General features: G+C 35.9%; 1 pseudogene across 1 annotated transcript; it reads left to right on the forward strand.

Annotated features, from left to right (window-relative positions):
• The first annotated feature begins 45106 nt into the window (after positions 1-45106).
• Positions 45107-46234, forward strand: LOC106000682 (annotated as a pseudogene). Its single transcript, XR_001175803.1, has one exon. The product of XR_001175803.1 is annotated as an adiponectin receptor protein 1 pseudogene (transcript).
• Positions 46235-55833: the final 9599 nt, after the last annotated feature.

Raw genomic sequence — 55833 nt, forward strand, 5'->3', positions numbered from 1 at the left:
TATGGAGGTTCCTCAAAAGACTCCACATAGAGCTCCCCTATGACCCAGCAATACCACTTTTGGGCATTTACCCAAATGATCACAAACAAGACCATACTAAAGCTACCCGCACAAAAGTGTTTATTGGAACATTATTCACTATAACCATAATATGGAACCAACTCAGATGTCCCTCAATAGATGAATGGTTCAAGAAAATGTATACACACACACATGTATATGTATATATACATATATAATAAAATTCTATGACTTCATCAGAAAGAATGACACTACCTCATTTGCTTGGAAATGGAAAGACTTAGAAAAAATTACATTAATTGAAGTAATCCAGGCCCAAATAAACACAGTTCTCATGGTTTCCCTTATTTGCAATAACTAGTATATGTCTATGACAGCAGGAATGGTCAAATGCTATGTACCTATGGGCATATAAGATGATGCTAAGCAAGATGAACCCCAAGATAAGGACACAGAGGTTTATCTTTGTCGATGTTGTTTTTAATGTACTTATACTTTGTGATTTTTTTTGTTTCTTTTGTATGTTCTTTCCCCATGGTATAACCCCTGTTGTCACTGTGTTTGATTCTGCTGCCATCTGTCTTTGCATACATGTTTCTAATTTGGGGAGAGGAAAGGAAATAGCATAATTTTGCTTAAATAAGGATACAGGTTGACCCATTGTAACAATGAGCTGTACAAGATGCTATGTTGAAAACAAACTTTACAACATTGGGGAGGGAAGGGAGGATTTGGGGGGGTGGGGAGAACAGGGTTGGTAGGGAAAAAAACACAAGAGGGGTAATCATTCTTGATAAGAAATGTAATCTTTACCTTACTCATGTAACCGTATCCCCTCTTTACAGTATCTTTACAATAAAAATATATTTAAAATATCTTAGATGAAAATAAATTCTGGTTTAAAGAAAACCTTAGCAAGATATTATAGGACAGGAATAACAGTAAGAGTATATCTAAACACTGAAATCCAATAGGAGCAATATTGCAAGGAGGAAAATGTGAGGTTTGTGTTCAGACACGATGTTTATAACATAAACACACATGCACAGTGTTTTTAACCAAGTCTGATCAATGCACACAATGGCCCATAGAAAAGCTTCTGAAAAGGTTAGTATGTATGTGCTTGAGTAAGAGGATTTTTCTCCTTTCTAAGTAATATCTTAATAAATTTAATCTAATGACTTTTCACATTCAAGTCTTTATTTCTAAAGAAAATCAATTTGTGGAATTTAAATAACATCTGGAAAATAGTGAATTTTTTCTATACAAGTTTACTCTTTGTTTCAGTTTTTCATAAGAACTAGTGCATTTCTGTAACATATAAAACTTTCTGAATACAAGTTTACTCTTTGTTTGGTTCAGTTTTTCATAAGAACTAGTGCATTTCTGTAACATATAAAACTTTCTGAGTCCTCTTGCTGTTCCTCTAAAAATTGAGGTGTCTTAATTCTTGATTGCATTAGATAAAGACCAGTTACACCATTGGACAATTCTAGTAACAATGCAATGCAAACAGTTGCAGAATAGTTGGAGTTACACAGAACATTTTCTCTATCTAGTCCTCTTCATAAGACAAATACAATGTCTCCTTAAATGTATAAGTGCATTAATCAATGCCATAGTAAGTATATAGGTAGGTAGATAGATAGATAGATAGATAGATAGATAGATAGATAGATAGATAGATAGATTGATGGGTGGATCCAAATAGATGACATATAAATGAGATACAGATATATAGGTATAGATAAATGTACATATATTTATCTAGGTATACATGCATGCATGTATACATATGTATGTACTCACAAGAATTTCCTATTTTAAAAAATACCCATTTTAGATTTGTGGTTGAACTCAGTGATTAAAATTCATTCAACTCCTACAAATTAAAATCAAAAGTGATAGGGAAATCAAGCTCTACTTTTTACCAAGTGGGAAGAATGAGCATTCCTTGTAAGTGAGATAAATGAACAGACAGGCACTGGAGGGATGGGTGTTGAAAGGAGGTCTGAGAGGACCTTACCTCAGTAGGTAAGTATAGAGATTGCCTAGATAGGACAAAGGCATTAGCAGATAAAAGGCTGAGTTCATGGTGTAAGACCTTCTCCTGATATTTGCAACTGTTATCTCTTAAGTGCATGGCCCCAGAAGTATTAAAGAATAGTAATAATGTATGGCCTGCAGCATACAACCAGCACTACCAGAACTAATCTTTTTAAAATTTTTTTCCTCTTCCAGCACTAATATTTTTCCCTCTGTAGAAGAACCAACTTAAATACATAGAAGTAAAAATAAGAATAAAAAGATTGCCTTCCCCCAAAATGTGGGCCAACTTCAGTATGGTTCTTTAACTCCTCATCCTTGAGAAAATTTCCAGACTCAAACATAAGAAAAGATCTATCTTTTACAAGTATTTGAAAATAAGTAGCATTCAGAAAAATTCTAAAAGAAAATTATATCTTAGTAATAGTAACAAAAAGGATGCAAAAGGAACGGGGTTAAAATTCAATGAATCACCAACAGAAAACTTTAAAAATGCATGGAGCAGATTAAAAAATTACGTCAAATGTAAGATTTTAACCTTCAAATTGATGAATCAGTAAACCAGATCTAGGGAAAATAAACAGGAAAATGGATTCATAGTAATCAGGAAATGAATTATACTCATATATACATACACATATAAACATGTATGTATACATATCTATATGGGTGATATGTGATATGTGTATATAAATGTGTATATGCATATATACACATATATGTGTGTGAATGAATTTGTGCATACATGTATACACTTGTGTATTTTATGTGCAGAAGAAACTGAATAAAAATAATGAAAAATATATTTAAATATTATGAAATATTAAATGATTGCAAATTAGACAAACTAAAAGAATTGAAAGGAAACATAGATCTTAAAAATTGTCATCTAGAGTGTGATACTAGTAGAGTGCTTACTAGCAAGGAAGGTCAAACCCAGTGACACCAAAAATAAAATAATATCATATAGAAAATGAGAGGCAAGTATATTAGAGCCAACATATGTATTTAGAATCACAGATTCAAAAATCCAAATTAAAAGTAAATAAGTAAATATTTAATTATGCACTCATGTTATACACTGGTCGCTAAATGTTCTCAGGACAACATATATATCCATCTTCCACCATCAAGCCATAACTATATGCACCACTGTACTCAGATGACATGGAAAAGAAGATATTAATATAGGAGCAAGTCTGTGTGTGTGTGTGCGTGCGCGTGTGCGTGCGCGGGCATGCACATGTACATGCAAGAGAGAGACAAACATGTAGACAGAGAGACAGAGGTAAGACAAACTGAGAAACAGAATCAGAGAAAGACAGATAGACAAGGAGAGACACATAGGGAAAAACAGAGAGACACTCATGAGAAAGCAAACTCTTTTGATTTTTTTACCTAAAACCTTTGAGCTTTAGTGCTAGACAGAAAGAACATTTCATAATCCACTTACCATCTATATAAAAATCCCTTTGCCATCTTATAGTCCTAATTAAAGTATTTATACTAAGTAAGTCTTTTCTTTCCTTGTCTCCCATTGAGATTCTAACTGGCAAATGTTCAACATTAAAAATCACAGGAGAGATGACATTTATAACCATGCTCCCCTTGCATCTGCCTGAGTAGGGTAGCAACTCAAATTTTAAAAGTTAACGTTGAGTAAATGCAATTTGAATTGACATATAAATGTATAAAACATAAAATGTCACATTTTGGAATGTTCACATGTCACTCTAATTTGCTTCTCCTTTTTAACTACTGTATACAAATATCAAATGAATAAATGATATGAAGATAAAAATGGGTCCTGTTTATAATATTGTCCTAGCCATTAAAAATATAGGAATCATTACTGAGAAAATGAAGAGATGTCCTCTTCTATCAGAACACCAAAAACGATAATATTGAATAGAAAGCACAAAGAGATATTTAGCTGTCAATACACAAACAGACTGAATATTATAAATTTAAGAAAACAAAGACTTAAAGGTTTTGTTTGGTCTAAGACTTCAACAAAGGAATAGCTTTTATACCTTCATGCACATGTAGATAACAGAGAAAAAATGGAAAGCAATTGTGCAATTATATGTAATTTTAGAGATAAAGAGATGTCAAGTAATCTTGTATTATCAGCAGTGCATTATCAAGAAAAACAATATGTTAAAGACATTTTAGAGATTTAAGGTAATTATGAAGATAATAGCAAAAAGAGACTAATCTTAAATAATTCTTTCTATAAATAGAATAATAAATAGCATGATCTAGTTTAATTTTGTAGACACGCACAATATCTAAACTTGAAGATATAGAGTATGAGAGCCTAACATGTCTTCAGGTCTGCCTGTCTGTCTGTGTCTGTCTATCTGTCTGTCTGTCTCTCTCTCTCTCTCTCTCTCTCTCCCTCTCTCTCTCTCTCTCTCTCACTTACTGGCCTGGTCGCTATCCCAGACTTTTTTTCCTCAGGGCTAGTGCTCTACAACTTGAACCACAGCGCTACTTCCAGCTTTTTCTGTGGTTAATTGGATCTAAGAGTCTCAGGGACTCCCTTCTGTGAACTGACTTTGAGCTAGGATCCTCAGATCTCAGACACCTGAGTAGCTAGGATTATAGGAATGAGCCACTGGCACCTGGCAACAATCAATATATTAAGACACATAAAATCTCTCCTTATCGCTAGTGACCTGTCAATAGCATTTTCTTGCTATCATTGATATGAATTATATTTCCTCAAGATTCACACTGAAACTCATTGCTCCCAGTCCCTCAAAATGTGAGTTTGGACACACGGATTTGTTAGGTTTTTAAAAAGAGGTAGCCAAGTAAGAACAGCACCATGCATGTGGTAGTCAGGTAAGGGGTAGGTTTATTCATCGCTCTGGCTGGCACCAGGCCACTTTGGCCCTCCACGCGGCTGGGAAAAGCCTGGGAAAGACCTGGGAAAGAGCTAGAAAAGAGGGCATCTGGGCCTGGGCTAGGTCTTATCTAGGGTTTGGGCAGAGTAAGGTGCGGCCACATCAAATTCAGACGTGACCTCAGTGGATGCAGATGTGACCTCTTCCAGTTGTGCCAGTTGCCTAGGTAACGCAGGTACTGGGTGGAGACTTTGCTGAGAGCAGGGTGGAATCTGCTTGCCATCCAGGAATGGACCTTACAGGATTTAAATAGGTGAATAAGTAAAGTGATGTTCCCTTTGCCCTAATCTAATCTGACAGGTGTTCTTAAAGGAACTGAAAAGATGGGCCCATAGAGAGACAGCAGGACTGTAAGCCCAGAGACAAGAGACCATATGATGACTGGTCAAACCTATAAGAAAGGGCTCAAAAACAACATCAGTACTGACTCCTCCATGTTGTATTTCTAGCTTGTAGAACTGTAAGTAAAAGAATTTGAGCATTTTACACCACAGAGTCCCCTGTATTTAGTAATGTTCACCTAAGACATCCAGTGTGATTATTTTGTTCTCTTTAAGAGGCATCTATTTCCATCTGTGGTGACTTATATTGCATACTAAGACACAAACATAACTGTGGTTGATTTACCTCCTAGGCATAAGATGTCTTCATAATCATCAGAGTCGGGACAAAGCTTTGCCTTGCAAGTTTTGGTAATGTGCATTGCTGGATTCACAATTCACACTGATGTTTTTCTTTTGGTTTCTTTGAGTTATTGCTGGGGTTCATATCAGAGACCTCTCCAGAAGGATTAACTATCTGCCTCCTAGGCTAGAACATTTTATCATGAAGATATTTCAAAGCTAGTCCCAACAAGAGGATTTGCTTTAAAATCCACAGACTGAAGATCAAGCACTTGCATGGGCCTCTTCTTTGATTCCACTTCCCTAGTCCTCATTATATCTTCCCTATGTCATGGAAATTTCTTCTCATCTGGAACTTCCTGCCAAGTCTCCCTCTCTCCCCTTTTTGCTTCTGTTTTCCAGTCAAAGAAAGCTGTTCTTGATGCTATTTATCAATGATCTTATTCATGCTTGTTGTTCTTGTTGTTGTTTACTTTCAAATGGAAAATTAGTAATGTGCCAGAATCTGAATTTAAAGTTTCCATCTATAAAAGTAAGATCCTAGCTGGGAGACAGTGACTCATGCCTGTAATCTCAGTTACTCAGGAGCCTGACATCTCAGGATTGGATGCGATCTTAGTTCCAAGGCAGCCAAGGCAGGAAAGTCTGTGAGACTCTTACCTCCAATAAACTATTCAAAAATGCTTGAAGTGACACTATGGTCCAAGTGGTGGAGTGCTTGCCTTGAGCAAAAGAAGCTCAGGGATATTGCCCAGGCCAGAATTCAAGCCCTAGGATCTGAAAAAATGAGAGAGAGGAGGGGGAGGGAGAGGGGGAAGGGAGACGGAGATTTATAGATTCCTCTTTAATACTATCAAAAATATTGACAGAATTCCTTATTTTTGTATATATACAAAGTTCTCTAACTTTTCATTGTATTTTTTCGAGTTGGAGGAAGGGAGTATACTGGGACTTGAACTCAGTGCCTGGGTGCTGTCATTGAGATATTTTGCTTAATGCTAGCACTCTAATATTAGAGCTGCAGCTCCACTTCCAACTTTTGGATTTCAGTCTCACAGATTTTCCTGCTAGCTCTGGTCTTATCTTGCTCAGGTTGGCTTTGTAAGGCAATTGTCAGATCTCAACCTCCTAAGCAGCTGGGATTCTGTGTCAGCCACTGGCACCTGGCTTGCTTTTTGGATTTTCATACAGCCTGCTTCCAAGACCATCCCCTCATGGCACACTTTTATTGCTCATGGGTTAAATTTCAGTGATACAAATTTCTCATCAATCACCTGTGATATAAATAAGATGAGCTTTTTGTAATTTAACAAAAGCAAAGATATGTTTTATGATAAGTTTTGGAATATTAACTTTCACCATCAACTCTCTTATTCTTCTGCCTTGAGTAATAAATGTGATATATCACTGGTAAAATATGTTCGCTGATGTTCTTTAGCTGAAAAAAAAGGAAAGACTTTTTGAGAATCATTACAAAGAGAGATAGAGGTGATGATGACAACCTCTAAGAAATGGAGAGTACTTCCATTCCCAGATTTGAAGTTCAAGGATGTACTTTGTTAATGCTCAGGGATTATTAGCATCCTTGAAGTCCTTGAAGCTACTTTCCTGACTCATTAGAAAGTTCCTGAGGCCGGAGATGACATCAGCATGATACATGTGATTTATGACAATCAGTAATTGTCGAGGGAAGTCATATATTGAATTGGTGCTGTGGAAAGATTTGGTTAGGAAAGTGCAAACAATCAAACATCATTTCTTATTTTATGCTCTCATTTTTATAACTTCTTTAGTTTTACAAAGGGTTTGCAAAAAACATTGTATTTTTTAAAGTTGGTTAAAAAGTAGACACCTCAAATATCGATTTACATTCCCAGTACCCTTCCCAGCTGTGCGCGCACACGCTCCCACATGCATGCACACTATACATCAATTTACAATTCAGTGCACCTCCTTTTTGAGGGACTGTTACTTTTATTAAATTTCTAATCTAATTTGGTTTTACTTTTATAAAAGCCCCCAAATACTGAACTATAGAATATCAAGGCAATTAAAAAAGAAATACTTTATCCTACTATGGAACAGGAAAAACAATGCCGAGCCTAAAGGATGCTGTTCTATCAGTGATTTCCCAAAAAAAGAAAACAAAATAAGATTTTTGGTTTTCTGAGTATTGTTCACTTCACAAATCACAGTTTCAGCCTGAGTTTTTTTTTTTGCTACTTCCAATTGGAGCATACTAGAGTGTTATAGCAGTTTATTGGATCCCTTATGTGTTAATTCAAATGTTCTCTTACTCAATATATATTTGGAAGACCAAGTTATGAATCTTTAATTTTTTAGTGCTGCAGCTTTTCCAGTGCAAACACACTTGTATCTGCTTCAGCATTCGATGAGTTACCTCTTTGTTTTCATATCCTTGACCTGTCCTCTAAACAGAAATATCGCATGAAACATACTAGCTGTTTTATTTATATATATATATATATATACATATGTATATATATTAGCAAATATAAAAGCTAGTATGCACACAGATAACCACATAATTGCATTAAATATATGAAATATTAAAATTATATGCCATCACATATCTGTGTGCATACTAGCTTTTATATTTGTTAATATATATGTACATATATAAATGTATATTAATTATATTATGTCTAAGATTGGTATTAAAACATAAAAGCTTGTGTCCTGGCTTTCACTGTTATAATTAAAACACACTTTCATGGTTTAATATCTGGACTTTAGTTTCTTACTCTTTGAGATTATCGTAGTTATAGTCGTCTTAAAAGAAAATTATTTTCAGCCGGGCGCTGGTGGCTCACGCCTGTAATCATAGCTACTCAGGAGGCTGAGATCTGAGGATCGTGGTTCAAAGCCAGCCCGGGCAGGAGAGACCGTGAGACTCCTATCTCCAATAAACCACCAGAAAGCCGGAAGTGGCGCTGTAGCTCAAGCGGTAGAGCACTTGCCTTGAGCTGAAGAGCTGAGGGACAGTGCCCATGCCCAGAGTTCAAGCCCCACTCCCTACAAAAAAAAAAAATTATTTTCTTCCATTAGTGAGGCTAGAACTTAGGGATTTGCACTCTTGCTTAGATTTTTCACATGAGCTGGCCCTCTACCACTTGAGCTGCCTCCACTTCTGACTTTTGCTGGTTCACTGGAGATAAGAGTCTCAGAGACTTTTCTGCTCTGGCTGATGTTAAATGGTGATTCTTAGATTGCAGCCTAGGTAGTTAAAGATTACAGTTGTGTTGCTGGGTGCCTGTGGCTCATTCTATAATCCTAGCTACTAAGGAGGCTGAGATCTGAGGATTGCAGTTCAAAGCCAGCCCGGATAAGAATGTCTGTGAGATTCCTATCTCCAATAAACCACCAGAAAACCGGAAGTGGCACTGTGGCTCAAGTGGTAGAGTAATAGCCTTGAGCTGAAGAGCTGAGGGACAGCGCCCAGGCCCAGAGTTCAAGACCCATGACTGGAAAAAAAAAAAAAAAGAAAGAAAGAAAAGAAAAAGATTACAGAAATGAACCACTAAGATACAACATATTTTGTTTTAACTTGAAAGATTATTGCGGTAAATATATTTAAAAGCATAATTTCATTAAAATTGATGTATTAGAAAATTCATCTATTATAATTTTAAATAAAAATTATGGAATTTAAATAATAGAATTAAAATTCTAGTACAATAATAAAAGAGCATTATTCATTCCATACCACAAATGAGAATTCTAAGGTTACAATGCATGCTGTACATTTAACAGCTGGTTTGTAATGATACGTTTTCTCATATCCTTGACAAAAGATGTTGTAGGGACCCTGGTAGTATAATACATTTGATTTTAAACAGCGTGTGTTGTAAAGAAGATGGGCCATTGAAGAAAACATATTTCAACTTGGTATTTTCACAATAAAATAATAATTCTAGGATGGCCATCTGAATAAAAGTAAGCAATTTTCAGTACATAGTGATATATTTATATATGGATTCAGTGCAGATTTCTCAATGTTCTAATAACTGAACATCACCATTCTATAATATAGTGCTCTAGATAAAGGCAAAGAGAGAGTCATATAAACTCTCCTGGATTGTGTAAAACACCAACCAATTTAAAATATTGTAATATTGCGTCATATGGATTCTACCCTTAGGGAGTCAGTAATGTATCTGCAACATATATACAACTAATCAGAAAAACTGCAACTGATATCTGCAGATTTCTTTATCAGTTCTACTAGTAATCATTTGTAAATGTCCTGAAAATGTGCTAACTAAATATTTTGAATCAAGATTGTACTTGCTTCCACTGATGTATAAATATATATATATATATTTTTTTTGGGGGGGGGTCCGGTTGTGGGGCCTGAATTCTGGGCCTGGGCGCTGTCCCTCAGCTCTTCAGCTCAACGCTAGAGCTCTAACACTTGAGCCACAGTGCCACTTCCGGCTTTTTTTTTTTTTTGCTTATATGGTGCTGAGGAATCGAACCCAGGGCCTCAGGCATGCAAGGCAAGCGCTCTACCACTGAGCCACCTTCCCAGCTCCGTGATGTATATTTTTTAAAATAAGTTTTTTTATTGTGAAAGTACTGTACAGAGGGGTTACAGTTACATGAGCAAGGTAATGAATACGTTTCTTATCCAGCATGGTTGCCTCCTCCTTTGTTTTACCCCTCCCATCCCTTCCCTCCCAAGTCCTCAACTCCACCCCCAATCCCTCACCCCTGCCTAAATTGTAAAGTTCTTTTTTTGACATAGCTTCTTGTAAAGAATTTATTTTTTTTTTACGAATCAAATGGATTTTCTTTCAGTTATTTTTGGTTCACAATTTCAGTTTTACACCTAGATATAAATTCCATATTTGTTCAACTACATTCAGCTAAAAAGGTTGAGAGCTGGGCGCTGGTGGCTCAAGCCTGGAATCCTAGCTACTCCTGAGGTTGAGATTCAAGAATAGAGATTTAGTTTTAAGTCAGCCAGCGCAGGAAAGGCCATTTGACTACTGTTTCTGATAAACCACCTAAAAACTAGAAGTAGGTCACTGGCTCAAAGTGGTAGAATGATAAGCCTGAGCAAAAATGCTCAAGGACAGCATCCACACCCTGAGTTCAAGACCCATGGCAGATAAAACAAAACAAAACCAACAAAATTTAAAGTTGAGAATCTCTTTAAGCCTGTATTTTCTCATCTTCTGTGCCACGATTCTTCTAATGATTATATTAAGAACTATAATATGTAAGTATATGATTTTTATATAATAAGGTCTTACTAAATAAATATTTTAACATATTTTCTTTAAAATAAAGGGGCTCCAGTGTGAATATACAGTTTCATGGGAGGTGGGGGAAGTCTGAAACTGGCTGAACCAAAAATATGAAACAGTGTAAAGCAAAATACAGGCCAGGTGCTGGTGGCTCACACCTGTAATCATAGCTATTCAGGAGACTGAGTTTTGAAGATCATGGTTCAAAGCCAGCCTGGACAGGAAAGTCCATGAAACTCTTATCTCCAATAAACTATTAGAAACTGGAAGTGGCACTGTGACTCAAGTGGTAGAGTGCTCACCTTGAGCTGAAGAGCTGAGGGACATGCCCAGGCCCAGAGTTCAAGCCCTATGACTGACAAAAAGAACAGAAAAGAAAACTATAAACAAAAAGTAGTGTACATACTTAATTAAAAATACATTTATTTTTGAAGAAATTCAAAATAAAAATGATATTACATAAGAAAATAATTAGAACATAAAGAGAGGGAGAGAGACAGCAGACAGACAGACTGACAGACATAGGGAGATTATCCTTAGTTACTCCAGAGATGTAGGTAGGAGATTATGGTTCAACTTTATCCCAAGCAACAACAAGATCCTCTGTGATAAGTAAACTATGAAAACAAAATGATTGGAAGCAGAGAGAGAGAGAGAGAGAGACAGATAGAGACTAAAATTTTGAGAGGGGGAAGAGTAATAATAGATGTAAAACTGATCTGAAATCCACACCCTAACTATCTATCTTAGGAAACTAGGAAGAGAAGTACAAATTATTCAGAAAACAAGTAGAAGAAAAATAAAGAACATAAAAAAATCAGAAACTAATCTGAAGAATATAGAAAAATAGGACAGTAAGAAAAATCAAAAGGTCCTTTGTAAAGATTAAAAAATTTAAAAATCCTGGCTAGCCTGATAGAGAAAATCATTACTCACATTATTAAAACCAATAATGACTCAAAAGAACTCAAAAGGAATGGAAGAAATAACTGCAATTAAACAAACTAGATAACCTAAAGTTAATGGGGAGATTACACACACACATGCACAGGCACACATACACATGCATGCACACACACGATCAAGAAGAAGAAAATTAGAACCAATTTTTAATAAAGAGAATTTGACTTATCAAAAGGTACTTCCAACAAAAAAGGAAATTCAGAAGAGGATGCTTTACTGATAAATTTACCAAATGATTACAGGAAACTTAAACCACTTCTTTATGATCCGCTTAAAATAAACTGAAGGAATATTTCCATCTCATTTTGTCAGATAAATATCAATAAATTTAATTCATTAAGTTAAAAATGGAGTAATGAAATAAATATACAAAATTCCAATTAAAACCTAGATGAAATAATTGTATATTACCTATGAGTGAATCTATACGTTCAGTGAAGGTTTTATATAAAACTTCCAAAAGCATTGTAAGTGAAAGCCGGATTTTATTTTCTTTTGCCACTTCTAAGCATTTAACTTGTCTTGCCACTAAGGGCTCTACTACTTCCACTCCCCTGAAGAGGGATTTTTAATATAGGGTTTATTGAAAAAAAAATTCTAGTAAAGACATGATGCAAAAAATGTAAAGATAAACTATGTACCAAAAGAAAATATTTCCAGAGCACATATCTGATAAAATATTTAATAGAATACAAAGAACTTTCCAAATTCAAATATAAGGAAAGAAAAATTTTTAAAGAACACTTTCTGAGGACATCTAACCAAAAAAATCCTGTAGAAAATTATTTATTGAACTGTTACTAAATATATTTTCTCATTTGAATATTGCAAAATAAAGGAATAATTAGATTAAAAATATCTAGCATGGCCAGTCTTAAACACTTATTACCAACAAAGATGAAATGGGAACCCTTATCAATGTTGATAAAATAGAATAGATGGTATGTAAACTAGAATACAATTTGGCAATCTCTTACAAATCTGAATGTTGAATTACCATGTGATGAATCAATCATGTTCCTATTTGTTCAAATGGTTTGCAACTTTTGTTCACCCAGAGATCTACAAGTAAATGTTTATGGCAACTTAATTTATATCCACCACAAAGTAGAAGCAAATAAATTGTCTTTCAAAAGATGAATGAATTAAACTTTAGCACAAGCATAAAATGAAATTTTATTAATCAATAACAATAAATAAGCTATTGATCCATGGATATATGTAGCTTAAATACATGCAAAAATCCAGTTGGCTTAAAATTCACAGAGAGTAAGCTATGTAATAGATAAAGAGGGAATTGTTGTGATTATGAAAGCATTCTCTATATGATCAAAGTGTATGAAAAAATATAAAAATATATGGGTTGAATGCTCTGTCACCAGCACCTGGTATTATTACAAGGTAGAACCTTCTGGAACTAGGACCTGATGGGAGGGAGTTAAACCATTAGGTTATGTCATTTCAGTGGGTACTGGGACCCAATTTCCTTATGTCTCCTTCTGCTCTCTGCTGCCTTGAGGAGAGCAGCTTCTATCTCACACTTCCTTTTTAAATTTTCATTGTAAAGGTGATGTGCAGAGGGGTTACAGTTACATAAGTTAGATAATGAGTACATTTATTTTCGAATAGTGTTGTCCTCTCCCTCATTTTCTCCTGCTTTCCCTCCCCTACCACACACTTACACCATGATGTGCTGCTTTGCCCCATCCAATAAGAACATGTCAACTGGATAAAAAACAAATAAATAAAAGCATTTGGTAGCCAGATATCAGTGACTCCTGTCTGAAATTCTATCTATTCAGGAAGAAGAGATATAAGGATCATGGTTTTAAGGCAGTGCAGGTAGATCAAAGTGCAATATGCTTATCTTGAATTAACCTGCCAAAAAAATACAAAAAATGGAGATGTTATTCAAGTGGAAGAGCAACAGCCTTTAGAAAAAAAGTTAAACAGGAGCAGAAGGCCCTGATTTCAACTGTCAGTACTGACACAAAAGAATAATAAAGTATCTGACTGACACTATCAAATCTAATACAGATTTCTAGAACACAGTGAACTTAGTATATGCAAACTCAAACATCAATGATTAGGATTCAGGGAAATTCTGAGATGGTATGTAAACTGTGAGAAAAACATGGCTATGTAATAGCACCCTTCAAGGTGTTAATAAAACTAATTTTGCACATGTGTGAAAACTATAAGTCTAAACATAAAAATGCATTTAGTAATTATAGTCAGTTGGTGAAGTTTGTCCCTGTTGGGGTTATAAGTTAACAATTTTAATAACACTAGATACTATAGTAGAACTGTTAAGTAAACACAGTGCTTGGTGATAGAAGCTAAAGATTACTTTTGAAAAAAGAAGTCAGAGATACTTCCAAGTGGGTCATTAATAAAATGTTCATAGACAAGTCAGTGTAAATGCTTTAGCTTCATGTCTGATCAGTAATTTTAAACCTGTTATGCTCATTAAAGGAAAGAATAGCATAAGAAATTATCATCATCAGGAGATTGTTAGTAGACATGACTAATAATTTAAATGTCCTGACGTAAGTGGGAGGATATTAGAATAAAAAATAATCAAAGTAAAATTAAGTATTGGCTGTATTTAACTTTAATGAGCCCAGACCATTTCATTAATTGTGATGTAAGTGACTGCAAGGCATATTTAAAGCAACTTAAAAATGAGAGCAAAATTAGTAGGTCAGGCATCATGAGCACCTACCATTTTCTGAGTATCACACCAACAACAGAGTTCCTCATCACTTACTGCCCTGTTCCCCAAATCTCAACTTCACTTCTTCAATCCCTGATCAAAATTCTTCCAAACTCCAACAAGCTCTCCTACTTCAAATCCCTGAACAAAATATTTATCAAAATATTTATTTATTTTTATCAGTAAGTATTTGTCTAGAGTTCCAATTCTGGAAGTCAGGTTATGAGTACAATTCTTCTTGATCAATGTCATCTCTTCTATCATTCTTCCCCAATTCCCACTCTCATCTCTACCCTTAAACTACAGTTTAATTTTTACATAACTTGCATTGGATGCAACGATTGGATTTGCTCACTCTCCCTGCATTCCTGTGACCCTCCCTCCTTTGCCCTACCTTCCAAAAAAACACCTTCTGGTGTTCATTTTATTAAACAATTTATTAGTTGTTATTTATTGGATTCTTCTATACGTACCATCCCTTAGTCTATTTATTTATTCATTTAACCCTGTATATGTTATCATGTATGCTGGTATTTTAGATCTAACTTCCACATACAAGAGAAAACATGCTATTTGTCTTTGAGCCTGACATAATTATTTTTTCTTAGTCCACCCATTTCCCTGCAAAGGACGTACAATGATTCTTTCTAATAGATGAGCAAAATTCATTGTATATATGTAGAGCATTTTCTTGATCCATTAATCTATTGTAGGATATCAGGGCTATTTCCATATGTATTAATTAGAGAAATATATGATAGTAAATGTTGAATATTAACTGGAAAACTGTGCACTGACTATCAGTGTCTCCAGGTTTCCCTCTTATTCATGATCCATTCCCAGACCCTATCAGTTTAGGGTGCATTCTCTGCATGGAACTTCTCTGTACTATTTTTGCTTATATCTCTGTAAGTCCAAAGATATCCTTGAATAAAATGCTTATTTTACTATGTATAATACTGCATGATATTTCACATTTAGACTCCATAAGAGACTCGAGGCAGTTGAAGACAGAGCTAGTAAATTAGGTATTTGACTGAATAACAGTGTGTTTTGAAAGTAAGACACGAAACACAAGGTAGTGTCATAAATGTTGGCTGACCATCCAATTTTCCCTCAAAGACCCACTGCTCCAAATGCTGGGCATAAACTCAGAAGACAATCTGGTGCCATCATATTTTCAGAGACTATCTTATCAGAATGGGACACTGTTCTCTCCATGTCTTGGAGAGGACCTAAGGAGGACCTCTAATGGGTCATGTTAGTCCTATTTGCCAGTAGCGAATGTTATTGTTAGACCTATCTTACAGTCCAGTTTCCCTGTCTGCCTAATCCACTCACTTCCCTACTTTTGGAGGGACAGAAGATAAAGACACATTCAAATAAATGTCCCCTTCATACAATAACTGTCTCTCAGGGTGTGCTTCTGAAATTGTGATTTCCAGAAAACCCATCTGGGTAATGAATATGACTTACCAAAAAAAAAGTCACATTCCTTTAGTTTGATAGATATCTACTGGGAAGATTAAAAAGCATAGTTTTCAAGTAAAAGGGACATTATATCAGTAAAAAAAAATGTGGGAAATCATGAAAATGAGTAAAGTAAAAATGACTGTAGAAAGAAGAGAAAAATAATGTTGGTTAAGACAGGAATTTTGTTAATAGGAACATGTAAGATGGAATAAAATTTGTTCTCTAAGAGTAGCTAGAAAGAAAGGGTGGAAGTTTGGGGAACAGATTCCCAGAAGGCAGTGAAGGAAGATCTGAGATGGAATGTACACAATGTTTCTTTCAATGTTTATTTATAATGTGTGATGGGTCATAAACTCACTAAGAATATAGAAAATCAAATAATAAATGTTAATTCTTCCAATGATCTAATAGTCTTGTCAGACTCTACTCTAGTTGGGTCACCAGAGGAGAATTTCGGGGAACCTATTGACAAGCTGAGAAATTCATTACAAGTTTGCTATTTTATGACAGGATGATCATTTTCTTCTTTGCCTCCTCCACCTCCTCTTCTTCCTCTCTTCCTTTTCCTTCCTCCCCCTTCCCACTCCTCCTACTTTTCCACACACACACACCTGTGTTGATACTAGCACTTAAAATCAAAGCCTAGGGCTGTCCCTTAGTATTTTTGCTCAAATTTACTGCCTTACCACTTAAACCACAGTTCCACTTCTGTTTCTACTGGTTCATTGGAGATAAGAAAACAAATCCTTAAAGAAACAACCACTCCATTACTAAGTGGGCTAAAGACTTAAAAGAGAGACCTCTCTGAAGAGGAAGTAAGAATGGTCAATAGACACATGAAAAAATGTTCAACATCTCTGGCTATATAAGAAATGAAAATCAAAACAGCATTGAGATTCAAACTCACCTCAGTTAGAATGGCTATAATCAAGAAATCTAATAACAACTGATGCTGGAGAGGATGTGGCCAAAAGGGAACACTACCACACTGTTGGTGGGAGTGTAATCTTGTTCAACCACTTCAGAAAGCAGTATGGAGATTCCTCAAAAGACTACACATAGAGCTCAGCTATGACCTGGCAATCCTGCTTCTGGACATTTACCCAAATGACCACAAACAAGGCCACACTAAAGCTACCAGAACAATTTTGTTTATCACAGCATTATCCAACATGGCTCAAGAAAATGTGATATATATATACACATATATACATATACATATATACATATATATATGTATATATATGTATATATGTGTTATATACATATATATATATATATCACAGTGGAATTCTATGCTTCCATCAGAAAGAATAACACCTCCCCATTTTTAAGGAAATGGAAAGCCTTGGAAAAAATCATATCAAGTGAAGTAGGACAGACCCAAAAAATGTAAGTTCCATGGTTTCCCTTATTTGCAAAAGTTAGCATACCTTTAGGATAATCTTAGCAAGTGAGCAGAATAGCTCAATAGCTATGTACATATGACCATTATGCCAAGTGAAATGAACTCTAAGACATAGACACAAGAGATTTTTCCTTGCTGTTGTTACTTTTAATGTACTATGTGATTTGTTGTTTCTGTTGTGTGTTCTTCCCCTTATGGTTTATCCCTTGTTGTCACTGTATCTGATTTTGGTACCCTGGGTATTTTATATATATTTATCTGAATTAGAGAAGGGAAAGGGAACAACAGAATTGTGTGACAAAGGACAAGGAAGGAACCAATGCAACAGGGATAATCACAAGACAAAATGTTGGAAATGATATGTACTTGGGAGACATTGAGGGGAGAGAAAGTAGAAGAAAAATGAGGGAGGGGTAACAAGTTCAACAAGAAATGTACTTATTACTTTACTTATGTAACTGTAATCCCTCTGTACATCACCTTGACAATAAAGAAATAATATAAAATTAAAAAAAAGAGTCTCTTGTAATTGACTTCCTGGGCTGGCATCGAACTGTGGTCTTCAGATTTCAGCATTTGTATACCTAGGATTACAGATGTAAACCTCAAGTATCTAGCCTTATGGCAAGTTTTGATGTAGGATATATTTAAAGTTGAGTAGTACACGTTTCAGTGATAGTTATTTGTACATAAATACCCTACAATAAATGATTGGAACGTAATATAAGAGAAGTGGAGGTATGGCTCAGAAATAAAGGAATGTCAAAGAGGTAATTTACTAAGTAGAATTGGCATAAGTTGATTTTTCCTGGGGTTCTAGTAATTAGCCTAAGATTTTTTTCAGTTGTTTTACCTGAGGTTCAGTAAACCCAAACACATCCTGGAATAGCATGATTACTTCAGTACAATCATTTTAGGAAATTACCTAACTACACTGGAGAAAAGTTAAAATTAAAACCATCAGAGTTGAGGCAGATTTGGCTGCAGTACATTTAAGTTTTAAAATTTATGACATTTTCATAAGATGACAATAATTATCATAGTAAAAGTAGTATATTGTGTTTTTCCAAAACCACTAGCTTTTTTCTTTTATAAAATAGAATGCCATTTAGTCATACACTTAGAGTGTGTGCTAATATTTTCCATCAGTGTTAGATGCTATGAAATTGAAATTCACATTAATGATTATTCATTACACACTCCCTAATAATGAATGTAAGCTGCATTTATTTTAAGTACCATCCTAATTTTAGTACCACTAAGATGTTTCATTCTATGATGTTAGAAATAAATTTGATGGGTTCCCCACTGCATTCTAAAATTATATGTTGTGAGTGAAAGCATAAAGTATTTGCCAAAAAAGAGAGAGACTTCTAATGGTAGTTTTCACCTTCTTTGTGCCCATTAAGCATCCACACTGATGATTGATGGTCATAATTCTATTCTAAATGTGTCATTTATTTCAAAGATCTAAGTTAATATTTTTTAAAAGGTACCTGATAATAAAATTTATTCTCAGAGTCACTGCTGAAGTATAATTTATTCAAAGGTAATTTCAAGTTTGGATAACAGCCTAAACTCTATTTAACTGAAGATTTGATAACTTTTTCCCCCAATATCTTTCAAAAGAAGTTATTCAAATTATACTTAAGGATCATTAGTCACAAAGATCTTGCTGCTTCATGATTATCATAAATAATATATTTGAGTACATTTTAGAGAATACAAATATGACTGTCTCATCCAATAAATTTCATAATCTAAATATTTTTGTGGTGGTCAGATGCTAATGCCTTTGGCAAAGCTTCACTTTGCAATAGCTTTCCTAGTCAACGATCTTATTGGAAAATGAGCAGGTGAAGTTGGTCTTCTTGCCATTTCTCTATATTAGCTTCTAACGTGGGGGTAAATAGAATAGCTCCTTGGCATTCTCAGTAATGTGGTTCCAAAGAGATGATAGTTGAAGGAAACCACAAACACTCAAGATGTTGAGCTTGGTAGTATATTGTGAACGGTGCTTGATGCATTTTTCCAATACTATTGCCTAACTTCTGTTAAAGATGTGACACTGTTAAACAAATCCAAAGCTTTCATTTTTATCACTTGTACTAACATTGTATTTTAGTTAGCTTATTAGGGCATCATTTCCTTTGGGGAGCCATATAAGTATAAAATGAAGGAGGGAAATACATACCAGGGTGCAAAGAAATTTAAACACAACTGATGGTAAGACCAGATAGACTGAGCTTCTAGCAACGAGTTGAGATTCAAAAGGTGTGCAGAAGGGTTAAGGAAAACAATAAAATGTGTGACATTGATCTAGACCCAGGAACTGGCAAGTTCATTTGTCTGTTTGTATAACTATACAAAGACAATAAAAATATAATTTAAAAATTAAAAATTTAAAAATGAATTTAATTTATTTCCTTTTTTGGGGGGGAGGTCCAGTCGTGGGGCCTGAACTCTGGGCCTGAGCGTTGTCCCTCAGCTCTTCAGCTCAAGGCTAGCACTCTACCACTTGAGCCACAGTGCCACTTCCGGCTTTTTTCTTTTTGCTTATGTGGTGCTGAGGAATTGAACCCAGGACCTTATGCATGCAAGGCAAGCACTCTATCACGAAGCAACCTCCCAACCCCAAATTAATTCATTTTTGAATTTCTACAAATTTCTACAATTTCTTTTGAATTTCTACAATTTTCTTTTGACTAATCTTTGTTAAAGAAGTAAAATCACTGATAAGGTGGGTTTAATTAATTAAAAATAGCTTTTATAATTTAAAATAAAATTTTTGGTGATGATTTCTCTATATTTGCATAAAGTAAAATTTCTGAATATTTGTCTAAAATATTTTAAATTATCAGATTTGTAGTTACATTCTTTTTTCTTTTTTAAATAAGTTTTTATTGTAAAAATACTGTACAGAGGGGTTACAGTTACATAACCAAGGAGTACATTTCCTATTAAGCATTGTTAGCTCCTCCTTTGTTTTTCCCCTACCATCCCCATCCCTTCCCTCCCACCTCCACAACTATACCCCACTTTGCCTAAATTGTAAAGTTAGTTTTTCAACATAGTGGCTTGTACACCTCATTGTTACAATGCGTCAACCTGTATCCCTATATAAACATTATTTCCCTTCTCCTCCCCAAATTATAACAACATCAAATACAGTGAAAACAGGGGTTATACCGTGAGGGAGGAACATACAAAAAAAAAAAACAAAAAATTACATGGTACATTATAAATACGTTAGGAACAATAGCAAGAAAGAAAAAAAACCACTTGTGTCCCTGTCTTGGTGTTCATTTCACTTAACATCATCTTATCTAGTCATATGCACATAGCTTTTGACCTTTTCTGCTTGCCCCAGACATATACTAGTTATTGCAAATAAGGGAAACCATGGGACCTATGTTTCTTGGGGCCTGGCTTACTTCACTTAATATGATTTTTTCCAAGTCTTTCCATTTCCTAACAAATGAGGAGATGTAATTCCTTCTGAAAGAGGCATAGAATTCTATTGTGTGTGTGTGTGTGTATGTGTGTGTGTGTGTGTGTGTGTGTGTTTGCATATATATATATATATATATATCACATTTTCTTGATCCATTCATCTACTGGGTTGATTCCATATCTTAGCTATGATAAAAAAAGGGCTGCAATTCTTTCATGTAGTTACTGAAAATATTTTCTTATACCCTGTCTAAAAAGTTACTCTTTTTATACCAAAAGCTTGACATGATTGATTCTTTTATTAATCCAGGACATCATTCATGCCAGTAAATGCTCTACCATTTGAGTCATAACTCCAGTTCTATGTTTTAGATTGGACCTCTCTAACTTTATACTGGCTTGCCTCAAATTTGAGATCCTTATGCCTCAGACCCCTTAATAGCTAGGATTATATGCATACACCACCATGCCCAGTTTGATAAAATATTTACGGTATATCTGGGTCTGGGAAAAATCGAAATATGGATGATTTTCCTCTGCTAGTGATTCAAATCTTATGGGAAGAAACTAAGAGCTGAAACCAAACCAGTGTGCAGTATTTGCAATAAAAATCAGGTAAATATGAAAAGAAATCCTAGCAAGTACATAAAATTAGTGCCAAGAATTCATGTGTTTAGTTTGTTATCTTTGCCTATAGCCTAAAGAAGAAATGGTGAAAAAGTATATGTGAGTATTTTTTCTTTTTCAAACAAATACTTTATGTACAAGTATATAACATATACATGTGAATGCTTTATATATATATATATAAATATATATATAAGTGATTTGATATGCATGTGTGTTAAGAAAATTGAAAAATAGTAGAATTATTTGTTGCTTGAGTAATTACTTAACACATTTGGAAAAGATGAAGGCACTCCAGGGGGATGGATTTTGAAAGATGAGAGCAGAGATAACATACCAGGTTATACCAAAAGTTGTCTGTGACCATCACCCTAGCCAGTTCCCTCACTAAACTTAAGCACCATCACTGCACAATTCATTGTTGGTAGTAAGAAGAAATAGCACCACATTTAACCCAACCAGGAGAAGGGGAAGGATAACAGCATGGAACACTGAAACAGTGAAGAGAAAGAGTTCTAGAAACTTCTAAAAATTTCCAGAGCTACCAGAGAATTGAGACAAGAAGGCTTGGAAATCCTGTGAGCTAATGCTCCATTTGATGTTACTATTAATCCCTAAAGACAGTAGCAAAGATTATGAGTTATCTTCTTTAGGCTCTATTATTGACACATTGATTTCTTGTTACACTACTAAAGAAAACCTTATTGGACAATGACTTAAAGTATAATGCACTCAAATTAATTACTGAGTTTTAAATGAGTGTATATAATCATGTAAACATCTTTCTATTAAATAAATAGAACCTGTACTTGACCTCATATAGGGCCTTCATGCTACGTTCCAAATGGAGCTGTGAGCAACTTTGTCTCTGCTTCTTTTTGTTCATTCAGTTTTGTTTTTTCTGTTGTCACTTCTCATACAATGAAATTAAACCTTATGAAGTGCTTTCTTTCAGTAAGTTTATATATATATATATATATATTTGTTTTTATGATGAAGAGATACATTATACTGGTTCATTTTCCAGGCTAAATCATTTTTCACTCAGTATGGAACTATATAAAAATGTTTATTTTATTCTATGGCAGTTATTCTCTAAAAATTACAATATTTACAAGATGCTGTTCTGAAGATCATAGTTCCAGCCAGTCTGTTCAGGAAATCCAGTGAGATTTTTATCTCCAAGTAACCTCCAAAACATTGGAAGTGGAACTGTGGCTCAAGTAGTTGAGTAGTAGCCTTGAGAACAAAGAAAACAAAACAAAAAAAAATTCAGGGACATCATTCAAGTCCAGACTTCAAGCACATGGACAGGCACAAAAGCAATAAAATAAATATATTTATAAGCTGGGCACAGGTGGCTTAAGCCTGTAATACTAGCTACACAGAATGCTGAGATCTGAGGACTGTGATTCAAAGCCAGTCCATTTGGGAAGGTCTTAGGCACACTTAGCTCAAATTAACCACCAGAAAACTGAAAGTGGTGCTGTGGCTCAAAGTGATAGAACACTAGCTTTGAGCAAGAGAACTCAGAACAATGCCCTGGAAGGGAATTGAGATATTTTGTTTTCTCTCCTGACTCTCAGATGTAATTTCAGCTTGCACATATCTTCTTTTCCATGAACTAGAGGCCAAAAGGTGCAAAGATATTTGATATTACACTAGTATCTCTAGAGTTGTAAGCTAACTGAACATTTTATCTTTATGAGCATTTGCCTCAGGTAATTTATTGTAATATTGGAAAGCTGAATAAGGCAGTCAACATGAACACAATCTAAATCTTATTGCATCTCTCCATCATAACTCTCAAGTCATTAGGTTCATTGTTTGGAGAGGAATAATTTGTTTGAGCTGAATCAACATCAAGCTGTGAGATTAAACCCTTGTTGCCCACTCAGTAAATGGGCCAAAAACTCAGAGACTTCTCAGAGGAAGAAAAGAGAATGATCAATAGACACATGAAGAAGTGTTCAACCTCTCTGGACATAAAAGAAATGCAAATCAAAACAACATTGAGATTCTACCTCACTCCAGTTAGAATGGCCATTATCAGGAAAACAAACAGTAACAAATGCTGGTGTCAATATGGCCAAAAGAGAACCCTATTACCTTGTCAATGGGAATGTAAACTTGTTCAACCACTCTGAAAAGCAGAAAGGAGATTCCTTGACTAAACATAGAGCTTATCTATGATCCAGCAATTTCACTCCTCACTTATCCAATGGACCACAAACCAGGCCAAACTAAAGCTACTAACACAACTGTACTAGCACAACTATGTTTATTGCAACATTGTTTACCATAGCCAAGATCTGGAATCAACCTATATGTCCCTCAATGGATGAGTGGATGAAGACAATGTGATAGATAGGCAGACAGACAGACAGACAGACAGACAGACAGACAGACAGACAGACAGACAGACAGACAGACAGACAGACAGACAGACAGATAGATAGATAGATAGATAACAGACAGACAGACAGACAGACAGACAGACAGATAGATAGATAGATAGATAGATAGATAGATAGATAGATAGATAGATAGATAGATAGATAGATACAGATGCAATGGAATTCTACTCATCCATTAGAAAGAATGTTTTTTATACCATTTGTAAGGAAATGGAAATACTTGGGGAAAAATAATATTAAGCAAAGTGAGCCAGAGCTAAGAAACATAGGTTGCATGATTTCCATATTTGTAGTAACTAGAATGTGTTTATAAATCTACAACTAAAATCATCAAATGACTAAAATTAGGCTTGAGTTTAGGCAAATGGTATGGATGTCATAATTTATCCAGATCCTTAGAACTTTCTCATTATCTGAAATTAGGTTGTTTTGCTTTTGTATTATTCATGTGTTCACTGAAGTAGCACTTTTCATTCATTTCCAAAATTTTTACTTTGCATTCAAAATTGATCTAGGATTTAATTTATCTTGATTTTCAATATACCTTTCCCAGTATCTGTAGTGATTTCTGGCATTTAATGGATAGATGTGAAACATTTTCATACAGTTGCACAGCTATTTATAGAGCTATTAATTGTCATAAATTCAACACTGGTTTTTCAGTGAATTGAGATTTATGAGGAGAGATATGGGAACATAGCCAATACATACTAAAATACAAAATAGGGATTATATTTACCATTTTACATGAGTAATGACATGGATTCGAATTGAAATGTTTCCTTTTTATGTGTACTGTTATTGAGGCTTGAAGTCAGGGCCTTGCATTTATTAGGCAGATGTTCTACTGCTGAATGATACCTTTAACCCTATGTATGTCCTTTACATATACATTTTTATTAGCAAAAGAGAAAATACAATTATATTTATGTATTTTAGTATTTTTTTGTTTTTTATTCTTTCGGACACTGTCTTATAAGTTGAATATTTAGTTCATTTACATTTATTGTGATCAGAAATAGGATAAGATTCGAATAATGCTGCACTGTTTTCTAGGTATCATATTTTTTTCATTCAGATGCAAACATTCTTGCAGTACTAAATAAAATGGTGTTCCTCTATCCCTATATGTCCCTCTCCCTTCAGAATATACTAGTATGGCGTTATTATGGAAGGGGATTTTGCATAATCTTATGAGATAGACTCAGGAAGAATGGATCATTGATGGACATTGACCATACACACTCATGACTGGACTAATGCACTATGAGTCAAGAAATAATTTGGGCTCTAGAAATTGAAAGTAAATAAATAGATCCTCCAAAATAAATTAGCCTGCGAATACTTTGATTTTAAGAGCTTAATTATTTTATTTATTTTATTTGTGTGTGTGAGAGAGAGAGAGAGGGAGAAAGAGAGAGGAGAGAATAAATTCTGAGTCTCAAATTCTTTGTTCTCTAGGTTGGCTTTTCACAGAAGTCTGGAATTCTACTATTTGTCCACACCTCTGCTTCCAGATTTGTGATGATTAGTTGGAGAAAAGTCTCTTGGATTTGTCTGCCTGGCATAGCTTTGAAATGGATCATCAAAGCTCAGTCTCTTGAGATAACAGATGTGAACCAAGACTGCCCAGCAAGTTTCGTAATTCGTAACACAATTTACATTTGCAACATAATTTAGACATTACTTTGGAATAATTTGTTAAAACAGCAATAGGAAATACATATATTTCATATTTATTTTTGATTTATTGAATATTTTCATACTCTAATCACTCATATTTCAGTTATAACATTTTTAGCATCATTCAGTGTTGTACAATATATTAAATAATGTTTAGGAAAGTTATTATAATTCTACTTAGGTTACTATTGCACCACATTTAAGGATACAGGTGGACCTGATGCAACAATGAGAAGTACAAGTTGTCATGTCCAAAACGAGCTTTACAACGTCGGTTTGGGGGGGGGAGGGGGGGAAGGAGAAGGATTGGGATTGGGGGGGGGGGGGGAGGCTGGGAAGGGATGTGAAGGGTAAACCAAAGGAGGAGGCTGCAATGCTTGGTAAGAAATGTACGCATTATCCTGCCCATGTAATTGTAACCCCTCTGTACAGTATGTTCATAAATACAATAAAATAAAATTTAAAAATATATATAAAAAATGCAATACAATTTACATATTCATTTTTATAATATTGCCAAATGTTTTTACATTTACACTCTTTGCATCCCACAATAATATAATTGTTATATACTTATATTCGCATACTATACGTCCTACAATTGTAATCTCATGGGAGGATAATATTTTGGGATACTTAGTCTATAAATTAAAAAACAGTTGTGTTTTTAAGAATTATTTCATTAAAACATCACTAAATCGATACCATATTTATCAAATCTAATGTTTTCTTTTTGTTTAATTTTATTTTCCAGGTGATGCACAGAGGGACAAGAGTTGCAGATGTAAGGTAATGAGTACATTTCCTGTCAGACATTGTTACCTCCTCCCTCATTTTTCTCCCACTTTCCCTCCTCCCCATCCCCTCTCTCCAAGTTGTAAAGTTCATTTTGAACATATTGTCAGTTGAGTATCACTGTGGCATTGGTTTGCCCTTTGTCAGAAAATGTGGTATATGTACACAATAGAATTCTATGCTTCCATCAGAAAGAATGGCATTGCCCCATTTTAAGGAATTGGAAATACCTGGAAAAAATCATATTAAATGAAGAAAGCCAGACACAAAGAAACATAGACTCCATAGCTTCCCTCATTTGTTATAATTAGTATGTCTAGGATTGTCCTAAAACAGGATCATAATAACTCAATAGCTATGTATATATGACCATATAAGATGATGCTAAGTGAAATGAACTCCTAGATATGGAAACAAGAGGTTTTTCAGTTGTTGTAGTTGTTTTTAATGTACTATTTGGAGTTATTTCTTTTTCTTGAATTTTAGTATAACTTTTATTTCATTTTTGTGAAAATGATATTCTTTTTTATTCTCGAGGTGATGTATAAAGGGGTTATAGTTATATAGGGAAGGTAATAAGTACATTTCTTTGACAAACTTGTTACCGCTTCCCTCATTTTTCTCCCACTTCCCCCCAAGTTATTCAGATTATTTCCAACATATTGTCATGTGACTAGCCCTGTTACACTGGTTTCCCACCCCCTTGTCCTTCTTCTCACCATTCTGTAGTTCCCCTTCCCTTCCCTAATTCAGATAAACCTATATACAATACCAGGGTACCAAAATCAAATACAGTGACAACAGGGGATATACCATAGGAGGAAGAACATACCAAAGAAACAAGAAATCACAGAGTCCATTAAAAACAACAATGTGGCTGGGTGCTGGTGGCTTATGCCTGTAATCTTAGTTACTCAGGAGGCTGAGATCTGAGGATCATGGTTCAAAGCCAGCCCAGGCAGGAAAAGTCTGAGACTCTTATCTCCAATAAACCACTCAAAAAACCAGAAGTGGTGCTGTGGCTCAAATGGTAGAGCACTAGTCTTGAGCTGAAGAGCTGAGGGATAGCACCCAGGCCCAGAGTTCAAGCCCTATGACTGACAACAACACAAAAAAACCTCTTGTGTCCATGTTTTTAGAGTTTATTTCTCTTAGAATTATCTTTTATGGCCATATGTATATAGCTATTGAGCTATTCTGCTCATCTGCTAAGATTATCCTAGACACAAACTATTTATTGCAAATAAGGGAAACCATGGGAAATCTTCCTTTGGGTCATATGTTTGGGACATCTTCATGGGACATATGATTCTAGCACTCTACCACTTGAGCCACAGTGCCATTTCTGGCTTTTTCTGCTTATGTGGTGCTGAGGAATTGAACCCAGGACCGCATGCATGCAAGGCAAGCACTCTACCCTTGAGCCAACTTCCCAGCCCCCAGCTTACTTATGACTAATAAAAACATCTTTTACTACAAATTACAAATTAGCTAATGAATTTCATCTATTTTTGTTTATTCTGAGAGGATAATTGCACTAATTACCACACTCAAACATCAAGCACTTTTCTACAACAAAAACCTTATTTCATAAATAGGTAAAATTCTTTGTCAAAGAGTACTAATAAAAATTTTAAAACCTAAATGTCAATTTCACTTACACTTTTTCAAGTTAATTTATTTTTTTCTTCTACACTTTTATAGTATGCATTAGTTGCTTAAAAGTTTTAATTTTGGCATATCTATAAATACTAACAACATGCCTTGATCAGACTCACCCCTCCATCATTTTCCTCATCCCCTTCTCCTGTTTTTCCAAAACAAATTCAACAAACTTTATTGTTCCATATTCAGTTGTCAATATAAACTAGTCTAGAAGTGGCGCTGTGGCTCAAGCTTCAGCTTAAGCCTTGAGCTGAAGAGCACAGGGACAGCACCCAAGTCCAGGGTTCAAGTCCCAAGACTGACAAAAAAAAGTTGTATAAAATATTCTATTATATGCAGCCTCCTTTACACTCCCCATATTTATTTATTTTTAATGAATATTATTTATTAAAAGGAATTCCAGGGCTGGGAAGGTGGCTCAGTGGTAGAGTGCTTGCCTTGCATGCATGAAGCCCTGGATTCAATTCCTTAGCACCACATAGGCACAAAAAACCAGAATGGTGCTGTAGCTCAAGTGGTAGAGTGCTAGTCTTGAGCTGAAGAGCTGAGGGACAGTGCCCAGGCCCAGAGTTCACGCCCCATGACTGACCAAAAAAAAAAGGAATTTTGATTCATTTTTTATTCATGCATGTATATCTTTTTGAGGTATAGTTCCTGGATTTACAATTCTGGATAAATGTGTTTGTTTTCCCTATCAGCATTGTACTTTTCCTGATACAACTCATTCCCATCCTATTCATATTACAGTACTTTAAATGCAACGTCTACCTTTTTGCTCTGATAGTTCTAGACAGTTTTTTTCTATTGACAGAAGTTAGACATGGCTCTTCTCTTTAAAACTTGGAGGAAGTGAGTTTCTTTTCTTTTCTATTTTCTTTTTTGGATATTGTTAATAGCATTTCTTGTCCAGATCAATAAAAATATTTATCCAGTATGTCTTCAAATATTGTCCTTTCTTACCTCATTATACCACACTATCACACTTTTGTCTTCTGGAGGTGAAAATGCTGCAATGGAAAACTTAATTTTTATTTTCACCCATTTACAATTCAGAAAATTCAAAATCAATCAAAATCAGATGGATGGGGAAGATAGAATTGCTTGAATTATTATTTAAATAAATTCTCACTCTACATAGGTTCAACGTTTTGCAAGTAGTCATTTGCCACAAAACAAGTCATTTTCAAAAGTTAAGAATAATTGAATGTTTACATTTTTATTAGACATTATAATTGTGTAATTTTATGTGAAGTTACTTTCGCATCTTTTTTGACCTTGCTTGTCTCTAGTAAGAAATTGGATTGGTAGTGTGGTGAACATTTGTTGTAATATAATAACCATGTTAGGTAATATACATAAAATATATTTTCCAATTAGCAATGACATAAGGATTGTGAACTATATTGCAATGGGTATAAAACATTGAGCTCTAGGGATCATTTTTCAAATGGTACATTTTGTGTAATGCCCTTTCCACTTGGAAACAACTATTAAAATTTTTATTTGTATTTTGACCCAGCACTAAAATGCAATGCAAACTGTGTATTAATGATCCTTGATAATATACTCTTGATGCTCACCATATTCAAATCAAGCCCATCATCATCTAACCATGGAAATACTTCCATTTATTTATTCATGTCTACAAGTCCATTAAAACACTAATACACCCAAAAGAATGTGATACAAAAGCAGGATTAGGAAGACATGCATTTTTATTGCTATTAAATTCTACAACAAAAAGACTCAAAAGCATAAAAACTTCATAACTCAACCACAATTTTTCTTTAAAAATTAAATTTCATAGTTCTATCTCTATGTTCACCATAATCTGATAGCTTCCTTTTTGGCTAGAGCCAAAATCTATTCATGAAACATATTCATCTTGTTCCATTACAGCCTTAGTAACATTGTATATTGTGGTTTACTATTTGTGTCAATACATCTGAGCTACAGAGAAATTTCAAATATATTAAATTATCACTTTATTTTTGGCCATTTCTATAATTTGAAGGGACGTTATCTCCTTAATTTTCATGAGACCACACTAGCTTCAGCAAAATCCACTGGTATCTGCAATGAGCTTACCATTTATCCTTATAGGTATGAGTTTCTCCACCGGCAGGCTATGGAGAATTTCTGGAATACTACTTGAATATTTTTAGCAGTTATCCTTCCCTATGTATAGATTGAGTCAGGCTATGCCTTATGAAGACATGCCTTCTTACAGAGTGGTCCACTTGTAAGGATTAAGTACTGCAGCATAAGGTGAATAAAGTTCTGAAGTTCTTACTAGTTCTAACTCCAACCTTTCATTTCTTTCAAATATTTAATTTTCTATACATAGTACGATAATTTGAAGTCAGGGTCTTGCTCTTGGTAAGCAGAAACTCTACCACTTGAGCCAAGATTCCAATACTATTTGGCTGAGTATTTTTCTAGTGAACTTTTGCTGCCTGGCTGATTTCAAATTTCCATCTTTCAGATCTTAGCCTCCTGAGCAGCTAGAATTGCATGTGGGAGTTATCAGTAACCTGCTAATTATCTGTCTGTCTACTATCTATCTATCTGTCTGTCTGTCTGTCTATCTATGTATCTATCTACCTATCTATCTATCTATGGGATTTGAACTCAGAACTTGTGCTTGCTAGACTTTTACAATACTGCTGAGTATTGCCTCCAGTTTTACTCAGGACTTATTTTTAAAACTTCCTCTATGAGGTTTTAAAGACTCTATGGACAACATCAGAGAACAGTGATAACTTTCATTCCTTTTATATTCGCTAATTATAAGAATATCTCCTAACAAATTTCCTGAGGTCCATATTCATTTTAGAATCATCTTTGTATGAATTCAAATTACAACACATGGCGTTACTAAGTGCAATATAACTTTGGATATTTCTCTTAATTCTATACTGTCATATCAATGGGATTTAAGCCTAGCAGTACTTAATGTATTCTGTGTGTCTTCAATGACTTTTGAACTCTTGATCATCTCTAGCAAATAAAGACTTCACCTTACATGAGATGAGATGAAACTGATAAGTTTAAGATTTCCAATAAAAATAAGTAGAATTATCCTACTGTGTCTTTGACATTCTGTGACATTGTCTAAATGGGAAATTGAAGGAATGGATCCAAAAGAATAATAAAAGTGTTATATATGATCAAAGTATGTTATACACAAGTATGCAAATACAAAACGTCTCATTTTCAGCAATTAATATTCTTGAATACAAATTTATAAAGAGTAATATCTACTTGATCCAAGTGATATCTAATTTTAGGTGCTTATTCTGACAAGATACACAGAGTCAGTTGTATAGATTTTCTGATATGACCCAATAGAGATTGAAGAAATGTGGTATCATAGATTTAGGTAAAATGGTAGAGATTGTTTACTTTAAAAGCAAAATAATTTAAGAATAGCCAAAATAATGTAATGAATGCATCCAAGCCTACTTTGTGAAACATCATATTTAATTATAGTCCATTTGTGACTGAGTTGTTCTGTAATTTTTAAACAAAATATATGTATTTTAGATGAAAACGTGTAACAATCATTGGATAAAAATGTAAGATTAGTTTAGGATTCATCAGTATTTAACCCTATATAAAAGTGAATCCCAGCATTTTACGGGAGCTTTTCAAAGGTCTCTTGTCATTTGTTATAAAGTCCACCACTCTCCTTGAAAGCACTCTGGTTTCTTTGTTCTAACTGTTGCTCAGGTTAGTCATGAGATAGCTAGTCCAGGCCATAGGCCTGAGATCTTCAGCAATCCCAGTGCACACAGGGATCCAAGAGGGCCATTCTCTGGTATCAGCTGGTGTTTAAGATCTCTATTAGAGTTAAAATTAGACCACGCTCTGAATACACTTTTCTCAAATTTTAAATTAATCATTGTTGGCTCTTGCTAAATGTTAAATGTGTAGTTGCTGAATTTCAGGCCAGAGTTGCATTTGAATCAGATTACTATCCATGTAGACATAGACAGCCCCATCCTACCAGCTTAGATCTCCTCTAAGTCACCTTCTCTATCTTATTCCCTGATGAGATGCAACAAAAATGCCCACTGGTTTCATTAAGGTTAAATGTATTACCTGTCCAACAAAATGAAGTTCAAATGTAAACTATTTCATCACAAAGTGATTGCCCTTTGACATTATTATTCAAATTTGGTGTGTGTGTGTGTGTGTGTGTGTGTATGCACATATGTACAATTGAGGGCCATATAAGTAATCTCTTAGGCCTGCAAAGAAGTACAAAACATATTCATAGGCACAATATAAATTCCAATGTATGCAAATACAGAGTTAAAAGACTGCACTGGGATTATTCTGTCACTACAAACTTAATCTCCCCAAGAAGAGATGTGTCAATGATTAGGCCAAGGCTGGCCAGGAAAACCAATATATTCAGGAACTGAACAGAGCCTAGCCCCAACTTCTTGAAGATGATTCAGACAGGATCTTAGAGACTGTTGATTGCATCTGGAGTAGCACTCTGCAACAAGTGCTTTCTGGGGAACGGTCTACACATGATTCTTGTCTAGAAAACTCTAGGAACATGTGATATTTTGTCCTGGTGCTTGGAAGTTGGGTTCAGACTGCCGAAGTATAAGAACAGTTTCATTTCAAGCTGAATGGCAAATCTGAACACATTTCTGCCTGGAGCAGCACATTCGACTTTGACCTTTCACTTAATGTATCATTTAATTTCTATGAATTAGTCTCAAGAGGTAATGGACCAAAAAAACTAGTTGGACACTTGAAATTTAATCAGTTAGTATTTCACAGAAAGTTATTTGAGCTGCATCCCATCCAGACAAATTCCAGTTTATTTGCATTCACAAGGGACATCCAAGTGCTATAAGCCTCACAGATGAGGATAGAATAGATATGAGATATTATTGGGCCACTTAGAAAGCAAAAGAAATCTATTGCAATGTGGATCAATTTAATTTTCAAAGAAAGACAGTTAACTAACCAGTTTTGCCCCTTCCTGTAGACAACTACTTATTTATGAACATCAATGACCTTATAGAGACTTTATAGAGACTTTAACTAGTAATTCCAGATCCAATTAATTTGGGATAACAATGTTAAAAATTATCAATTATAGCTGGGTGCTGGGACTCATGACTGTTATTTATTTCGGAAGTTGAGATCTTAGGATCACAATTCAAAGCCAGCTCATGCAGTAATATCCATGAGACTCTTATCTCTAATTAACCATCAGAAAACCAGAAGTGGTGTTGTGGATCAAGGTGGTAGAGTACTAGCCTTCAGCTGAAGAACTCAGGGACAGTACCTAGGCCAAGAGTTCTTGCCTCCTGATCAAGAAAATATATATATGTGTATGTGTGTGTGTATGTGTGTGTGTGTGTGTGTATGTGTGTGTATCAAGTATAGAAATTAATATCCTCCCAATGGAATAGAATTGAAAACCCAGAAATGAACCTACAGACCTATAGCCACCTAATCTTCGATAAGGGAGCTAAAACAATAGAATGGAAGAAAGACAGCCTCTTCAGTAAATGGTGCTGGCAAAATTGGTTAACTACATGTAGAAAACTAAACCTAGATCCTTATATATCACCCTGCACCAGAATCAACTCCAAATGGATCAAAGACCTTGAAGTCAAAGCGGACACTCTGAAAACATTACAGGATGGAGTAGGAGAAACCCTAGGTCTCCTTGGCACAGGCCGAAATTTTTTGAATAGAGACCCGGAAACACAACAAATCAAAAAAAGGTGGAAAAAAGGGAACGCAAAAAAGTGCAAAACCTCCGCAAGGGAAAAGAAAAAACCAACAAAAACAAAAAAAAGCCCATGGATTGGGAGAATATCTTTACTAGCCATACAACAGACAAGGGTCTCATATCTAAAATATACTTGGAACTCAAAAAATTAAACCCCCCAACAACAAATCCTCAAAGAAACAACTGCCCAATAAACAAGTGGGCAAAAGACTTAAAGAGAAACTTCTCTGAAGAAGAAAGAAGGCTGGCCAATAGACACATGAAGAAATGTTCAACATCCCTAGCCATAAAAGAAATGCAAATCAAAACAACATTGAGATATCACCTCACCCCAGAAAGAACGGCAAAAATCAAGAACTCTAACAACAACAGATGCTGGAGGGGATGTGGACAAAAAGGAACCTTACTTCATTGTTGGTGGGAATGTAAACTTATTCAACCACTTTGGAAAGCAGTATGGAGGTTCCTCAAAAGACTTCACATAGAGCTCCCCTATGACCCATCAATCCCACTTTTGGGCATTTACCCAAATGCTTACAAACAAGACCACACTAAAGCTACCAGCACAACTATGTTCATTGCAGCATTATTTACCATAGCTAAGATATGGAACCAACCCAGATGCCCCTCAGTAGATGAATGGATCAAGAAAATGTGGTATATATACACAATGGAATTCTATGCTTCCATCAGAAAGAATGACATTGCCCCATTTGTTAGGAAATGGAAAAACTTGGAAAAAATTATATTAAGTGAAGTAAGCCAGGCCCAAAGAAACATAGGTCCCATGGTTTCCCTTATTTGCAATATCTAGTATATGTATGAGTCAAGCGGAAAAGGTCAGATAATGTGATGTCAGGAAAATGAACCCTTAGACATGTGTTTTAATGTTTTTTTCTTTCATGCATGTGTTTCTAATGCATTTATAAGACTATCTCTTTGTTGCTTTGTATGTCCCTCCCCCACAGTATAACCCCTGCTTTCACTATATTTGATGTCAGTATAACTTGTGGAGGAGAGGGGGAAAAAACAGTTGTTTAGGATACAGGTGGACCTGATGCAACAACGAGAAGTATAAGTTGTCATGTCCAAAAGGAGCTTTACAACGTCGGTCCGGGGGGGAGGGGAAGGGGGGGGGAGGAGAAGGGTTGGGATTGGGGGGGAGGGGGGAGGCTGGGAAGGGATGTGAAGGGTAAACCAAAGGAGGAGGCTGCAATGCTTGGTAATAAATGTACGCATTATCCTGCCCATGTAATTGTAACTCCTCTGTACAGTATGTTCACAAATAAAAAATAAATAAATAAATTAAAAAAAAATAAATTAATATCCTAGAGTCACCATGCAATAAATATACTGTAGGATTTATTAGAATGCTGGGCTAAAAGACTTTATATACATACAATATCACGTTATTATTATTATTACTATTAATAATCTCCAACTCAATCCCAAAATATCCCATGTGATGCTTGAAGTCTTTTTTTTTTATGGGAGTTGTTGGGGAGATGGACCTGTGGCTTGAACTTAGGTCCTGAGTGCTGTCCCTAAACTGCTTTTGCTCAAGGCTCTACCACTTAAGGCAAGCTCTACTTCCACCTTTTTAAGTATTAGAGATATTTTAAGTTTATTTAAGATAAGATACTTACAGACCTTCTGTCCTGATTGGCTTTGAACCATGATCCTCAGCTCTTAGTCTGCTGAGTAGGTAGGACTCATTATAGGTGAGAGCTACTAGCACCTGGCTTGAAGACTCATCTTTTTTCCTTATAGAATCTATTATTTTATTGTGTCCAAACTTTCTACTTAGATGCCTACGCTTATATATACAAAGCTAGTTAAAGCCAACATTGATACACAAAGCTTTATTTTTATTTTTTGGCCTGTCTTGAGGCTTGAACTCTGGGCCTAGGCACTATCCTCGAGTGTCTTTTGCTCAAACCAAGTACTTTATCACTAGAGCAACAGTGCAGTTTCCAGCACTGTGGAGATAAGAATCTCACAGACTTTCCTGCCCAGGCTAGCTTGTAATCACTATCTTCAGCTCTCAGCCTCCTGAGTAGCTAGAATAATAGACATGAGTCACCAGTGCCTAGCAAAACATTTTTATGTATAATCATATGTGCTCATCTCATTAACTTACTCTTATTGTAAAAGTAAAGCTACTTTTTAGTGAATATATAAAACACTGATGTAGAGAGAATTTCCTATGTCATTTATGGGGCTTAGTTCAGAATGGAAATCAACTTCCTGTTATTCTTGCTTGATATTCTTAATACCTGACATGTGGCTAGTTGAATGGCCACTAAGGAGTCTTCTAGAGAATAAACCATGGCCTTGTCAACCTGTATGGATGAAAAACTCATGGACTTAGCCAGATGAGAGATGCAAGTACTTCCTTGGACAGAGGTAAGGTCCTTAGGAGAAGGGAAGCCATGGCTCTGGAGCAGGGGCAAAGGGTCAGGGAGGCCCAATCATCCATAAGCCAAGAAATGGACAGGACAACAGAGTCAGACTTTACAACATCTAATGAAATGAAGTTTTCTTCTGGTAACTTTTGCTTTCAAATCTTTATTCTGCACTGCAAAACCATATAATAAATTTATTTTCTTGTGAAAGCCACTTAAATATTTAAGAGCACTTAAAGTATCTTCTTTATATTAAGATGTTTTATATTTACTAGCTGAGGAGAGATCGTTAATTCTTTTTTTTAACAGTTATTGAGTGTCTCCTCTTTGTCAGTTTGTAAAGATAAAAATGATATACTATTGCTCTTGCTCTCAGAGAGATTGCAATATTATGGTTAAATAGACAATTTTTCGAATGAAACAAAGGAGGGAAAATGAGAGTGGGGGTTAATATCAGGTGTTAGCAAAACACACCCAAGATTGGCCAACCCATAGCTGTCTGAGATTTACCCAGGTCAAAATGTCCAGCTTTGGACCTACATTTTTATATTCCTAAAACAAATGAAAACATGATATGGCTGAGAACTGAACTGCTATTTTAGTTCCCCTGAAAAACTCAGGCAGAGAATAAAGTGATAGGGCAAAACTTAAAAAAAATGACTATAAATAAGTGGAAAAAAAGAACCTGGGTTTTACGGGCCATTTGAAACCATTTCAACAAGTTTGAATTTGATGTGAAGTTTCAACAACAGCATTTACATACTGCAAAGGTAGATGCATACTATATATTACATGTACAGGTGCATTACACATACATAATACAGCTCATCTTTGTGTAAAGACAGATCACTCTGGAAGACAGAGATACATGCCTGGGGCTGTCAGAACAGTACTTATGTGCTGGAGTTCAGGTAAGAGATAATGGTACCTGTTTTTTAGGTCCAGTCCTCTCTGAGGGCAGCAAATACTGCAGGCAGAGATATGCCCAGTTTAGGACATGGAGATTATAGGACATGCTGCTTGATTATGAGAAAAATTAAGGAAAGAATTTTTAAAAATGCTACCACCCCTCATGCTAATTTTAGCAGTATTGTTAATGGTGACAATGTCATATCAAAGTTCACAATTCAGGAGAGCCAAGTTTATGATGTGAATGAGAAGGAACATCTGACATTTAATGGATAAACTGGAGGCACAGAAGTGACAAACACTGTCAGAATTAACAGCAAAAAGAGCCAGAGTCCATGTCAGAGGTGTGGGCTAACAAGAGTCATAGCTCGAGTCAACACAGGTTGCATAGATTCAAGGAGAAGGATTAACTTTTTCTACAGACAGTTCTCTCAATTACATGGAAAGGATGTGAGAAACGCAAAACTGAGGGTAATAGTGAAGCTGATTTCTTTACATAGTAATGAAGGTCATTGGCTAAAATGAAGAGCGAATATTTGAATGTGATGAATAATGACATGCAGAATAGTTGTTGTGAAGAATGGGGAAGAGAACCGACCAGATAAAAGTCGAAGAGTAACTGGGAAGAAGAAAAAAGAGAGCCAGATTCTTTAGGCTCCTGTCTTGGAAGTCATCAGAAACACTAATTTTTCTCAGTGAAATAAATAGGAAGATTATCCCATGAGTAAGAATGGAGAAAGCTGTGTGTGAGTTAGAGGTAGACAAGACTGAAAGGTGTAAACAGGCAAAATAGCACCATTATTGCTGACTGAATTTAAAAGATAGCTTTCAGAAATGTTTAAGATGTCTCCCCCTCCTCTGGTTCCAGTTAAAGAATTTAAGCAGAGCTTTATTTCCTAGCTCCAAGGCATAAAAAAGGACTTAGTTGGAAGCGAGAGAAGTTCTTCAAGCATCAAAATGTAATGTCGACGTGTTAAATTTAATGCTTGAAAATGTTTTTTTTAAAGGTGTTAATGACGGATTATTGGCAAGATCCTGGCACTAAGTCTGATTTAAACCTAAATATTTGATTAGTTGTGGCATGTACCGAGGTGACACAAAAGGAAACAAGTCAGGAGGAAGGGGGTGAAATTTTCAGAATAAATATTCTATGGGACTTAGATAAGTACTGATTGAATCCCAAGGCATGACCAGTGGAATGAAGATGGCGAAGGTGGACTAGAGGACAGGAAGGTAAGATTTCAAAACCTGGTCTACATGAACACATACATTGCATGAAAGAAGAACTGAAGCTGGCATCCTTTTAGAGAGAGTGAGTAGACAGAAAATCTATTTAACTAGACTTTAGAACCATGGGAACATCCATGGATAGCCCATTACATGTGTCTAGGTTTTATAAAGTATGTGCTTTGAGGAGAATTTGGTTTCAGATGAGATAGGTTATCACTTGTGAAATTTACACACTTCTCAAGTCTACTCAGTACTGCCTTTTCAGAGAACTGTGAGTGAATAGCTGCTTACTTTAGACCCCTGATGCTAATCGAATGTGACTAGCTATTGATTGTGAGTTACTGTGAGACAGTGAAATGCATGAATGTACAAAGGGATGGGCAGCTGTAGCTTTCGGAATTTCTGCACCAAAGACTATCAATTAAAAGTGTCTGATTAACGAGGCGATCTATTACATGAATTATTACCAACTGAAAGTATGTTTCCAAAGGTCAGTTTCAAATTAGCACTAGCCCTCTACATGCATTTTGTTTCATTAAGTGAAACATAAACATCATCAGATCAAATAACTCCCGGTCCAAGCTGTAAAAGGAAGTGAAAGTTCTACTGAAGTTCTAATTACTGGGAGGTCGTTCCAAGATTTTTAACCTACACTGGACATAACCAATTTATTAAATTAAGTGATAGATACCATATGTTTCAGATTGCTTGAACCTTAAAATATAGGATTTGGGAAAAATTATTTCCTAACCAATTTTTTTGAATATGTCAGGAGAAAAAGTTATTACATATACATACATATATATATAGAATTATAATTTTATAGACTTTCATGCATTAATATTTTTTCAGATTTAACTTGATATAAAATGAAGAGTAGAAACGTAAATTTTAAAATGATTTGAATGCCAGGTGTTGGTGGGTCACACCTATATAATCAGGGAACCTGAGATCTGAGGATTGCAGTTCAAAGCCAGCTGGGGAAGAAAATACTGTGAGACTCTCTTATCTCTAATAAACTACTCAGTAAAAGCCAGAAGTAGTGCTGTGGCTCAAGTAGAGAGCACTATCCTTGAACAAAATGAGGCTCAGGGACCAGACATCAGGCACAAGCCCAGGACTAGCACCCAGGACTAGATTTGAATAATTTTGTATCATCATGCAAAAATAATTAAAATTTATCTTTCAATGCATTTTCCTCACAGCCTCTGATATTACTATGGCCAGTGGTGAATAAAAGTGCATTTTCAATAATCTTTGGTGTTGCATTCATATGACAAAGTGACATCAGTGGAAGTGAAATCACATAAGTCTGGGAAGGTCTGAATTGTCACTCAAGTGTGTTATTCAGCTATATGAAGACAGCAGGTATCAGGGATTCATGCCTGTAATCTTAACTACTCAGGAGGCTGAGATCTGAGGATCATGGTCCAAAGTCAACCCAAGCAGGAAAGTATGAGACTGTTACGTTTAACTAACCATCAAAAAGCTGGATGCTCAAGTGGTAGAGTGGCAGCCTCAAGAGAAAAAGATAAGGTGCAGTTCCCACGCACGGAGGTCAAGCCCCAATATCGGCACACACACACACACCCATGAAAAATATGTACAATCTTTAGTGGATCACAAAGGCAATGACTCCAGTGACAATGACTCCAAAGACAATGACTCTGCAGAACTAAATTGTCAATCCAGCACCAATTTTAAACCATCTGAGGCATTTGTACTTCTTTCATTTATTTATCTATTTTTGATCAGGGGTCTGAACTCTGGGCCTGGGCACTGTCCCTCAGCTCTTCAGCTCAAGACTAGTGCTCTACCACTTGAGCCACAGCACCACTTCTGGGTTTTTCTGCTTATGTGGTGTTAAGAAATCAAACCCAAAGCCTCATGCATGCAAGGCTAACGCTCTACCACTGAACCACTTTTCCAGCTTTCACATCTGTATTTCTTAGTAGAATAGGTATCATAGCACTTTTAGAAGAATAGTTTGTATTCATTCCTTGTGTCAACCATAAATTCCACAGAAAAAAGTTTAAATGCTTACATGAAATTCCTAAAAACAGATTATATGGGACATGACATAGAAGCTAAAACTTGATATAGTTTATGAATAGAGCTTAATTTATTAGTATATATATTTTAAAAGTACTTAATCAAACAAATGCTAACATTATATCCAACTAAAAATAAAGCTGGGATGGGTGCCTATATGCCTGGGTGCCTATAATCCTAGCTACTCAGGAGGCTGAGATCTGAGGATCAAAGGCAGCTCAGGCAAAAAAAAAAAGTCCTCATGAGTCTCCAGTTAACTACTGAAAACCATAAGTGGTGCTGTAGCTCAAGTGGTTGAGCACTAGCCTTGAGCACCAGAAGGCTCAGGGACAACACCCAGGCCCTGAGTTCAAGCCCCACAACTGACAATATATGTAGCTGGAAATGTATAGAAATTGTAGAAAAAATTACTAATTCTATAAAGTTTCTCTTAGAAAGACAAAGTTTCTCATACCTGTATTCCCATGTACTTAGGAGGCAGAAATCTGGAAGATGACAATTTGAAGACAGCCCAGGCAAACTCTAGAGAGACATCATTTCAGTCAATGAACTAGGAATGGTGTCACATGCCTGTGATGGCAACTATGTGGGAAGTATAAATAGGAGATTCACAGTCTAGGGAAAGCAAGAGTATAAACACATTTTGTTTCAGTATCTTACTGTTTTCATTATTATGACTCTGTTGTATTGTTTGATGTCTAAACCTTCATTAACTAGTTTTATTGCTTGGGCTGTTCTATTCAGGAAGTCACACTTCTAAATATTACAACAGTTTCAATGGTGAAACTACAGCAATTACCAACTAAAGAAAAATAACTAAAGTATTGTTAATAAATTTTAATGAAGCTAAAATTAAATGGAAATCTATTTAACTTTGTATTAAAATTGCAACTTATTGTCTAATTTATGCAACACTATGTGGAATGTATAAATTTACACATAGTTGAAATGCTCACTAAACAATTTATAGAATTAAACCTACATGGTGGACCAGTGAAATAGCTCTTAGAAAGCTATAAAGGTATGAGTAGTACCTTGATTTTTTTCCCTGAATACCAAGACAAAGAAAATGTACAGCCAGGTGTCCAAGACTCATGCCTGCAATCCTAGTTCTCAGGAGACTGAGGGCTGCAGTATCACAATTGAAATCCTGTCCAGAAAGGAAAATCCACAAAATTTCATCTCTAGTTAATGAGCTGAAAGGTGGACAGGCTCAAAAAGTACAGTGCCAATCAAACAAATGTGTACCATAAATTCTAAAAAGTGAATTAGAGTGTATAATGAAAGCCTTCATACATAAACATGCTTCTATTTTAAAAATAAAAGAATTATGTTTCAATAATTATTTTAAAAGGAACTGTCTGTATCGAGTATGAAACAATCTTATCTTTTCCTAACATACTTTTATATATTTATCTTGGAGAAATAGGAATAATTTACATAAATGTGTATATTTACCCATATTTAAAAATTTTAAAACATACCCAGTCCACTAAAAGAACATCAATTCAATGACAAAAGTTCCAAGAATAAAATGGTTCCAAGTATCTTGGAAAGTGATAACTTGAATGTGAAATCCATCTGTAGTATTACTTGAAAAACCAAAGAATTTCAACAAAAATGTTTATTAATATGAGTGGATGTCTCAATCATATTGGTGGTTGCAATTTTCTTTCCTATATTTCTTTTCTTAGTACTGGGGTTTGAACTCAGGGCACTTGCATGCATAGTGCTCTATCATTTGCACCACACCTCCAGCCTTCCTTTATCTTAGTTATTTTGGAGATGGGAAACTGATGGAGTTTGCAGCCCAGGTTGGATTCATTCTTAGGTTTGTCAGCTTTTAATCTCCCGAGTAGCTAGGATTACAGGCATGAGCCACCAGAGCCTGGCATAATAGTGGCCATTAAAAAAATATATTTAGTTTGAATTTTCAGCCAAACAGAATTTTTTGAATAGGAATAGAATATACCAAAGTTTGATAGTAACAAAATAAACTTATGCAAATTGTCATTGCTGATACATATGTGGATATGTACATATATAAAGATTTATATATTTATGTATAAATGATATCTCCATATTGATAGACATATAAATTATAACACATATATATTTTGTTTTCTTGTGATTTAAAAAATTTCTCTATTTTATATTTTATGAGTAACCTTTTAATCTTTTGTTTCAGGGCTCAAAATATTTTTCTTCTTTTAGGTTAGACCCTATAAACGTCATACCTAGTCATTTAGTGGTTGCTTTAGTAATTTCATTTATTTATTTATTTATTTTGCCATTCTTGGGCTTGAACTCAGCCTGTGTGCTATCCCTGGGCATCTTTGTGCTAAGGTTACTACTCTATCACTTAAACCACAGCACCAGTTCCAGATTTTTCTAAATAGTTTATTGGAGATAAGAGTCTCACAGACTTTCCCGCCCACAGTTTGAAGGGCTGCCTTCAAATTGTGATTCTCAGATCTCAGCCTCCAGAGTAGCTAGCATAGCAATCATGATTCACCAGTGCCCATTTAATAATTTTGTTCAGGGAGGTACTGGGACTTGAACTCAGAGCCTTCTATTCTGCTAGCATTATTGTCCATTGCTGGTGTTCTACCACTTGTGTCATTTATCCGGTCTCAGATTTTTGTTGGTTAATTTGAGATGAGTCTCTTGGATTTCTCTACTCCAGTTGACTTCAAACCCCAAGGCTCAAATCTCATTTACCTGAGCAGCAAGGGTTATAGTTGTGATCACTTGTACTCTATTTCCTTTATATCTTTGAATGCCTTTAACTGTAAGCAATTATATTATTCACAAGTTTTTCTCCTTAGTTCCCCAATCCAATAAAGGCCCTCTTATTATTTTATGAAACATTGTTCCAGTCTTTTTTGTCTTATTTTATGCAAACTGAATTAAGCATTATTAATATTATGTTGCAGAAAGATTTTAACTGTGCTTTCTGAAGTGCTCAATAACGTACAGCTACAGATTTCATTTGTCTGCAAGTGAATGATCTTCCTGACAAACAAAAATATTCTCCATGTACACATACTTCTAAAGAGTGAGATATTGTTTATATTTTGCTAAAAAAATAATGGTAGCAATTGACCAGGTCAGTTTATATCAACCGTTGCCAGGGCACCCCATTTGGAATCACATACAGTCAAATTTTCTGAGAAAAAGAGCCAAACTTCAGGCCAGTCAAGCATGAGGAAAGTCATTCTGCAAAAGGCCATTTGGAAATGTAAAACATCATTTGCAGTCTATACAAAATTATCAACATAGGCAGACTGCCAGGGGCATTCTGTGAGATGCATGGAGAAACATACATATCTCTCTGGTCATGTACCAAATGATCTCATGGACCAGAATTCCCTACTTGGGGAAGGATTCCAATATTATGTTTCAGAATCAAGGTAAGGAAAACTACCAGTAATCAACCGTAATCAACAAAATTTAATAAATCATGAAGACATTCCTTAATTTGAGAACTTGATATTCCTCATTAATAGAAGGATGCATAATCCCATCCAGGCATTTGTGTTTCATGTCACCAATAATCCTAGATAATTAGGAGGGTGAGATCTGAGGATTGATGTTCAGAGACAGCTTGTGCAGGAAAATCCATGAAACTCTTATATCCAATTCACCAGTGAAAAGCCAGAAGTTGATCTGTGGTTCAATTGGTAGAGTGTCATCCTTGAGTGAAAAAAATTCTCAGTCCCTGAATTCAAAGCACGATAATGACACAAAAAAAAGAAAGGAAAAATTAAAGGAAAAAGGAAAACGTACAATTCCTAGTTGCAATGGCTGCTTTAAAAAGAATAACCCAACCAGGGATTCTTTAACAACTAAATTTTATTTTCTGATGTCTCTGGAGGCTGACATGGGAGCCCAAAGTATAAGCAGGTTTAGATTCTTCATGGCCTCTCTCCTCTGGCTTGTAAGTGGCCAAATTCTCACTTGTCTCTTCACATGGTTTGGTCTCTGTCTCTGTTTTAATTTCCTCTTTGTACAAGGACTTTACTGACACACAATTAATGCCTACATAAAATCCTTTTTTTTTTATCTCAACTAGCTCTAAAAACATTCTATCTCCAAATACAGCCCTACTATTTATATTTGGGGCTTAGGACTTAAATGTTTGAATCCAGGGAAGACAACATTCAGCCCACAACAGTGCACCTTAGAATGATTAAGTAGCTTGTTCGAAGTCAAAAAATACTATTCTAAGTTAGCAAAGCCAGGATTCTAACCATACTCTTCTTTCCCATAAAGTTTATGATGAACATTGGCTGCCAACTAGGGCTAATCATCGGTAGCATCCCATGGTAGGAGAGCTCTATAAGCTGAATTTTTCTTTGGCAGCAGGTGAGGTTGAGCCTCCTCGAGCTGGTGATGGAGATGGTGGCGGAGGTGACGCGGTGTGGTCTCGCGCTCCTTCCGGCACAAGCGAAGGGGCTGAAGATCCGAGGCCTCTACACCACAGGCCGCCTCCATCACCCAGAGATGGAGATGTAGAGCTGGGGACCACCACGCCTCCTCCCCCACCCCACCCCACCCTCCACCAGCAGCAACTCCATCTCCAGGAGATCGCTGCCCCTCCCCAGGTGCCGAACACCCTCAACCTGGCCCTAAGCCCAAGCTGCGGGGTACCGAAGTACCAGCAGGATGTCTTCCCACCACAGGGCTATGGCGACCCAGGGCAATGGGGCTTCTGCCAGGCACCAGGAGGCCGACTTGGTGGGACTAGCCACCCTGCGACCCTTGCTGGAAGAGAAAGCCAAGTGTGTCATGATCAACTCAACTCAAGCTGAAGAAAAGCAAGCGTACCCTGTGTCCCAGGAAGAAGAGGAGGAGATGCGGGTATTGCCTCTCCCTCTGCAGGCCCACCATGCTATGGAGAAGATGGAGGAGTTCGTGTACAAGGTGTGGGAGGGCAGCTGGCGGGTCATCCCGTATGACACGCTTCCTGATTGGCTGAAGGACAATGACTACCTGCTCCATGGCCACCGACCACCCATGCCCTCCTTTCGGGCTTGCTTCAAGAGCATCTTCCGCATCCACACGGAAACGGGCAACATCTGGACCCATCTCCTCGGGTTCCTGCTGTTTCTCTTTTTGGGCATCTTGACCATGCTCAGACCGAACGTCTACTTCATGGCCCCCCTGCAGGAGAAGGTGGTGTTCGGGGTGTTCTTTCTGGGTGCAGTGCTCTGCCTCAGCTTCTCTTGGCTCTTCCACACCGTCTGCTGTCATTCAGAGAAAGTCTCCCAGACGTTTTCCAAACTGGACTATTCCGGGATCGCTCTGCTAATTATGGGGAGTTTTGTCCCTTGGCTCTATTACTGCTTCTACTGCTCCCCAAAGGTGCGGCTGGTCTACCTCTGCACCGTCTGTGTGCTGGGCATTTCTTCCATCATCGTGGCACAGTGGGACAGGTTCGCCACTCCTAAGCACCGGAAGACCAGAGCAGGAGTGTTCCTGGGCCTGGGCTTGAGTGGTGTGGTGCCTACCATGCACTTCACCATCGTGGAGGGCATTGTCAAAGCTGTCACAGTGGGCCGGATGGGCTGGTTCTTGCTCATGGCTTTTATGTACATCACCGGAGCCTGCCTCTACGCTGCTCGGATTCCTGAGCGCTTCTTTCCAGGGAAATTTGACCTATGGTTCCAGTCTCATCAGATTTTCCACGTGCTGGTGGTGGTGGCTGCTCTGGTCCACTTCTACGTGGTCTCCAGCCTTCAGGAATTCCGTTATAGCCTAGCAGGTGGCTGTACTGATGATTCCCTGCTCTGAGCCTTTCCAGCTGAGGGGTGGAGGAGGAGCTTCCTAAGTGCTTTGAAAAAAAATAACTTCTTTGCTGAAGTGAGAGGAAGTCTGAGTTGTCTGTTTCTACATATTCATATCTATTTATCTATAGATATAGACACCTATATCTCTATCTATCTATCTATCTATCTATCTATCTATCTATCTATCTATCTATCTATCTGGCTGTCTATCCATCTATCTATCTATCTATCTATCTATCTATCTATCTATCTATCTATCTATCTATCTATCCATCTATCTAGCTAGCTATCTGTCTATCCATCCGTCCTCTTAGAGAATTGAGTTACCACTCAAGTTTCAGCTCATTGTTACAGACATTGGGCAATAAAATTTCCATTTCAGTTCTTCATTGGAGAGGGTGGGATGATCAACCACCACAAGGCAACTCTTGGTTCCTCACAAAGATGGGTCTTTGAAGCTCATGTTGAGATTTTACCCTTCTTCCAATCATTTTGGGGAAAACAAACAGATTGAAATTCTTCAGAATTTTTTTTCCAGAAGGAAATGTCTCTCCTTTACTTTCATCTGTGTACAGGTTACTGTGTAACTTTGACTCCCACCAGGCCAGCTATTTGTGTAGCATACTTTTCAAAAACAATTGTAACTCCATTTCATCTTTCAAGGTCCCAGAGCAGGAAGAATGAAGCCATCAATATTTATATAGCCCAGCTAATCATGGAAGTGTGGCCAAGCCTCATGTAATGAGTCTTAGTTTTGTTTTGTTTCTCTTGTCAGAGTAATGTAAAATTAAAATGGGGAAAGATATTCAGTTGGGGGGGGATGCTGATCCTAGGATTTGAACTCAGAGCCTAAGCATTGTACCTAAGCTTTTTTTGCTCAAGGCTTGAGCTTACCCACTTGAGCCATAGCACCACTGCTGGACGTTATTGGTAGTTAATTGGAGATAAGAGTCTCACACTTTTTTTTTTTTTTTTTGGCCTGGGCTGGTATTGAACCACAGTCCATGGATCTCAGCCTCCTGCATAACTAAGATTACAGGAATGAGCCACCAGCACCTGGCTGATATTCAACTTTTCTTCTTTTCTTTGTCAGTCCTGGGGCTTGCACTCAGGTCCTGGACTCTGCTTCCAAGCTCTTTTTACTCAGGCTTAGCGCTCTACCACTTTGAGACACAGTTCTACTTTCAGTTTTTTGGTGGCTAATTGGAAAAAAAGTGTCTCAAGGACTTTCGTGCCCTGGCTGGCTTTGAATAGCAACATTCAGATCTCAGCCTCCTGAGTAGGTAGGATTACAGGCATGAGCCACCAGCCCCCCGTTTGATACTCAACTTTCAATAGGAAGTTTTAAAAGAAAACTTGCTTTTATTGCTATGTATCTTGACGCAAAGACTATAAGGATAAAAGAAAGAACATAAGACATATTTTCTTTCTATCTTTATATACACAAAATTTTAGAATACTTTCTTTATGTATTTGAATTCTCAAGCAAAAAAAAAAAATCTGCTCTGTTTCCAGTGGCATAATAAATCACAACAAAATAATTATAAACATAAAGGCAAAAATATTTCCTAATGTTCATTTTCCAGAAAAGATTCCTGTGAGTGATTTTACTTTCATATATGTTGCACAAGTTTATACATATTTATGTAGCAAAACAGTGATAAATTTGTTTTGGAAAAACTAAATTTATCTGCAATCAAAATGGTTTTCTTTTATGGGCAACAAAGCATTGTTTTGATGCGTACTTATCTTGGTTGATCGAAAATTTACATTTACTTTCCTCAATCAGTAATATTTATATAGCCGTTTTTCATATGTCAACTCACTCATGCAAAAGCCTATCTATAAGTCAAGTCCAAACACAGGGTGTGAATATTCCCACAGACACCTGACATGCCTTCCAGGATGGAAAGGACTGGAAATTTACTGTAGCCCTCTGCTTTGATTTCTAAGGCTGTGGTCTTGGTCAGCACATTCTGTTTCATTGAGACAGTAGTGTTTACATGATCCCTGGTTCACTGCCACCCAATCCAGAAGAAAACAAATATAACAAGTTATCTTCACAAGGAGCTCCATTCCGGTTCTATTCATTGTGTTATTTCATTTACAAGTCTCACAAAGTAACATTATTCACACTTAAGATTGTTCAGAACAAATGATATTAGGAGTCATCAATTATATTTTTGTGTAACAGAAACTCATTTCCAAAATAAGCCTCTATAAAACATGAAAAGGCATAACATTACTATTTCAGACAACATCAAGATTCTGCAAAAATTGTACATGGGAGTGATAAGATGGACTAAGAAATGAGGAAATAGATCCAGCCCATAGCTCAGATGAAAGGTTAAGTTGGCAATTGCTTTTATTTTTGCAAGTATTTTTTTCTTTATCCATGAAAACAGCACAGACTTAGTCCTAATCAGTGAACTCTAGTACTACTTATACATTATATATGTCCAGTCTCTAAAGTATAAGCAGAAGCTCTTAAGTTCCAAAGTGATCATCACTTATGAGTTCGGGGGCTTCATAAAATAGGTATATGTTTTCTTTGTCTATATAGTCTAGAAGATTCCATAAATGGTTCTATACAGTTACCATTGTGTCCATAGGCTTAAAACAACCTAAGACATTTGAAAATGTTGCATAATTGCAATTCAACTTCTTGAGGAAAATGAACTAACAGTTTCCAGCATATGTAATAAATAATAAATGAGAAAGTAATGTAAACATTAGTTAAAAAGCTTATTACATGACTGAATACAATATACTCAATTGTACTTTCCTCTAAATATATTATGAATGGGCTGGGTAGAAGGTCTCATGACTATAACTCTAGCTACTCAGGAGGAGGATATCAAGAAGATCATAATTTGAATCCAGCTCAGGCAAAAGTTAGCAAGACCCCCATGTCAAGCAACAAAATATGAATAATTGTATACCTAGCTTGGAACAACTAGTCAAGATCTCTAAGAAGCACAGTTAAGAAGAGCTTATTCTGGGTCTGACCCTGGGTAAACACAGGAGACCCTATCTCAGGGAAAAATAATGACCTACCCCCCCCTAAAAAACGGCCAGAGATGAGGCTGAAGCGGTAGGTCATCTGCCTGGAATACAAGAGACCTGGAGTTCAAACCCAGTATGACTGAAAATATCTATGTATGTATGTATGTATCTATATATTTATGTATCTATGTATCTATCTATCTGTAAATATGAGTGTGTATATATATATATATATATATATATATATACTCTCTTTCACTTTTCTACTATTCTGATACATCTAGCACAATGTAAAAGCTATACATAGTTCTCATTCATATGTTTCCTAACACGACAATTGAAGACTCCCATAGAATAGTGGAGGTCTTCTAAATTCCTGAACAAATTTTAAACAAATTCTGGCAATCATGCACATTTTTGTGTTTCTTAATAAAAACATTATAGCAAAACATTCACTATGTATATTATATTTAATATCTTAACAAGTGAATGAAGGACCTATGGCAGTTCATTAACATGCACTTGTATTGCATGGTAGACTGGAGAGCTAGTATGTTCAGATATTTAATGTAGAATAAAGAGTCATGGTGAGAACTTCTTCTGTAGCTACCTGTTGACAGTGGGACCTATATACCCAGACTACATAGGACCTTCCATGGTCTGTGATGTATAAAGTGTCCCTTTACATGGTCAATGAAAAAAACCCACATTTATATGGCTGTCCATGATTTTTTGAACAGCCTCAGAAGATTTTATAAACATGCTTATGTGGTTATCATAGTGCCATAGCTACCCAAGACATTAGAACCTGTGGATGAGGAGAGTGAAATCTAGATGAGTCAATATCCACTGGCCTTCTGCCAAACCTAGGAGAGTGTCTGTGAGTAGAGCTGAGTTAATGTACACCCACATCACTGTTCCATGCCCCTTGGCTTCAGGGAAGCAGGGTGTGTGTTCTTGCTTAGAATACACATAACAATGGTAACGGAGATGAGAATAGGATACACTGAACAACAAGGATCTGTGGTATAACCTCATGCCTGACTGCTTCAGTTTAGCTTAAATCCAGTCAATTCAGTAGCTAAAGTAGAGAATGCTTAGTAACCTCTATCTGCTTTGCAGACATATAGCTAACATATGCCATGTGACCATAGCTAACAGACTCCATTCCACAGTACAAAAGAAGACTCTTCATCTTGACAACCTTTCAGAATAGTTTCCTGCACATTGTTCATTTGTTAAGTGCTTATCAAAGGACAGCTCAGAGGATAATGTATCCCTTTCCAAATGATGCATTAGTAGGTCAGGCAGGTAATAATAATTGCCAGTTTCACCAGAGATTGTGTTAGACAGTTCAACAAGTAGACACAAATTTATTATTCACTAGTTCAACATTGATTTTATTTTTACAAATAGTGCTTCACCAACCATTTCTGCATATTTTGTTAAATATTTCATCTGTTATATTGGAATTAAGGTGTACAGATACTCTCATAATTGTCACCACTAAAATTAGACTAAAATTCCTATTTTACATAATGTTCAATAAAGTAAATCATAAATTATAAGTTTTATAAGATTGTTTCATACATATTCATTATTGTTCCAGGAATCATATAAAGAAACATAGTAATAAAACTGACATTTGTGCATTAATATACTTATTTCTGTAATTGGATTAAGTTTGAAGTGGGCAACTGTTAAAGAAAAGCAGTAGAGAACCCATTGTCTTATAAAATTTAATCTTCAAGACAGTAATGCCAGCACTCAGCAGGCTGAATTAGGAGGATCATGAGTGCAAGGCTAAGGCTCCAGACATAGCTCAATGTATAGTATGTTGACTATGATTCCTTTGTATTGATACTGTCAAAACAACAGCAGAACTGTTCAATCATTTTTAGTATAATGTTTACTCTTTGATGAAGAAGTTAGAAAATTATGTCAAGGACCTATGAAATAGATTAAAAGAGTAACGTAGCTAGGTAGTTCATGCCTGTCATCCTACCTAGAGCAGAGACAGGTCTGAAGACTGATGTTTGAAGGCGAGAGAGTCTCATCTCCAATTAACTAACTAAAAGCCAGAAAAGGAAGTGTGCTTTAAGGCCAGCCTAGAGCATAAAATTCATGCTAATATAAGTCGCCCTGAGTTCAAACCCTAGTACAGGCATGCACATGCATGTGCACACAAGTGCACACACACACACACACACACACACACACACACACACACAACTGCAAACAGACAAATTGTGACAAATTTTGACTTTTTAAAAGATACTCAATTATAAGGCAATTTCTACTGCTGGTATGTACATCTGGGGAAAATGTCTGTTTTTCATTAAAATTATACGAGGAAACGGAGGTAATCAAGTTAATGACTTTCTCTACCACTTAGAGAGCTGAGATTCTTCTGTGGGTGGCCTCCTAACAGTGATGAAATATAAACTCCAGATCATCTATGACAGACCACAGAAAGTAGACATGAATGGATGTCTTCTGTGAATGGATAGAAAAAAAACAAGCTGGGATTGCTGAAGTATTCCAATGCCCATGTACAGCTTAGGTTCAAAGAACAGTAGCATTAATAGCCACAGACAAAGAGCAATTTATACCTTTCATGAGACCAACTAGCAGGAAGTGCTGTTCATTTAGATAGTGAAAAAATGTACTTTTCTTTTTTTACTACTACTGTCATGGAAAATAACTTATGGCGTCTTTAGCAAACAGTGTAAGCATTTTGTTTATGGAAGGAATGTAACTCATTGGGAAAGGTATGGCAAGATGCATCTAACATTGCATTCACCGCCCTGCTGCCTTCTGTCCTCTGCTCTTTTATATATTTTTATGATTTGCCTGTGAATACAGAAGAATTGGTGAGATATTAATACTAGGTCTAATAATAAATGCATATCACTTCCATTTTGATTGTTAAATCTCTCTTGTTCATTCTCCCTCTACCCCCATCTCTTTCATTGACTTTTTCTCTCTTCCTCTCCCCATCCCCTCTTCTTTCCCCTCAGTCTCCTCTCATATTCTTGCACTGAAGAATCCAATTTGACATGTTGGAGAGGCCTGAATGACACACAGATGGAAGAATCCACAGGCCATGTGCCAACATGGAATTAGAACTGTGAGACCAAAAGTTTGTAAGCAATTAAATTCTGCTAACCATCTCTGAGTAAACCATCCTACTTGGTCCTTAAGATGAAACTGCAACCCTAGCAATATCTTCAGGTGAATATTACAAAAAAAATCCACAAACCTATTCCTGGATCCCATTGCCACAGAATCTGTATGATTATATGTATGGTGTTTTAAGCTGCAAAATTGGGGGTGGTGATGCAATAGTAAGTAACAAATAAAAATCAGAAGGACAAAGAAGAAACCTAAGAAAGTCTCTATAGGTGGTTCAAGCCTGAAAGAGGAGTATGGCCCCTGACATAGATTAGAAATCAAACCCTGCCTGGACTTTCCCACTATAGAGGACAGACTGCAGTCCCTGCTGAGTGACAGTGAATACTTTTGTACTGCTCATATATGAAGACTAATTCTGGGAAAGGGAAGAGAACAAATATCAACATGAGACTACAAGGGAAAACACAACTGCCAGATGTTTTAAAAGCAATGAAAAATACATACCATATTAGGAAAACTAAAAACTGAAAAAAAGTTTGTTAGCTGCAGTTTTAATGTAGGAAGTAGGAAGGGAAGTTAGGCAGAAATCAGTGCCTAATTAAAAAGAGTGGTTCACACCAAGAACATCAAGATCCTTGAAAATTACCAAAGGAAATATAAAAAGGATTTCATCTTTTGAATCACTTAGATATAGTGAGCTGCTTAAATTTTTATAAAGTAGCAAAAGTTTTGTAGCTCACAGGATAAATGCTAAGTAAAAACACATGAAAAATATCAAAAATAAAGACAGAGAAATTTGGAGTAAACTGTATTAAAATGTCTTTGGCTATCCTTGATCAATATTAGATATATGAAGATTGAGAATGTTCAATCAAAGTATATATTACAAATTTCAAGATAATAATGAAAATATTCTCTGACATTAAGAGGTATAAACAAACTAATAATGGAGATATAATGGAATCCTAACACTTACTGAATCCAAAACAAATAGAATAGAAAATGTAGCCTGAAAAATATCCAAAACATTGTCATATTAAATATTATCCAATATTAAATCTTATCCAATGAAAGGAAACATACAAAATATAATGAACTACACATAGTATTTAAAACAGAAATTGACAAAAATAGATTTTTAGCATACCAAAGAGAAAACTACTGCAAACAAAAGAAAATCACAAATAGGATTAAAAGGTATTTTAAAGATACACCAAAGTAGACATTTACCAAAAAATAATATTTACTTCGAGTCAGAAGAACTATTACTGGGAGTTAACCCAGGGCATCACACATCTTAGGCAGGTGTATTACCACTAAGTCACAGTTCAGACTCTAGAATTAACTTCAGAATTTATCATAGTAAAGAAGAACAGAAAGCAGTAATGAAGAGATTAACCCACAAATGGCTTACCTTCCCCACTGTGTGCACAACTAACCCCAGAGCTCCATAATATATGAATAAAATTAAACTAATAGAACTGACAGGAGAAGCTGCTATTTTCCTCAGTCTGTCTTAATTCACTCCTGATATTCTTTATGCTAAGAATGAAAGGCTCTTAATGAATAAAGTATATCTTTATCGCTGAAGGAAAAATAACATATAGCACAGAAATGGATGCAGTAATATACGGCTAGTTCCTTTTTTACAAAGGTGGACAATAGAGAAAAATAGATATTCTTTTCAACAAAATTTGCAAAATAATGAATCTTTCCTTATATCTCAGACTTAATAAAAATTAACTCAGGTGAATATCCAACTAATCATAAGATTTAAATTATAAAAATTTTGAAGACGCCAGGTACCGGTGGTTTAAGCCTGTACTCATAGTTATGCAGGAGTTTGATCTGTGGATCATGGTTCAAAGCCAGCTCTCGCAGGAAAGTCTGGGAGATTCTTATCTCCAATAAACCACCAGAAAACTGGAAGTGGGCATTGTGGCTCAGGTGGTAGAACGCTTGCTTTGAGCTGAAAATCTCAGGGACAGCACCCAGACCCAGAGTTCAAGCCCCACGACCGATGGGGGGTAGGGGAGTGGGGAATTGAAGAGACTGGACACCAGAGACTCTTGAATGTAGTCCTAGCTATTCAGGAAGATGAGAGCTAAGAATTAAAGTTCAAAATCAGCCCAGATAGGAAAGTCCGTGAGACTCTCTCCTCCAATTAACCACCAAAATGCCAAAAGTGGAGCTGTGGTTCAGCTGGTATAATGCTAGCCTTGAGCACAAAAGATCAGGGACAGTGCCCAGGCCCTGAGTTTAAGGTCAACGACTGGCTCTCAACCATAAACATTTTTAAGAAGAATATAATAGAATCTTGTTTGCCCCTGGATTAAATGAAAGTTTCTTTGCTACAAAAGCAACTTCTGGATCCATGAAATTTTTAAAATAAATGTGATACTTGGATTTCATTAAAATTACAGTATTTTGAGCTTTAAGAGGCACTATTTAGAAGACAGTTAAAAATTAGGAGCAAATATATGTAAGACATTTCAGATATAAGGTTTGTATTCAGAGTAAACAAAATTTCACAACTGAACTAGAAGACTAATAGTGATGATTTTATATAATTGTTACAGTAGGGCTGACTATGACAGAAAACTAGGAAATATTCTAGATTGGATCTTAATTATAATGGTAGTTAAAAGTATGTATTTCTTTTCAAATATAAAAACAATACACTTAATAAGTTACACTGGAATGCATGTAAATTATGCTTCAATAAAACTGAGTGTTAAAGGTAAAAAATAATAGACTATTCCAAAAATTCAATGTGTATATTAGAAGAGAAATATACCACATTAGAAAATTTATGAAAACTTGAATAACATTTATCTTTTTATGATTCTCCCTCCTATTAACATGCCCTCTAATTTGAAAACAAAACAATTTCCAAAATATTATGAAAAAATAGAAATGTAGTTACATTTTTGCTAAAAGAAATTATGCTTTGTTTCTTTTTCAAATGTTTATTTTATTGTGAAGATGCTGTACAGAGGGGTTACAGTTACATCACTAAGGCAATGAGTACATTACGTGTCGATCATTATTTCCCTTTCCCTTGTTGTGCCTTTGTGATCATTTTTCTTTTGTAAAAGGTATTTCATTTCTTTTTCTTTTTTTTTTATTTGTGAACATACGGTACAGAGGAGTTAAAATTAAATGGGCAAAATAATGCATACATTTCTTACCAAGCATTACAGCCTCCTCCTTTGTTTACCCTTCACCATCCCTTCCCAGCCTCCCACCTCCCTCCCCGCCCAATCCTTCCCACCCCACACCTACATTGTAAAGCTCCTTTTTGACATGACAATTTGTACTTCTCATTGTTGCAACAGGTCCACCGGAATCCTTAAATGACTTGTTTTTCCCCATCTCCTCCACAAGTTATACTGACATCAAATATATTGAAAGCAGGGGTTATACTGTGGGGGAGGGACATACAAAGCAACAAAGAAATAA

Source organism: Dipodomys ordii, unplaced genomic scaffold (assembly GCF_000151885.1).
Source record: "Dipodomys ordii isolate 6190 unplaced genomic scaffold, Dord_2.0 Scaffold234, whole genome shotgun sequence".
Lineage (NCBI taxonomy): Eukaryota > Metazoa > Chordata > Mammalia > Rodentia > Heteromyidae > Dipodomys > Dipodomys ordii.